This window comes from Salmo salar, chromosome ssa20 (assembly GCF_905237065.1).
Source record: "Salmo salar chromosome ssa20, Ssal_v3.1, whole genome shotgun sequence".
NCBI classification, from domain to species: Eukaryota; Metazoa; Chordata; class Actinopteri; order Salmoniformes; family Salmonidae; genus Salmo; species Salmo salar.
In genome coordinates, this window is record NC_059461.1 from 10024398 (window position 1) to 10096486 (window position 72089).

Genomic DNA, 72089 nt, shown 5'->3' on the forward strand with positions numbered 1-72089 from the left:
TCGGTACCCGTACCCCTGTATATAGCGTCGTTATTGTTATGTTATTGTGTTACTTTTTATAATTTTTTACTTTCTTAACTCTTCTTGAACTGCACTGTTGGTTAAGGGCTTTTAAGTAAGCATTTCACGGTAAGGTCTACACTTGTATTCGGCGCATGTGACAAATAAAGTTTGATTTGATTTGAGAAACACGTTGTTGTTTACTTCATTCCTGGGGCGGCAGGGTAACCTGGTGGTTAGAGCATTGGACTAGTAAGGTTGCAGGTTCAAATCCCTGAGCTGATAAGGTACAAATTTGTCGTTCTGCCCTTGAACAGGCAGTTAACCCACTGTTCCTAGGCCATCATTGAAAATAATAAATTGTTCTTTACTCACTTGCCTAGTTAAATAAAGGTAAAATACAAGTTTTGTCAATTCTATTTAGTCATAGTCTTTCATTTGGAGCACTCCTATCAATGTTGAGTAAGGATGCGCACCTGATTCATTAGCCTTCCCTGTAGCTCAGTTGGTAGAGCATGCTGTTTGCAACGCCAGGGTTGTGGGTTCGATTCCCACGGGAAAAAAATAATAATAATATAGAAAAAAAAAAAAAAATGTATGCATTCACTACTGTAAGTCGCTCTGGATAAGAGTGTCTGCTAAATGACAAAAATGTAAATAAAAAATGAAGACATAGAACTATATAGGCTACCTGGCCTGTGTGCAAATATATAAATGGGCATATAAATATGCCCATTTGGGGATCTGATAGTATTTCTGACTGGCTTAACGCACCACCACTAAGCTGTAGAGCTTCTCAAAGTAATATTTTGTTCACCTCAAACAGCAAGCAAACAAAGTCTCTTTTTACATCCGTCGATAATGACAATAGTTCCTCAATGTACCGTCAATTCCGGACTATAAGCCACAACTTTTTTCTCACACTTTGAACCTCGCGGCTTAAACAATGACGCGGCTAATATATGGATTTTTCCCGCTTTCAATTTATTTTCTCCCAAAAAAACACATTCTGTGACGTGCTCAGTTTTTTGGCGGCATGAAGCTTTCATTAGACCAATGAAATTGCCGAACGGGTTAAGGTCAAACAACTTTTTTGTTTACTGTTTAGATTAAATCGAGCGCTCTCAAACTTATTACGGTAGTCATTTTGTCACCCTCATCATGGCAAAGACACGGAGAAATGCATATGATGCAGCTTTCAAGTTGAAGGCGATTATCTGGCTGTTGGAAAAGGAAATAGAGCTGCTGCACGGGAGCTTGGTCTTAATGAGTCGATGATAAGACGTTGGAAACAGTAGCATCAGGAATTGACTCAGTGCAAAAAGACAACTAAAGCTTACTGCTAATTTTTTATTTTTTGTTACAAGCCGTGTTTCGTTAAAGCCTATTTATTTTTTTACAAGCCGTGTTTCGTTAAAGCCTATTTATTTTTGTTACAAGCCGTGTTTCGTTAAAGCCTGTGTAAAGTTCATTTGTTTCAATGTACCGGTAGGCACCTGTGGCTTATAGACGAGGCTTATTTATGTTCAAAATAATATATATTTTTTTAATTCAGTGGGTGCGGCTTATATTCAGGTGCGCTTAATAGTCCGGAAATTACGGTATTTAAAAAAATGGAACTCATTTTGCGTTAGATTTGGATAGAATTTTGATTAACCACTTAACAAGGATTTTTAGATATTAAGACGTTATTATAAATTAAATTAAACTGATCCACAAAAATGTACATATGAAAACCATAACTGGCATGCAGATTGGTAGAATTGTTAAGATAAATTGGCATTTCATATGAGAAAGGTTGCCGGGTCCTTGTGTACGCTACTACCGGCAACGTCAGGAGAGTTTTTTTTCCTTCTGGTAATCTAGATCTCTGGCTCCCTCTTGAGTTATTTGTGTGTTATTTCATCAAACAGTAAGCTTAAAGCATCAGACAAGCTCAATGCATATAGTTGCTTTTATTAAAACACTTATGGTGTGTCTATGAATGGAAAAATACACTTAAGAAAATGTTGACCAATCAATTGGTCAAACGAACAGACAACTTTCGGTCAACCAATACTTTTTTTATTTGGGGACAGCCCGAGAACACACCGTTGTTCTATTCCAGGTGCAGACAGTCCATCTGCAACACCTGGCAATCACAATACAAACTCTGCTTCTTTATACAGAATTGGAATTCCTGTTTTTTTATCTAATTCTGAGAATGGATAATGGGCTTTTCCAATGAGGTAGAGCACAGAACAGAAACTGTCACTCCAAACTGGAAGAGACAGTGTCTCATGGTTATCATTCATACCGAGACCAGATTAGATCATAAATGAAAGCAAACAACGTATGCATCATTGGTTATTAGGACTGCAGGTTTCCTCTTTGGGGGCCTCATTTGCAAATGCATTCGATACTCCTCTGGTGAGTGGAGCTGTGTTCATTGAGCTGCAAATGGCTTATGTATGATTAGCATTTGTGAACAGTGAAGGTTCTGCGGCCCGTTTGTCTGCTGAATGTTTACTGCCCACCTGTGTCTTGTTCCCTTGTCCGTGTTGTCTGGTTTTACACATGACAACAGCTAATAATGTCTGCTGTTGTCCTATCATTGTGAGGCTGTTCAATTTTAAGTGGAGATGTTTTGAAGTGGTGTGTTGCGTGTGCAAGAGATTTTGAAATGAAACCCTATATTAGCTTGTAAACCTTTCAAACAGACTGAAACATTTTATTATCGGACTGGGACATTTTATTATCTTGATGACAAAAATAAACTCAACATTTCTGCTCTGCCAATATAGATACATTCAGCAGTGTCCGTCAGTATGTGAAGTATTTTAGAATCCAACACTCCCAAAAACTTAAAAGAAACATTTAGGCGGTTGCTTACAACTTTTGAGCTGTTGGCGGATTGCTACTGCTTATAAGGCTCTTAGGGTAGAGTAGCTATTAAGAGGACTAAGAAAATGTAAACTCAAATAACCAGCATGTTGACCTTAATTCCAACATCAATTCATGTAAGTTAACTACAAACGGCATATCTAATTCGCTAATATATCCTGTTCTGTAATTGGCCTGATGATCCCTTTCACGCTTGATATAATCTTTCCTCATGCAGCCACTGCCCGTGTTTCTGAGATCCAGTTCAATAAGGATTTTACATGTCAGCATAAAATACCACAGTTAAGGGTTCCGTTCCATGTGTAATACTCCTTTGATTCATGTGTTGATTGTCAAGCTAAACCATCCCTTTTGTTCTCCTAATTGCACTGTTTTTGTTTCATTATCTTGGACATAGAAGTGGAGGCTTTTTCAAATGTTCCATAACCTGAAGGAAGGACTGGGGAGCTCCTGCTCTTTTCTATAACCTGTAGGGAACACAATATATGGTCATACTTGGCATGTGGGTTTCTCACTTATGGGTGGCACAAATTGGGATATGGGGAGGGGAATGGGCAGGGTATATGCAAATTAAATTCTGTACTATTTACTATAGTTAAATTGTGTTTTGCGGACTGTAATGTTTTTGCGTACATTACTGTAGTATTAACTAAAGTATTTTTTTTCATCATAAAACTGTAGTATTTACTATAGTATTCTACAGTATACAACAACATTCTATAGTAAGTACTACACACGACTGAGGGATACTACAGCGTGTAGTATAGTATTATACAGTTTACAGAGTTACACAGTAAGTACTACAGTAGTTTATAGTTCATTTTAGTTTTTAATGTGTGTCAACACAAAAGATGAAGAGAAGACAACCTTAGTAAGCCTTACGGTGCATTTCTGCTGTGTATGTCAGGGGGACAGAGCAGTGCTCTGTGATCTGACATTACGATGTGAGATTCACATCTCTGATTGTGCTGCTCATGAAGAGAGCTGTAGAGCACTACTGAGTCATGCGGTGGTTTAACACGCAACTCTGTTGCCCCAAGAGAAGAGGCAGAATCTAGAGAACAAAGCCTCAGGGAAATAATGTCATGCATTGGGGTTCTCTCTTTCCTCACACCACCTTGTTTGTTCTCCCTGTTCTCTCCTGTTTTTAGAGGTTATGCATATGTGTCCTCAGAGCAGAGAATCCTCCCTTTCTTCCTTAGGTGAGGTGTCTGTTGTACATTCATTCATACACCCAGATTGAGATCAGTCCATCAGAGAGGTAGGGGAGATACACACTGGGATGCTTGGATGTGGTGGAAATAAAGTGAGTATTGTTGATAGGCTTAAACTGTCTGGAGTTGACTGTCTGTCTGCATTTGCCCAACATGCTCAGTCAGACACAAGTGAAAGGATTTCCTCCATTATCCTCAGTATCCTTCACTAGACCTTGAGCACACCTGAGTAGCAGGTGGGAGTCCGGAAGAAATAGGGTAATATTGCAATCTATCAGAGGCGAGAGCTACACGCCTCTATTTCTTGAGCATTTGTTGCTCAAACCTGCACAAATGTTATAGTGGGTTTTTCTCTGAATCATGGTGCACAGACACTTTCAGGATCTCAACATCAGTCATTCTCTGGCAAGCAGCAGATAAAGAACCTCAAATATATGTAAATGTACTTTCTGAATAAAGTGATTCTGATTCTTCCATCAAGGGAACTCCCATTAAGATCAAGCCAGGCGCTGCAACTGGAAGATGACGGCCATGTTTCCACGCCCCCACAACCCAGAGGCCCACGCATATCAGCCACTTTTTCATCCATGGTTCCGGCCCAGGAAACCAGTCAGTATGACAGCTCTTGTACTAAACAGTCTGTGAGTTGACTGACAAAATTTGAATGTGGTGTGTCCTGCATACAAGATGGCCTTCCTCCTTCCTGACTGCTAAATATTTCACAAATGGCCCATAACAGCTGGGCACAGAGGCAGGGTGACTGATAAGCACTCTGGGGCGAGGGGGGGGCTATGCATGAGGTGAAGAGTGAGAGAGACAAATGAAGAGAGAGAGAGATATGAGGGGATTTAATCTTCCTGGGATGATTCTAACCTTGCTTTTTAGCTAGGGAGCAGAGGCTGATTTCTACCTGGAAAAGTGTGCACACTATGTGCACACTATCCAGCCAATCAGAAACATCACGTGTCAGTGTCACCAAAACCAAAACACAAGAGTCTGTGGTGTGCGACGCTAGCCAAGATCTATACTCAAACAGAGCAGACCCACAGTCACTTTCACATGAGCTGGAGGTAATTGTGTCTGGGAGTGGCCATTCATCAAGTGGACATCAGTAGAGCTGGGGTTAAGTGGAGAGCCTCATGATCTGAACGCAAAAGATGAACATAGCTGTGACTCCAGCTGATTTATTTCAATACACAGAGGTCCTATTGAAACCCTTGTCACCCTGGCAAGAAGCATCTGTTAAATAGCAACATCAATGTCATGCAACGCAGAGTGTTCATGGAATATGACACATGCTGATTATGACAGATAATGAGGAAACGCATGACAGTTCTCCTTCAGTTTGTCTATCTGCCCATTTCCCATGATCAAATTAAATGATATGGGGTACAAAAAAAAATAGATACTGCATGACAATAGGAATTTTCTGTGACATCAAGAAACCATTCAGCCTTGCTGACACACACACACACACACACACACACACACACACACACACACACACACACACATCATCAGATATGTTTTTGATGCCTCAATGCATTAGTGAGGTATGCAAAGTTCTGAAAGGAATTGGGACTCGTAGGAATATACACCCTATGACATACACCCACTTCCAATGGACAATATACACTGTGTAGTTACTAGTTCAATAACAAACTAGGGCATCCTAGAATGTCCAGTTGTATGCCCCTTTCATTGAATAATAAATGTTTAACTGACTCTCAGAAGTTACAATTAATCACCACCGCTCACTCTCCAAATTACATTGTGAAATTATGAGCATGTAATGCAGTGGCTCGTTATTTCCCATAAACTCTCATTTCATTTAGAAAGTGTAGGCTTAATCCTGAGCTCCGAGGGGCATTTTAGAAATGAGAAATGCTTATTTGGCAACCCTGGTTATACAGTAGGCATATCTCATAGTGTACACATAGTGTTCACAGATAATTTTTTATTGAAGTACCCTTCACCATGTCACCTGAATGCAGGTGTCGCAAATATTAAATGGATAAGAGGTCCTTGGCACAGGGGAAAAGTGCACTTGAGTAAGTATGTGTGCCAAATTGCTTACACAAGCACCTGGATGTCAGACGGAGCTGTTGTACTGTGGAGGCTAAAGCCAGAAACACTGGGGAAGGAGTGGGAGTCAATTTAGTTTATCTAAAAGTACTGAAGGCTGAATGGATCTTGACTACAGCAGGGTTCGATTTTTTTTTTAACCAAGTAAGCGTAACATGGCTATCATTGTGTATGGCAGAGTATGGCATTTGCCATACCCTAGCTCAGTGGTTCTTAACCTGGGTTCGATCGAACCCCAGGGGTTCGGTGAGTCAGTCTCAGGGGTTCGGCGGAGGTCAAGACACACACCCGACTCATGATTCGTGATGACACGCCCCGCTTGGCCATCATTGGCTGCAGGTGATCACGCAACATCGCTTGGCCTATCTGTGCTGCAGGGAATTTGGCGCGCTCAGTAGTCGAATTGTGACTGTCGTGATGGTACGTCGTGTGATTTCTTTCTTAATATTTTAATCCCTTCATACTAACTATGTCGAGCAAAAAAATAAAGTGGTCGGACGAATATGTACAATATGGATTCACATGTATAACGGAACGTGATGAGAGTCAGCGTCCTAACTGCATGATTTGCAATGCCAAGTTGAGCAATTCTAGTCTAGCACCGGCAAAACTAAGAGAACACTTCCTTATGGACAATACAAGAACACAACACTCGCTGAATTCAAGGTGAAGAGAGCCAGATTCGATGAAAAGGTTACTCTGGCTGTTCTCGGCTTTGTACCCATCAACAAACCGATCCTCACAGCATCGTACGAAGTTGCTTACCTGATCGCAAAGCAGGGCAAACCACACACCATTGGTGAAACACTCATAAAACCAGCTGTGTTGAAGATGGCGAATATCATGCTGGGAAAAGCGGCTGAAGTTAAGTTATCCCAAATTCCTCTTTCAAATGACACCATTAGCGACAGAATAGAGGACATGAGCAAAGACATCTTGGCTCAAGTAGTTGCAGATCTGATTTCAAGCCCGGCAAAATTCAGCCTTCAACTCGACGAGACCACAGACGTTTCCAATCTAAGCCAGCTTGCTGTATTTGTGCGCTATGTGAAAGACGACGTGATAAAGGAAGATTTTTTATTTTGTAAGCCTCTTACGACAACAACTAAGGCAGCCGATGTGAAGAAACTTGTGGATGACTTCTTCAAAGACAACAATCTTTCGTGGGATATGGTTTCTGCAGTTTGTTCGGACGGAGCTCCAGTCATGCTGGGAAGAAAGTCTGGTTTTGGTGCGCTAGTGAAAGCCGATGCACCACACATCATTGTTACGCATTGTATTCTGCACAGGCATGGAGTCAACATCATCGAAGTGGAAGAAAACCTGAAGGCTTTTCAAAAAAAAGCTACCGTTATGGAAACGACGAACAGAGAACGATAACTTCGCAAACTTTCCCCTGCTGGACGACTGTGTAAGTAAGATCGAAGATGTATCTGGAATCGGAGACATTTCTCTACCCGCGGAACTGAAGCAAGCAATTGCCACGCACTTAGATGAGCTTGCAAAGTCTCTCGACGGATACTTCCCTACAAGAGAGTCATATCCAGCATGGGTGAGACAGCCGTTCACGTTTAGTGTTGAGACAACAGATGTCAATGATGAATACCTCGATGAAATCATTGAAATTCAGCAGAGCCAGGTTCAACAGCAACTCTTCAGAACAACAACGCTCTCAACGTTTTGGTGTCAACAAATGGTAACGTACCCTGTTATTGCTAAGAAAGCTCTGGAGATTTTCATACCGTTTGTTACAACATATCTTTGCAAGCAATCCTTTTCGAGGATGCTGGACATAAAAACGAAGAAAAGGAACAGACTTTGTTGCGAAAATGACATGAGAGTGGCACTTGCCAAGGTGAAGCCGCGCATTTCTGAACTGGTCTCTGAAAGGCAACAGCAGAAGTCACACTGATTTGCAGTAAATATTAATTATGTTTTTGTTTTTGTGTGAAAATCATGTTTTAATGGTTTTGTTCTTTGAACACTGATGTTGATGCACGGTTCATTTTGTGCACCAGTAAAATATATACCTATGTTTTGAATTTTATTTTTCCAATTAAGAAGGGTTCGGTGAATGCGCATATGAAACTGGTGGGGGTCAGTACCTCCAACAAGGTTAAGAACCACTGCCCTAGCTCAACACCAACAATTTCAAATAGGCTACCAAAATCATTCCAATCCCGATAAAAGGGAAATGCAGTGTAGCCGTACTAGGGGCTGGATTTAGGACCATGCGGATAGCTAAGAGCCGTGTTTAGCGGTAGAAGAGAGAGTGTTTTAGGACCTCTGGGCAGCGCGTCGAGGCAGCTGCTGTGAAGAGTGAACAGCATGACTTTTATCTCAGAACAGTGCAGAGATGGAATATGGCTGTGTAGATGGCAAGGTAACTGCTGTTTGACTTGACATTGAAACTAAACTAGTTTGTTCCTCCCCGTGCTAAGCTGGTGCGTAGCATCTAATTGCTGTATGTGTCACGACTTCCTCTCCTTGTTCGGGCGGCGTTCGGCATCACCGGCTTTTTAGCCATCGCCAATCCATTTCTCATATGTCCATTTGTTTTGTCTTGTTCCATACACACCTGGTTTTCATTCCATAATCACACTGCATGTATTTAGTAGTCCTCTGTTCCCCTCCATGTCTTTCTGTGTAATTGTTTCTTGTCAAGTGAGTATTGTCAGGCGCTTTACTTTTGTTACATTCCGTGTTTTGGCGGGCTTATGTTTTTATGTGCTGTCATTTTATCACCGGAATTAAAGTGCGCCTATTTACTACATTCTGATCTCCAGGCACCTGACTTCACCTCCGTACACACCCTTGACAGTATGACACGTGTGTAGAATGTTAAAGCCTGACTAAGTAAGTTCCAAATAAAATGACACTTTTTTTTCTGGTTTTATATATTTCGAAATATATAGATAAAATACTAATTTGCGATTTGGATCACTTCAAAGTGATACAAATGAAGGTTTTAATAATTATAAGCACAGCAGCTTCGTTTACAAATGTACTGGTCAGATTTTCTCCAGGCAGTTATGACGCAATAGGCCTACTGATACTTTTTCTTGGCCACATTCTGTGTGTTTCTTTGATCCATCCACGACTACAGCAACACATCAACAATACATACACCACCGTTCAGGGGTTTGGGGTCACTTAGAAATGTCCTTGTTTTTGAAAGAAAATAACATTTTTTGTCCATCTAAATAACATCAAATTGATCAGAAATACAGTGTAGACATTGTTAAAGTTGTAAATTATTATTGTAGCTGGAAACGGCTGATTTTTAATGGAATATCTACATAGGCGTATAGAGACCCGTTATCAGCAACCATCACTCCTGTGTTCCAATGGCACGTTGTGTTAGCTAATCCAAGTTTATAATTTTAAAAGGCTAATCGATCAGTAGAAAACCCTCTTGCAATTATGTTAGCACAGCTGAAAACTGTGGTGCTGATTAAAGAAGCAATAAAACTGGCCTTCTTTAGACTAGTTGAGTATCTGGAGCATCAGCATTTGTGGGTTCGATTACAGGCTCAAGATTGGCCAGAAACAAAGAATTTCTTCAGAAATTCGTCAGTCTATTCTTGTTCTAAGAAATGATGGCTATTCCATGTGAGAAATTGACAAGAAACTCAAGATCTCGTACAACGCTGTGTACTACTCCCTTTACAGAACAGAGCAAACTGGCTCTAACCAGAATAGAAAGAGGAGTGGGAGGCCCTGGTGCACAACTGAGCAAGAGGACAAGTACATTAGAGTATCTAGTTTGAGAAACAGACGCCTCACAAGTCCTCAACTGGCAGCTTCATTAAATAGTACCCGCAAAACACCAGTCTCAACGTCAACAGTGAAGAGGGGACTCCGGGATGCTGGCCTTCAGGATGCTGCTTTTCTTTCAAAAACAAGGACATTTCAAAGCGACCGTAAAACTTTTTGAACAGTTGTGTATATCTAGCTATAACCCCCTCATTACTAACAATACTCATTATAAATTAGAGTTGAGTGATACAGAATAAAAGTGTAATTTAGCTGACAAATGCATGTCGTTAACGGTTAATAATATTGGCTCCTGGCTGTCAGTCAGTGTGTCTGTCTGTGTGCAACAGCAGCTGATGTGCAGGAGAACATATTTTTGAAAACACTGGCAGGTCTTGTTACAAAGTTGCTTTGATGTTGCTACTTTGAGCTTCTGGATGAAAACTGGAATTGTGGGGGATTTTCATTCAGCAAGGGATTGAGAATATTGTCTTGCTCGTGGAACCATATTTTAGACTCCTCAGCATGACCAGTGCCAGCATGCTGGACACTGGAGAATAATAAAACAAAAAAAAGGTCAGCTCTGTCTAAGCTACTTCTGTTAAGTGAAGGTAGCTAGTTAGCTAATTTAGATGGCTAGTATACAGATAGATCCACACACGCATTGCTTGCGTGATTAACCTACAGCCAAATAAACATTAATGCACTTACTTGCTAACTTTGCTGGAGTGGCTAACTGGCTAATTGTTTTCCTCTTGGATGTTGAGTTTACTATTGCAACCTTTTGATGGCAAATGTATTTTACAATTCAACCCTATAGCTGCCTAGGGTCGACTTTTCCAGGCAAGTTTTTGCACTGCAAGAGATCATGCAGATAATGCCACTACCTTGCACCACAGTAGATGGCCTATATGTTGAACTTGTCTCTGTACATTAGAATTAGATTTGAGTGCTGTAGCATTCATAGCTGACTCCACTTGTACATTTGAATGTTAATAATTTGCATCCCATGTAGAACATTTTAAAATACATTTAATAAGCTTGGTGTTACAATTGAGGATGTTTCCTACTACAGGCTCTGCCCAGAGGTCAGGACCCTTATGGCACAGGGCGCACACTTGTCTTGTTTTGTAGGGTTTCTGGTTCAAACCCTGCTCCCCCATAGCTACAGACAGTGAATTTGTAGGTCTACAGTAATTGAGATTTTGTGTAAGTGTAGTAATGAGATGGGATTTGAATGCAATTTATGGACATCTAGTAACTTTCACGGTCACACAAAATGGAAAGTCCATCATACCATGATGTCATTGTCCGTAAACTGCCACTTCTACAGCCTCTTCAATTTTCTCAAAATATATAAACAACCTGCTAATATGTATTCACACATATCATTAAGGGGTGCTTTTGGAGACGTGTGGCACGTTTGTTTACTTTCAGGTTACTCACAGAATCACTGGCGTTTTTGCGGAGCTGTTCCTCCTCTCCAACGTCCGCAGATTTTACTACCAGCTTCTCGAAGCATGCAGAGCCGAGAGAGGAGCTCTTCTGGTGGGACATGATTAAATGGGAGACGATGAGCTTCGGGCACTCGTGTCCCGTTAGCTCTGGCTTGCTTGCCGACACTCCATCCGCCCCCAACAGCTGTTGCATAGGTTGCCCCGTGCTGCTGTTCCCAGGGTCCGCTGTACCGCCGAGTGACAGGTCGCCTGGGAAAGTCGACGGGGTAGAGGAGCAGAGATTGGGCTGTGAGGACGAAAAGACGCGGTCCAACTGTTTCTTTTTCCTTTTAAACATCCATAACCCCGTCTCCTTTTTACTGTCGGGATTGCGACGTTCAGAGACCAATTTGGGACTCAAAAACGGTTTGGTTTTTTCTTGAAAATTCTTCCACATCCTCCGTTGATAGGACATCGATTCCTGTCCCTTCGTGGCGTTATCGTCCTTGTTTTTCTCTTCCATAGTGCCGGTACAGCAGCCTGCCAGTCTGCGCGCACGGCGTCGTGAATGTCACCGTTGGCTGAAGATACTGCACTTCCACTATGATCAATTTCCAGCGCCAATGAGCCGCACAAGACGAATGGGTTCGTGTAGATCTTCTGGATCTTCGTCATCCGCGAATGCACGCGCCTGAAGTGTGAATTTCATGACAAACGTGGTGTGTTGCGGTCAAACGGTAAAATTATGGAGCGGAAGCGTTGCGCTTGCATTAAATGTGAAGTTCACACAGGCTGCATGGGCAGAAAAACCATCACACTTATTGGAGTCAGAATCAGATGGAAACACATACTTCAACAGATGGCAACACATACTTAAACAGACAGCGCTTAATAACGTATGCGTTGGTAGTTAGTAGTTACAATATACATTTCCAATAGAGATAGAGTAGAGAACTGAACGTAAGACTGACTGAACATATTAAAATATTCAATGCGCCTCCCCCTGGTCAACCCATGCCAGTGGGTTCAAATTATCACATGTTCTGATTGCGTTTCATAATGAATTTTATGCCATTGACAAAGGCTAGTAGATTTTGTTTTCATTTTGCAAGAGGGGTGTGCGTTTGCATGCGTGCGTTTAATGAATGTTAGCCGAATAAATTAGTCCTTTTGATGCCTTCCCTCTGTTGTGAATGAATGCACTTTCTCTCTGAGAGAAGGGAGCGCACTCAGAGGATGACCATTTTGGGTGCCTCTAGAAATCCTATTAAATTACTAGAGGGTCTATGTCAAAACCCTTGAAGTTCCAAAATGGGCTGAAAATAGCAGACATATTCGTCAGGAAGAAATCCAAAGCACTCTCATTGGAATGAATGGCAGACTGAATCCAGATTTTTACTCATGCAAGAAAATAAAACAATTAATATAATAGAATGATTGTTAACCTAAAATATTGTCATATAATCATAAATACAGTTTAAATGGGTTGTGTACACATTTTTCGGTATAAATAGTCTCTAAAATATGTCTTAAATGTTGTTTTCTTGGAAAGCTGTGATTGCTATTATATCATACAATATCAGTACTTGTTACATTTACAACTTGCCTAAGTCCTATCATCTACTGATTTCAACCAGTATATGGCTGTGGATTGACTCCATTGTTTGAATGGAATGTTGCCATATTGGCAGTTAATTTGAAAAATGTATGGAATCATTCCTCTAAAACTGTCTGGCTAGCTACTTAACAAACATACAGTGCAGATACATTCTTCAAATTCATTATTTTACACAATATCTGATCACAGCACTGGCAAACCATGGTTGACCAACTCCCTGACCAAAATTGCTGACCTTTATTCCATCATAAGAAGGTTCATGTCCATTTTAATATTCTAATTCCTAATTCAATTAGGGCGACCTCCAGGGGGCCCCAAGAGCCCATTTTCCCCCCCCATCTTGCGGAAGCTGCGGGGGAGTGTTGTACGCAAGTGGTTCAGACCACTCCCAGTCCTAAATTATTGCTTGAGAAAGAGTTTTTTGCTAAAAAGCTATTTTTGTCCATTGATGGAAATCTAATGGAAATCTATTACAGGGAGGTAATTCATTGTTTCCCAGAAAGGATTTGTTATTGATATAAAAATGGCTGCATTGGGCCTTTAAGCATGTTTAAGGTCAAGTTTACCATAAATATCAGCTGGAGCAAGCAGATGTTTAACAAGTGCATCTGCTTTGTGTTAGTTCAGTGTGTGTGTGAATGCGAACTAAGGTAAAAAGAGACACTGACAGTGCAATCCTGTGGGTTTGTCTGATGTGAGGAAGCAGGACTCAGGTCCAAAAAGTTGGATCTGTGGCTTTCCCACTTGACCCGATATGTATAAATACATTTTCAAAAAACAGAGACCTATTCACAATGGACCCGAGGACAGTCAGACCTGCCCGTTTTGAAAAGGTCAGTGGAAAGGTCTGTGGTTTGGATCCGAGAGACCTGTTCAGATCCGAGAGAGAAAGAAATTCATATTCAAAAAAGTAATATTAAAGGAGACAAGCTTAGGCCTATCTTAGGCACACACACTCACGCACACATGCACACACACACACACACACACATGCACACACACACACTCACACACACAACCATTGCCATTACACCTAGATGATGGCATTAAAATGGGGATTGTGAGCATGAATATTGTATATGGTGCAATCTGACTGACAGTAAATGAGGGACAGGCCAAGGACCAGGATGTACATTTATGTAGGTCATGATCCCTATAAGATGATCTGATAAACTGCTAAAGCACTTCACCTATCAACCCCTCTCACAATTCATTCATGAAACAACTCATGACACCTGAAAGTCAAACACACCCCAAATACTTAATACAAACTCCACGTCTAAATGAACAACTTCAACTCACATGTAAATGTTGTTTGTCAGACTATGAATGGTGCAGGGACTTGGAGACAATAGCAGCTCAGTCCCTGTCTTTCCCCTTCTCCCTCTGGAAAATCAACCACCATCTTTAAGGAAACAGGTGGAGGTGCATTCTTCATGGTCACAACTGCAACCAATCAGAGCACACAAGCAATTCATTCAAACAGACAAATAAGCTCACAGTTCCAAATCACATGACTACTGTAATTCACTGAATAGATGTACAGTACCTCCACCCTTGTAACATACATATGTATAGGGTAAATGAGAAGGGGGGGAAAAAATGACTTAGGAAGGTAGATATTTTTTCAACACAGTAATTTAGACTTGGAAAGGGGTAAATAATTAAAGAAAATGGAAAAAAAAGTACAGGCCAAAACTTGGATTAAGAGAAGCTCTTAGACGGATTCATTTGGATGATAGGCTAAATCAATCACAGCACTAGTCGTCTTACTTTAATGAGCATGGCATCGATTGGAGGGCAAGGGAATGAGACACCAGGTCATCTTTTGAAATCTGCACTGCGTTGTGTGTACTGGTTTTGAGACCATCTTCCACTAGAACTTTCTGCCATGAGACAGAGGTGTTTGACTGGGTTTAGGGATGGGTTCGTATGTTCATCTAATCCCTTTCTCTATGACATAATTATACGGGCAGAAGAAAGTTATCTTCAAATAAGAATGTTCCAATTTAATCACTTAACATAATCACTACCATTTCAGCTGGGGCAATTAAAAGTATTTCCCCTGAGTAGATATTAACATTTAGTCTGGGAAAGGGACATTTTAGCACAGGTTTGTAAATATGTAATTGGCTTTTTACAGATGTTAATGAGGCTCTGCTAGAGCAGCAGTTTTCAATGAAGGAGATGGCCATAGTTGAGAGCTAGCAGACATGGAAACTAATCAAACAGACCGAATACATATCCAAATTGAATTGCTGTGAAACAAGCACTCCAGAACAATCCAGCCTCAATAAAAATCCACGTTGAAAAGTATTGTTGGTCTACCACCACACAAATACTGGAAATACTACACTCTATTGTCAAAATACTTTAGCCAAGTAATAGAGAAAGTTAAGATGGTTTGCTTGCTGAGCTCAGTACTAACACAACATCAATCCCTCATTATCACGTTGCCAAGTCCACACTGGCACACCCCATTCAGCTTTACTGCAGTAACCAAGTGAACAGCACAAACACATTAAGCACGACATACTGTAGACCAGACATTGGTTTGTAAGTATCCTGCATTTTCTTTTGTAAGTTTACTTGATGAATAAAACGTAATAAAATGATATACTACAGAGGATAATGGACTTCCTAGACTGGTTAATAAGTATGATGTTACGTAAGGGAGTTGAGATAAGGTTCATGGAAATAACATTACTTGTATCTTTGTGTTTGAATTGAAGAGCAACCTCCCGTGACCCCATTTCCATTTACTGTGACAGCGAATGGAATTCATCTTATCTGTCAAGGTGAAAGTTGTTTTGCATGCTTAACAAAATGTTATATGTTCTTTTCAGGGAAACAGAAAACTGTTATGAAGAGGAATCATGTCACATGAGTCAATGTTACAGCCGTACCAGCCTTATGACAAGTGAGTTAAACCTACAGTGCATTCGGAAAGTATTCAGACCGCTTCCCTTTCTCCACATTTTGTTATGACGTTACAGCCTTATTCTAAAAATTAATTTATACCAAAAAAAATTGCATCAATCTACACACAATACCCCATAATGACAAACCGAAAACAGGTTTTTAGAAATGTTTGCAAATGTATAAAACTTAAAACCCATAAATAACACATTTACATCAGTATTCAGACCCTTTGCTATGAGACTCAAAATTGAGCTCATGTGCATTGTGTTTCCATCGATCATCCTTGAGATGTTTCTACAACTTTGATTGGAGTCCATCTGTGTTAAATTCAATTGATTGGACATGATTTGGAAAGGCACACACCTGTTTATATAAGGTCCCACAGTTGACAATGCATGTCAGAGCAAAAACCGAGCTATGAGGTCGAAGGAATTGGCCGTAGAGCTCTGAGACAGAATTGTGTTGAGGCACAGATCTGGGGAAGGGTACCAAAACATTTCTGCAGCATTGAAGGTCCCCAAGAACACAGTGGCCTCCATCATTCTTAAATGGAAGAAGTTTGGAACCACCAAGACTCTTCCTAGAGCTGGCCACCCAGCCAAACTGAGCAATCGGGGGAGAAGGGCCTTGGTCAGGGAGGTGACCAAAAACCCGATGGTCACTCTGACAGAGCTCCATAGTTCCTCTGTGGAGATGGGAGAACCTTCCAGAAGTACAACCATCTCTGCAGCACTCACCCCAATCAGGCCTTTATTGTAGAATGGATAGACGGAAGCCACTCCTCAGTAATAGGCACATGACATCCCGCTTTGAGTTTGCCAAAAGGCACCTAAAGGACTCTGACCATGAAAAACAAGATTATCTGGTCTGATGAAACCAAGATTGAACTCTTTGGCGTGAATGCCAAGCGTCACGTCTGGAGGAAACCTGGCACCACCCCTACAGTGAAGCATGGTGGTGGCAGCATCATGCTGTGGGGATGTTTTTCAGCTGCAGGGAGTGGGAGACTAGTCAGGATTGAGGGAAAGATGAACGGAGCAAAGTGTAGAGAGATCCTTGATGAAAACCTGATCCAGAGGGCTCAGGACCTCAGACTGGGGCGAAGGTTCACCTTCCAACACGACAACGACCCTAAGCACACAGCCAAGACAACACAGGAGTAGCTTCGGGACAAGTCTCTGAATGTCCTTGAGTGGCCCAGCCAGAGCCCGGACTTGAACCCGATCTAACATCTCTGTAGAGACCTGAAAATAGCTGTGCGACGACGCTCCCCATCTAACTTGACATAGCTTGAGAGGATCTGCAGAGAAGAATGGGAGAAACAACCCAAATACAGTTGTGTCAAGCTTGTAGTGTCATACCCAAGAAGATATTAGGTTGTAATTGCTGCCAAAGGTGCTTCAACAAAGTACTGAAGGGTTTGAATACTCATGTAAATGTGTAAAAAAAAAAATGTTTTCATTTTTAACAAATGCGAAAAAAATGCCTAAACCTGATTTCGCTTTGTCATTATGGCGTATTGTGTGTAGATTGATGAGGGGGATATAACGATGGAATACATTTTTTAATAAGGCTGTAACGTAACAAAATGTAGAAAACGGGATGGGGTCTGAATACTTTTCCCGAATGCACTGTAAGTGTTTCAAAACTGACCTTCAAAAAGTCTCTCACAATTCCTTTCATTAGCAACCCTCATTCAATCAGTGCAGTGGAGACGTTGAGTTTGCACCATAGTGTGTCAGAAAACCCACAGACACTTAGTCAATGGGAAATATGATTTGTGAAAGGGCCGAGGATACGGTAACAAACACAGTGCCATGCAGCTTTCCCACGGATACGCCGGGTGGATATACAGAGATTGACAATGTTTCAGATTTGATAGAGGTGTTTCTAATCCTCTTGGAGGGTAGACTGAATTTACCTTGATTTTCTCTGCCAAGGTGCAATGTCAACCAAGTCAGATCTGTTGATATACATATCTCCATGCAATGCTACAGGGTAAATTCATTGTTTGAAGAAAGCAAGCAGCCTTACAGTTTACAGATGTAGGATCTTCATTTGAGCCAGTTTGCTACAGCAGGAAACTAATCCTGCAAATGTGGAAATGTGAACTATACTGGAAATGTGAACTATACTGCTCAAAAAAAAAGGGAACACTTAAACAACACATCCTAGATCTGAATGAAAGAAATAATCTTATTAAATACTTTTTTCTTTACATAGTTGAATGTGCTGACAACAAAATCACACAAAAATAATCAATGGAAATCCAATTTATCAACCCATGGAGGTCTGGATTTGGAGTCACACTCAAAATTAAAGTGGAAAACCACACTACAGGCTGATCCAACTTTGATGTAATGTCCTTAAAACAAGTCAAAATGAGGCTCAGTAGTGTGTGTGGCCTCCACGTGCCCGTATGAACTCCCTACAACGCCTGGGCATGCTCCTGATGAGGTGGCGGATGGTCTCCTGAGGGATCTCCTCCCAGACCTGGACTAAAGCATCCGCCAACTCCTGGACAGTCTGTGGTGCAACGTGGCATTGGTGGATGGAGCGAGACATGATGTCCCAGATGTGCTCAATTGGATTCAGGTCTGGGGAACGGGCGGGCCAGTCCATAGCATCAATGCCTTCCTCTTGCAGGAACTGCTGACACACTCCAGCCACATGAGGTCTAGCATTGTCTTGCATTAGGAGGAACCCAGGGCCAACCGCACCAGCATATGGTCTCATAAGGGGTCTGAGGATCTCATCTCGGTACCTAATGGCAGTCAGGCTACCTCTGGCGAGCACATGGAGGGCTGTGCAGCCCCCCAAAGAAATGCCACCCCACACCATGACTGACCCGCCGCCAAACCGGTCATGCTGGAGGATGTTGCAGGCAGCAGAACGTTCTCCACGGCGTCTCCAGACTCTGTCACGTGCTCAGTGTGAACCTACTTTCATCTGTGAAGAGCACAGGGCGCCAGTGGCGAATTTGCCAATCTTGGTGTTCTCTGGCAAATGCCAAACGTCCTGCACGGTGTTGGGCTGTAAGCACATCCCCCACCTGTGGACGTCGGGCCCGCACATCCCCCACCCTCATGGAGTCTGTTTCTGACCGTTTGAGCAGACACATGCACATTTGTGGCCTGCTGGAGGTCATTTTGTAGGGCTCTGGCAGTGCTCCTCCTGCTCCTCCTTGCACTAAGGTGGAGGTAGCGGTCCTGCTGCTGGGTTGTTGCCCTCCTACGGCCTCCTCCACGTCTCCTGATGTACTGGCCTGTCTCCTGGTAGCGCCTCCATGCTCTGGACACTACGCTGACAGACACAGCAAACCTTCTTACAACAGCTCGCATTGATGTGCCATCCTGGATGAGCTGCACTACCTGAGCCACTTGTGTGGGTTGTAGACTCCGTCTCATGCTACCACTAGAGTGAAAGCACCGCCAGCATTCAAAAGTGACCAAAACATCAGCCAGGAAGCATAGGAACTGAGAAGTGGTCTGTGGTCACCACCTGCAGAACCACTCCTTTATTGGGGGTGTCTTGCTAATTGCCTATAATTTCCACCTGTTGTCTATTCCATTTGCACAACAGCATGTGAAATGTATTGTCAATCAGTGTTGCTTCCTAAGTGGACAGTTTGATTTCACAGAAGTGTGATTGACTTGGAGTTACATTGTGTTGTTTAAGTGTTCCCTTTATTTTTTTGAGCAGTGTATTATGTGGATTAGTGGATATCTTTGGTAGGGGTTGATACATGTTTTGTTAAGGAAAATCAAGTCTGAAATGTTGAAGTGGAAATTATAAACTTCAGCAGCCTTTTTAACCTCCAATATACTACATGTTTGCATTTACTGCTGTGCAGGAAAATTCTCAGCAACAAAAGAGTGAAAAAAAATATAGATCCTATATCTGTAGCTTCATCGGATACAGATGAATCACATTAGTAAGACACATAACTGGTCGTAGCACAATACTATGTCAAGCCCAAACCAAAACGTCAGAATGCACATCAAGTGCTACCAGAGGAATCTAAATCTTCCTTCTTTTCCCCCAAGGTCTGATGTCATAGAAGGCCGTCTGACCAATCAGGAGCGTACGATGAGCGTGCTGCTTGAGCAGGCGTTGAGGATCAAGGAGGAGGTGGTGGCCAGTCTGCACTTCACCCAGGGCTCTGTCCAGTCAGAGACCTCCTCTCGCAGGCTGCTGGAGAGCCACATCCACACCATCACGCACATTGTCAAACAGCTCAGCACTGACATACAGGTAGTGGCCTGTAGCATCACGTGTCTCTCTCCATTGTTGTCATCATGTAGCATACATACAGGACATATATAAATGTGTTCTGTTTTCAGTTGACATTGATAATAAACTCTATAATAACAGCCAGTAAACAGTACATAGAGAACTACAAAAGTGGTTCATGTAATCATGTTCATCATAATCGTGGTATTACTGTTCTGTGTAGACAAGTTCAATGAAAATCTAAATGCACAAGACACAAGCGCATAACAGAAAATAAATAAACACTATTGTAATCGAAGGAGTACATTTAATACATATGGTAGTGTAGAAACCGGTAGAGCGGTCAGTATAGGAGCGCGAGGTCAGAGTGACGAGAGAGTGTTACAGATGTAGGATCTTAATTTGATCACCTGAGAATGCTGAGAATTTTTAGGAAGTGCATACTTATTTGTATATTTGTGTTTTAAAAAGGCTTCTAAAGTTTGTAATTTCCACTTTGAGATTTCAAACTTGATTTGCCCTAACGTAAAATGTATCAACCCTACAAAAATGTCCATTAATTATAATCTACATAATAATTCAAATTTCCTGTTGCTGCAGGATTATTTTACTGCTGTAGAAAACTGTCTCAAATTAAGATCCTACATCTGTGAGTGTCTCTGTGTGAGTCTCTCTCTGCCGGATCAGGCTGATTTGATTATGCTGCACTGAGCAAAGCCTCACTGAATCTCATTCAGGCTCATGGCGTATTCCTCATAAGTAAGCAGAAATTTTAACGACATCCAATAAACCTCAGCGAGTTCTGGAACGGTTGCCAACAGGGCCACTTAAAAGAGGGGTTGCGTAATAACAGTGGCACATGAAATAGATAGATCAAATAGATCCGTATCTGGAGTCATATTTTCCTCCACAGAAATAATGACCTCACAAACACAGGGAACATGGCAAAATGTGGGTATTTGTTTTGACAAAATGTTCGCCATTCACGGTTACTGCATCTGAAATGAAAACGATAAATTATGAGGTAATTAGTGTGTGTGAGAGAGCGAGAGAAGCAATAGGCAGAGCGAGGAATTTACTCCTCTACATGGAACAAGAGATGTGATAAAGTTAATACACCTGTCATACAGTAGCTCAATATTCTTTTGGTTTATCTGCAAGGGCACAGTCGTGTGATATAGGGTGAGTGGAGCTTAACTAATTTGAATGGTTCTGCGAGTGATTGTCCATGCAAAAGGAGAGTAGTGCGTGAGGGATGATGATCTCTAGCAACAGGCCTATACCACCTGACAGTGCCTCTATCTGTGTTTCCCGCAGGTTCTGAAGAGTCAGATAGCCCAGCGGGACAGTATCACCTCTGGGACCTCTTTTGCTATGCAGAGTCTGGATCACAAAAACCTGGCTGGTTTTGGAGACCTCAGAGGCAGGGTGGCCAGGTATGCATTTACTATAACTGAGTCACTGTCTCTCACACACATACTCTCACACACTCATACACTCACACACTCATAACACTCAGTGTTATGATGGGTTGCATGAAAGTCTGTTTCATTTCCATACCTGGCAAAGCAGAACTTTACAATTTGCAATATGGAAATTATATTGCTCCCATTCTTAAAAGTGTGTGTGTGTGTGTGTCCGTGCGTGCGTGCGTGCGTGTGTTGAGTGTTTGTGTATTTGATACTCGTCCAAGTAGAACAATTGCTAGGAAGCATCTCCCTTCATCATATTTGATTGATCATCTAGAATTCCATATCTGCTATCAAAATCTGGCAAACCGAACATAGAGGTGTGAATATAGATTTGTAATCAGGAGGAATATATGAGTTCCAGGCTGGTCAGATGAATCTCTCTGATAGGAAATGAGGATCAGTGTGTGGGTCACAGCAGGTTAGCCAAGCCTAGATTATAGATGGCGTCATGCATGGAGGTTGGGGAGGGCAGTCAAGGGAGGGAGAGAAGCGGCTGCTCAGTGCTGTGTTGATTTAGTGTCTACCAAGGTTGTCTAAAGCTCTCCAAATTGAACTATTTACCTCTTTTGGGCAATTCATTAATAATCAGGTTGTCTGCTGTTCTTGTAAATAAGTAAAACTAAGTGTAGAGTACCAGTAAAAAGTATCCTCATACATTGTTGCTTTCCACAATGTGCTTTGTAACAAAGCAAAGCGGGAGCTACAGTAGGTGATGACACAATACATTTGCCTGAAGCACTGTTTGTGTTGATAAAAGGCATTGACCACTGGTTCCCAACCAGGGGTAATAGGACCACTGGGGGTACTCGGCCTATCCACAGGGGGTACTTGAGAAGACTAATGAAATCATAGCCTTACTGGTAAAATGTACATGAGGGGGTACTTCAGATGTACTCCAGACAGAGCAAAATTCAGTTGGTTGTACAGTAACCGAAAAAGGTTGCGAACTACTGGACCAGATCAATTAAAGAACCATAGAGATATACAGTGCAGTCAGACCAGTGGTGTCGGTGCCGTTTAATATGAACGAACGATAATTTTTTTAATGAGCATGGCCTTCTATTTCTATTACAGCATATTGGATGACTGTCATTCATAATACATTCACCCAGTTCAATGTAACATTGATAGGTTTAGGCTACTATGTGATACTCACATTTTTCCTGTACCCATCATGAGGTTGCTATAACCTAGCCTATGAATGAAAGTTTAAAACATAGGTATACAGGTCAAGAGAAATTTGAGTAATCAAGGTGACAGACATTGACATATTCAATACCGCCCTGCACACTCTTGCCTGCATCTAGCTGATCTAGGGTGTAATCATTAGTCTAACAGTTGCAAACTAGAGTTTCTATTGGACAAATTCAGATATGTTTATCCCCGCTTTTACTAGATTCATTCTCTAATCCTTTGATTGGGTGGACAGCATGTCAGTTCATGCTGAAAGGTTTAATTGTAACGCGGGTCGTATAAAGGGGACCAAGGCGCAGAGTGTAGAGTGCTCATATTTACTTTTAATGAATATACTTTTAAACAAAACGACCGACAACGGTTCCGTCAGGTGACATATACTAAACAGAAAACAACTACCCACAAAACCCAGGAAGAAAAACCCCTACTTAAATATGATCTCCAATCAGAGGCAACGAGGATCAGCTGCCTCCAATTGGACATCAACCCAAACAACCCCAACATAGAAATCGGGCTGCAGGCCGCTGCCGGAGGCTCCGGGCTGCAGACCGTTGCCGGAGGCTCCGGGCTGCAGAGCGTCGGGCTGCAGAGCGTCGCCGGAGGCTCCGGGCTGAAGAGCGTCGCCGGAGGCTCTGGACGGAAAAGCGTCGCCGGAGGCTCCGGACTGGGAGGCGTCATAATAGGTTCCGGACTAGTGACCGTTGCTGCTAGCTCCATGCCATGGATCATCTCTACAGGTTCCGCGCCAAGGATCATCACTGGAGGCTTCTTACCATGGATTATCTCAACAGGTGCCGGGCCATGGATAATTCCTACAGGCTTCGTGCCATGGTTTATCCCTACAGGCTCCGGACCATTTATAATCCCTACAGGCTTTTTGCCTATGATTATTTCTTCAGGTTCCGGGCCATGGATTACCTCTTCAGGCTTCGTGCCATGGAATATCCCTACAGGCTCCGGACCATGGATCATCACTAGAGGCTTAGTGCCATGGATCATCTCTACAGGCGTCGGACCATCGATTATCACTGGAGGCTTTCTACGTGGAGCAGGAACCGGTCTCACCGGACTGAGGAGACGCACTGAGGACCGAGTGCTCAAAGCAGGCACAGGACGTACTGTGCTATGGAGGCACACTGGAGAGAGAGTGCGAGAGGCATGCACATGCTTACCACAAAAAGCATGGGGAATTGGCTCAGGTCCCAGTCCTGGCCCAGCCAAACTACCCATGTGCCCCCCCAAAACATTTTTGGGGGCTGCCTCTCGTTCTTCCCAGGTAGGCTCTGATATCGCTCGATTACCTGGCCCCAAGTCCAGTCTCTCCTCTCAATCCACTCCTTATGTGACCAGGTGTCCATTTCTGCCCGGGCACGCCGCTTGATCCAATCATGGTGGGTAGTTCTGTAACGCGGGTCGTATTAAGGGGACCAAGGCGCAGCGTGTAGAGTGCACATATTTACTTTTAATTAATATACTTTTTAACAAAACAACAAAATGACCGACAACGGTTCCGTCAGGTGACATACATTAAACAGAAAACAACTACCCACAAAACCCAGGAAGAAAAACCCCTACTTAAATATGATCTCCAATCAGAGGCAACGAGGATCATCTGCCTCCAATTGGAGATCAACCCAAACAACCCCAACATAGAAATTGAAAAACTAGAACTTAAACATAGAAATAGAAAACATAGAACAACCCAAAACACCCCCTGTCACGCCCTGACCTACTCTACTATAGAAAATTACATCTTACTAGGGTCAGGACGTGACACTAATAGGTTGGAGGACGTACTCTGGAAGTTATCATAATTACTGTGGAAGTCTGTGGAAGGGGGTGAGAACCACAAGGCTCCTTTTGTATTGTAGTCAATGTACCCAGAGGACGGAAGCTAGCTGTCCTCCGGCTACACCATGGTGCTACCCTACAGAGTGCTGTTGAGGCTACTGTAGACCTTCATTGCAAAACAGTGTGATTAAATCAATTATTTGGTGACGTGAATATATTTAGTATAGTTTTATCTAAAAAATATAACTTTTTTATGTTTCACAATTGTTATTTTTATTAAATTCACTGAGGTGGATGGATGGTCCCTCCCTTCCTCCTCTGAGGAGCCTCCACTGAGTCAGACACTACTGTAAAGGAGCTGCTGTGAGTCAATTTGAGTTGGCTTTACATCAGTGTTCAAAAGGTGCCTTGTGAACATAAAGATTCATGTGAACAATTCAATGTTTTCCCCCGCGTTGTTGATTATTATCTGTCGCATGGTGAAACACTTGGGGTTATCCATTCTGAAATGTGTATTCAAAACATGAAATATGCGATATCCTCATTTGCATATTTGAGTATTATTCTACACACTGGCTATTATTTTACTGAACTCCACCCACAAAATACCAAAATTGGTTGGTCCGCACCGGACCAAATCTGAACCAATCATAGACGTCTATAGTTCACAAGTTTGGACATCAAAGTACAGCTCAATAGAGTACAGTACAGTATAGTACAGAATAGTAGAGTAGAGTACAGTAGAGTATTGTTCAATACAATACAGTACCTTATACTGTATTCTACTCTATTCTACTGTACAGTACAGCACAGGACTGTACTGAACTTTACTCAACGTATTATTACTTTACTTTACTGAAACATAGACTTTCAGTGGCATGTATTCATGGATACCAAGGAAAGCTAGGCTTCCCCAAACAATGTACCAAGAAGTAAAAAAAAATTATATTGATATTTCGTCTCTCTGTGTTTCATAATGTTCCATCGATTAGCAAGACGCTGAATGTGTCACACAGGAGAAAGCATCCGAGCAAGGGAAACAGTGCCATCTATCTGATGCTGTCTGGCCCAAACAAGTATGACATAGTTTTTTCAATGTAATTGTCTGCATCATTTCCAATCCCCATATATATTTTTTGTAAATATATATATCTATATATATATATACACTACCGTTCAAAAGTTTGGGCTCACTTAGAAATGTCCTTGTTTTTGAAAGAAAATAACATTTATTGTCCATTAAAATAACATCAAATTGATCAGAAATACAGTGTAGACATTGTTAATGTTGTAAATGACTATTGTTGCTGGAAACGGCAGATTTTTTATGGAATATCTACATCGGTGTACAGAGGACCATTAACAGCAACCATCACTCCTGTGTTCCAATGGCACGTTGTGTTAGCTAATCCAAGTTTATCATTTTAAAAGGCTAATTGATCATTAGAAAACCCTTTTGCAATTATGTTAGCACAGCTTAAAACTGTTGTACTGATTAAAGAAGCAATAAAACTGGCCTTCTTTAGACTAGTTGAGTACCCGGAGCATCAGCAAACAAAGACCTTTCTTCTGAAATTTGTCAGTCTATTCTTGTTCTGAGAAATGAAGGCTATTCCATGCGAGAAATTGCCAAGAAACTGAAGATCTCGTACAACGCTGTGTATTACTCCCTTCACAGAACAGCGCAAACTGGCTCTAACCAGAATAGAAAGAGCAGTGAGAGGCCCTGATGCACAACTGAGCAAGAGTACAATTACATTTTAATGTCTAGTTTGAGAAATAGACGCCTCACAAGTCCTCAATTGGCAGCTTCATTAAATAGTACCTGCAAAACACCAGTCTCAACATCAACAGTGAAGAGGCGACTCCGGGTTGCTAGCCTTTTAGGCAGAGTTGCAAAGAAAAAGCCATTTCTCAGACTGGTCAAAAAAAATGAAAAGATGCTGGAGGAGTGCTTGACACCATCTGTCAAGCATGGTGGAGGCAATGTGATGGTCTGGGGGTGCTTTTGTGGTGGTAAAGTGTGATATTTGTACAGGGTAAAAGGGATCTTGAAGAAGGAAGGCTATCACTCCATTTTGTAACGCCATGCCATACCCTGTGGACGGCGCTTAAATGGAGCCAATTTCCTCCTACAACAGGACAATGACACAAAACACAGCTCAAACTATGCAACAACTCTTTAGGGAAGAAGCAGTCAGCTGGTATTCTGTCAATAATGGAGTGGCCAGCACGGTTATCGGATCTCAACCCTATAGAGCTGTTGTGGGAGAAGCTTGACCGTATGGTATGTAAGAAGTGCCCATCAAGCCAATCCAATTTGCGGGAGGTGCTTCAGGAAGCATGGAGTGAAATCTATTCAGATTACCTCAACAAATTGACATGCCAAAGGTCTGAAAGGCTGTTATTGCTGCAAATGGAGGATTCTTTGACGAAGCAAAGTTTGAAGGAACAATTATTATTTCAATTAAAAATCATTATTTATGACCTTGTCAACGTCTTGACTATATTTCCTATTTGTTTTGCAACTCATTTCATTTATGTTTTCATGGAAAACAAGGACATTTCTAAGTGACCCCAAACTTTTGAACGGTAGTGTATGTTTGTAAATGTACCATTAAAAAGTAACATGATGATTGAGTGTCTATATAGCTGTACCATGATATTTGCATTGCTACTAAGTAATCCTCCAATTGCTCCCCACTATTCCACTCGTTAAAACCCCTACTCATCCCGAGTTGGGTTGTCATCCCAATGGCCGGCAGACCACCCATTGGATCCCATGGCCTGGATCTCATCTCTCCGGGACCCATCCTTCGAAAAGAGCACATAGTGCCACCCACAGAACAGAAGCAGATCCATCGCCCTCACCTCGATTTGTATTATATATATCTATTAAAAATATATATATATATATATTTAAAAAATCCTGTTTATCTTAAGTTACATAATTATCAATTAATATTTGTGGTAATGTAGGCAGTTTATGTTACCTCTAATAATATGCCCCCTCTCTGAATGTCAGAGTGTGACCCCCCCCCCATGGGTTACTACAGTTAGTGTTGCCAGCACTGCCACTGCCTGGGTGGGGGCACCCCACCAGAATCGTACAAGGTCGTCAAGGTTCTCATTAGCAGCTTTGAGAATTGACTTGTATATTATGCTCTCCCATCAGGGGGCTCTGGCTTTGCAGGACCAACCCTGCCAGGCAGGTTCAGAATCTTGAGGGGGCAGTGCTGCTCTAGGTCTCTGACCGCATTTTGGCTGCACACAGGCAGCTTACAGCAGGCCCATAAAACAGATAAGGACTTCTCTTTAGTATAGGGTTGTGGACCGTTCCATCAAGACAGGATCATAAATAAATAAATTAGATGTATAATTTATTTTAAAAATGTCGGTCCACCCTGATAGGACAGTAAATAAATAAATTAAATGTATAATTTATTTTCAAATGCAATTCCACCATGATAGGACAATAAATAAATAAATTAGATGTATAAATCATTCTAAAATGTATATCCTTCATCTGCACAAAATTGAAAGCTCACTCACAGCCCCTGCTCACAGACATACATATGTACATACCATTTTCTTTCTCACTCACTTAACGCCACACTTTCCCAAGCACCAAAAAACACACAACACCTACCATCACAATACATCCACACATACCTACATACTGTGCCTTGTCTACTGTGTTTCTATCTACACCATGTTGAATTAGTACTTTTGTGTTCTAATTAGTTATATTTGAAGATTGCTTTTCTATCTGTTTTTTTGTACTATTACAATCCCTACCATGGCTAGTATTGTGTGTTCCATTATTCGCTTCCTCTATGAGAACTTTGTAATTTTTAGAATAGAACTTTGCAAAGTTCTGCAATTTCCTTCGGGAACTGAGCATTCATGTCTATTTTCGTGCCAGCAAGTCTTTTACCCTTGCTTTTAACCATTATTTTATCTTTAAAGAAAGCACATTTGGCAACGATTGGGCGTTCATAACTCTGCCCTCGCTGTCCGAAACGGTGTACACGTTCAAGTTGGATTTTGTCGATAGCTTTGGTTGGGATCTGAAGCGCTGTAAGGAGGAACTCTCTAACTACACATTCAGGAACTTCTCCTTCTTTCCCTTGGATACCTGTAAGTACCAGATTTTCTCTCATGGATCTACTGTAGTCTGTATGTCAAGTAAGGCTTCTCTCAGAATGATGTTCTCCTTTTTAAGTTCATTAACATCGGTTTCAATCTTATTGACTGTCCCTCTTAGCTTGTTTGTATCTTTCTCCAATGTCGAAGATTTTTCGTCACTCATCTCGAAGCTTGACTTCAACTCTTTTATCTCCTTACTGACTAGTTCAAGTATGCCCAGTTTGTCATTTAGTGATTTTAACAGATCGGTTTCGACCTTTACCATTCCCGGTGGTGAAAAGATGAATTCGTCTGTGTCTGTAGAAGATTCACATTTTTGTTTTGAGATTGGTTCCCCTGTTTTACTGTCCATGTTTGGGTGTTACTTGTTTTTGTAATATTGTTGATAGATTTCTCTAGTCTTATGAGTTGTTTTGTGTTGTTATCCAGATTGAAGGTTATTACCCACCAGTTTGTGAAGTGCTAATATTTAGTCTTACTGATATTGAATATTACTTTTTATCTTGAGGTGATCTACACTGCTGTGTTCAATACGGCATCTTGGATCATTCCGCCTTTTCTGCTTTCTCTGACATTGTTGCTACCTGAAGCATTTAAGGCAAGGGAAGCCAATGAGCATCTGGCCTTCCTTGACAAAAAGTATTAAAAAAAATGTGCCAATCGGTGTTGAGCTAAACTGAGCGAGCTCAACTGTGAATGGTCCTGGCGCACCCCAAAAAAGTGTCAAGGGAAGCCAGCTTGGATTTGGTGTCACTATCAAATCCCATTGAGAGCATACTTCATTGACAGAAAAACTTGAATTGTTGCATCTCGTTGTGTTGTCGTCTTCCGGTGGCTAGCTAGCCAGCTATCTAAAATTGGCCCTTTCCTAAATTAGCCATGGATGGAGATAGGGATTTGGACTTGTGGTTTTACATAATTCTCTGTACTGGCCAATGATTATAACTGCGATTCTGATCCAACCATTGATTCATACATTGTTGTGCCCCTGGCCTGAGAGGATGGAAGTCCAATATGTAGCTAGACGTAGAAGGCTAATGTTAACTAGCTAACTGTTATGCGGAGTGGAACAGGTGAACCCAAGAGCAGACGAGAAGAGGAGACGGGGATGAAGTAACCAAGGTATTTATTGGAACACAGGGGGAAGATTGAGTGCAGGTCAGGGGAAGCTCGGGCGGGTTTCTGGAAACCAGGTGCTGAGGCTTAGGCTGGAGCGAGAGGGGTTGAGACAGGGTAAGCAGGTCCGGGGGGGAATCCAAGGGAGTAGTAGAGTGGGGAATCCAGGACAGAGTAGCAGGATGACAAGATGTGGGACAGGAGACAGGGACCAGAGTCAGAGCGGGCAGAACTGTAGCGGAGAGGAAAACAGCGTCAGGCAGGGAAACGGGCACAACAGGATCTGAATAGTAACAACCGGCTCGAAACGTAGACTGACTGAGCAGAGATTACGATCTGGCAGTGTGGAAGTGGCAGTGGCAGGGCTGAGTAGAGGTCTTGATTATGGAACATGTTGCAGCTGGTGGGGATCTGCTCTGACTCCAGCACACCTGTCTCTTCCCACACAATCACACATACACAGAGAGCGAGCGAGCGAGAGGAAGAGGGAGAGAGTACTGGGGGAGTGGCGGCAGTTCAAGGAGACACAGAATTAGCAGTAGAGGGCATTGCAGGAGCAGATGTGACACTAACGTTGCTCATGAATGGAAGTTAGGCTAGAGAGCAAGATTTTTTTAGCCAGGTAGCCTAGGACAACAAAAAATAAAAGCGTGTACTGAATGACAGAGTGGTAGACCGTTTCGTCAACATGAAAGAGAGGAGGATGACATTGGTGTTTCTCTACAAGTAGGGTGAGTCAACATGTTATTCTATTTGCAGGAACGCACACGCACACACACGCACACAGAAATAAGAACCATGAACAGCCACATCATATTTAGCTTACGTTGATTGGACTAAATTGTTTTTGGTATCTTTTAGTTGTCACTGTATTAGACTAAGCAGAGGTGATTTGATGTTGAAATGTTGCTGGAATAGTGGAGGCAGTTCATATTTACTTTGTGACTTGCGGTACCTCTTTGTTGTTTTAAATCAATAGTTGTTTAGTCGTCTAAAAATGGCAGAAACATTAACTTGCTTGACCATGCTATTGGTCTGTTACTGTACATGTAATATGCTTTGTGGACTTCACTGGACAGAGGTTGCTATCTGGTTTTGTGATAATGAAAGGTGTGGTTGAATTTATTCTGCAACTGTGTCTTATTGTCTCGGCCTTTAGGACTATATATCACATTTTACATTTACATTTTAGTCATTTAACAGACGCTCTTATCCTGAGAGACTTACAGTAGTGAATGCATACATTTCATACATTTTTTTTTTCGCTGTCGCAAGGCATATGAATTAACAGGTTATTAACTTGCTGGTTAAGTGTGTCTTGAATTCTAAATAAATCACAGACAGTGTCACCAGCTAAGCACCCCCACACATCACACCTCCTCTTCCATGCTTCACGGTGGAACTACACATGCGGAGATCATCCGTTCACCTACTCTGCGTCTCACAAAGACACGGCGGTTGGAACCAGAAATCTCAAATTATGACTCATCAGACCAAAGGACATATTTCCACCGGTCTAATGTCCATTGCTCGTATTTCTTGGCCCAAGAAAGTCTCTTCTTCGTATTGGTGTCCTTAAGTAGTGGTTTCTTTGCAGAAGAAAACCATGAAGGCCTGATTCACGCAGTCTCCTCTGAAGAAACCTTCAAAGTTCTTGAAATGTTCCATATTGACTGACCTTCATGTCTTAAAGTAATGATGGAGTGTTGTTTCTCTTTGCTTGTTTGAGCTATTCTTGTCATAATATGGAATTGGTCTTTTACCAAATAGGGCTATCTTCTGTATAGCACCCCTACCTTGTCACAACCAACTGATTGGCTCAAATGAATTAAGAAGCAAAGAAATTACACAAATTAACTTTTAACAAGGCACACCTGTTAATTGAAATGCATTCTAGGTGACTAACTCATGAAGCTGGTTGAGAGAATGCCAAGAGTGTGAAAAGCTGTCATCAAGGCAAATGGTGGCTACTTTGAAGAATCTCAAATATGAAATACATTTTGATTTGTTTAATACTTTTTTGTTTCTACATGATTCCATATGTGTTATTTCATAGTTTTGATGTCTTCGCTATTATTCTACAATGTAGAAAATAGTACAAATAAAGAAAACCCTTGAATGAGTAGGTGTGTCCAAACCTTTGACTTGTACTGCATATATAACTTAATTTCTCAAAAATATAGACTTTTAGCTTTCATTTGACACCCAATTTCACACCCAAACTTCCCAGAGATGGTCAAGCCAGGTGGAAGTGTGTTGTACTGTAATGGTAAAGACAGCCATCTTTCCCTGTCTCACTCTCAGGTGTGACGCCAGCATTGCCAAGCTGTCAGGTGACGTGAGCGACAGGGCACATGAAATCGCCAGGCTCCAACAAGAGCTGTCAGAGGTCAAGTCAGGTCTGGGAGAGCGACTGAGAGAGATGGACATCAAGGTTAGGGGTTCTGAACAACTGGACTGCTTTTTGGTCAGACTCAACCTGACCAAGCACTTCACAACAAGATGCATAAAGGAATCTCACTTTCATTTTAGCTTCCTTTACTGATGGAACCAACATTGCCTCTCGCTGAATACATACAGTAGATAGTAGGTATGACAGCTGCAGTTAAAACTGATTGGACTTTTGTAATTGACGAAGAGTGAAAAAGGATATTACTCCAGGCCACAATTCTCTAATTCTCATAAAATAAGTGTATTAGAGAATTGGGGCCTGGGGTTGACAAACACGTGAAGGCTTTAGAGCCAAAAACAGCCTCAGTTATGATTGCATCTAGCCAGTGAATTGCACATTGTGTTGATCAAGTTGTGTTCATTTTAATAATGTTTTTTTGCTATACAGTATATCCGCCTCACTCTCAGATAAATAAGTAGTACTGCTAGGTTTTACACAGTCAAAGGTAACAAATTACTACATCATATTTTTTTTCTTCTACAAATGATACATTTGTGACATCAATATAAAAACCGATTATAATATTAATTCAATACAGTAATATGAGATCTTTATGTAAAACATTTAGTTTTGATGTCCAGCTAAACAATGGATGTATAACCTTTATCATTTTTTTTGTTTTCGTACACATCTAAAATCTATGAACAAAAAATCTGAGAACAGTAATATTTTTCACACACATCAACACAGAATATAGCGAATATGGAATATAGCATTTTGGAAATAAACTCTTCATGTGTATGTCACACAGGGGCCAGGTTTGAGGCTGAGTTGACTGTTTACACTGCCTGTCTGTTTGCCTGCCTTCCTGTGTGTCTGGAGTGTCCATGCATACAAGGACCTTTAAATGTATGGATCCTTTTTTAATGTAAATTTGATTGGTGGATTCAAATCAAGTATTTAAAATATGTGTGTGTGTGTGTGTGTGTGTGTGTGTGTGTGTGTGTGTGTGTGTGTGTGTGTGTGTGTGTGTGTGTGTGTGTGTGTGTGTGTGCAGCTGTCTCAGGCAGTTAGCAGACTGGAGGTGTTGCTGGTGGAGCAGACCCACGGCCAGAGAAACAGCTGGACTGACCTGCACAGCCAAATCAAGCTCCTGGAGGCCAAGTGTGTCTTGTGCTATTACAGTAACCCCCTTTAACACACAACCTAGACACTGACCTTTAAAAGTCTGTAGAGAGACAACTTAATCATACTATTTGTGGGGGGAGGGGGTACGAATACTAGTACCTATGCTGTATTCTATGCCACAGAATATAACAGTACATCATGTAGTAGCACCATGAAGGTACTAGGTCAAAGCCCCTACATCAAGGGAGCTTGGTCCTACATGCTTATTGTTCATAGGCAATATAAGAGATAGCTCTCTTCTTTCCTTGTGAAATGCACTACCTTTGCCATTGTAAGTGGTGAGGCAAAATCATTATTCAATGTTGAATCCACCTGTTTTTTACAATGGAAACACTAAGATCTGACCCAAGCAGGTAATCAATCTGTATCTAATCCATCATGGCCTGGCCCCAGGAACAGGTAATGAATAGTTTAAGCACATCCTGTTGCACAGCCTAGCCCCTTCAAACCACACACACGCATGCACACAAACAGACACACAGACACACACACGCACTAACAACGGTCATTGAGAGTTGTAAGAGGTAAAAAAAATTACAATTTTAATGAATGCAAGTTGTACAGTGGATAAAGATACTCCAAACTATAATCCATCAGATGGCTAAATTACAGTATAGCACAAAACATTTTACTGGCAAGGACAAATAATGAATGATGTTCAGGCATTTTGGTGGGAATTCAGGTATTACATTTATTGTATAATGTTACTTTTTTCTTATAATGCGCTCAAATCCACTGAGTGTACAAAACATTAGGAATCAAATCAAATCAAATCAAATTTATTTATATAGCCCTTCGTACATCAGCTGATATCTCAAAGTGCTGTACAGAAACCCAGCCTAAAACCCCAAACAGCAAGCAATGCATGTGAAAGAAGCATGGTGGCTAGGAAAAACTCCCTAGGAAAAACTCCCTAGAAAGGCCAAAAACCTAGGAAGAAACCTAGAGAGGAACCAGGCTATGAGGGGTGGCCAGTCCTCTTCTGGCTGTGCCGGGTGGATATTATAACAGAACATGGTCAAGATGTTAAAATGTTCATAAATGACCAGCATGGTCAAATAAGAATAATCATAGTAGTTGTCGAGGGTGCAACAAGCACGTCCGGTGAACAGGTCAGGGTTCCATAGCCGCAGGCAGAACAGTTGAAACTGGAGCAGCAGCATGGCCAGGTGGACTGGGGACAGCAAGGAGTCATCATGCCAGGTAGTCCTGAGGCATGGTCCTAGGGCTCAGGTCCTCCGAGAGAAAGAAAGAAAGAGAGAATTAGAGAGAGCATATTTAAATTCACACAGGACACCGGATAAGACAAGAGAAATACTCCAGATGTAACAGACTGACCCTAGCCCCCCGACACATAAACTACTGCAGCATAAATACTGGAGGCTGAGACAGGAAGGATCAGAAGACACTGTGGCCCCATCCGAATATTAGGAACACCTTCCTAATATTGACTTGTACACTCTTTTGGTAAGGACAGCCTCAATTCATCGGGGTATGGACTCTACAAGGTGTCGAAAGCGTTCCACAAGGATGCTGGCCCGTGGAATTGCACATATATACACTAGGTGTAGTTGCATACATGAATAAATTAATACATATTTCAGCGCATCTAATTTGTAAACATTACAACTGTATTAAATCATTACTTTTTTAAATTGTGCAGAAAATGTCTCTAGACAATGTGTTAAATCGCTGACAAGCATCAGCGCTCTTATAGATGCAATGGAAAGCCAATGTATTTAATTGATCCCATTTCAGCCATTACCTAAGTGCGTTTGACAGGTCATTACAAACGTTTCCTCGGTCATTACGTTAATGGAAACAAACGGCACAAGCAAGAGTGGGAAAGAGTAGCCAGAGTAAAATGAACGCAAACAATCCAGTGAAATGTAAGTGGCAAGTGGATTTTGCACTCCTCAAACACAGGAACTAGATGGTTGAAAAGGAGAGATCGTCAAGTGGGCGTGGCATGTGTGTTGCTACAAGCATGCAGCACCCACACGCACGTACACACGCAGGTACACAAACCACAGAGCGCTAATACCCACCCTAGATGCTGCCTCACTGAAACTCTGTCAAGAGGAAATGCTGTATTTGAGAAGCTAAGGGGTTAAGACATAACGTCACACCCTTGAGGCAATTATTAATGAGTAATCGAGTATATTGTGCTAAAACTTGCAGAAAGTCTTTGTGGGAAGCTAACTCGGCATATCCAAGGTGGCAACTTTCACCGCACTGTTTTTGGGACTTTCCTCTGCTATTTAAGATTAGTGTGGACAGATGGCTGTCTCGAGTCTCTCCTCTCCAATGGGGAAAGCCTGGCTGTGGACTTCTAATGGAGAGGCAGCATTTGAGTGCGGTAGAGAAGTGCTTGGCTTGCAGACCAAACAAAACTGAGTGTGCTGTTGCTGAGAAGGTCACTGGCATTACTACCCAAGAGAATATAGTTTAGGGTACCTCCTCCTCCCATCTGACTGCAGGGCCTGCTATAGAAACATACTCAGTTAATAAGAAGTGAGATGCTGAACATTCTTGACACCCTGAATCTGAGATAGACTATTGAGATAGTTGTGCAAACGTTTAGGTAAATTTCTCAGTACTCCATCCTTAACCAGACTGTCAGAGGTGACTCTTGTGAGGTGTATATGATAGTTCACAATCCTCAACAATCTCTACCCAGTTGCATGTGGATATAAGATCAATAACATATATATTCCTCCTACAGGAGCTCTGGTGTGGTAAGGGAGGCGAGGGAGGACACAGACAGACTCAGGATGTGGACAGAGCAACAGCTAAGCAGCTCAGCACAGACACATAGACATGGCAGTGAGGTGCTACGGTCGCTACTGCAGGACAAAATGGTAGAATGCATATATGTGTGTGTGTGTGTGTGTCAGTTTGTATGCTGGAGTATGGTAAGGCATGTCGGTGTGTGCAGGTGGAGGCGGATGGGAGGCTCAGTGAGCAGTTCAGGCTGCTGTCAGTCCGTGTGGAGAGAGCAGAGATCCAGCTGGAACAGGAGCACCAGGCAGACAGGGTGAAGCACTCGAAGAGTAAACTCCACAGTAGGATCAACACATTGGAGACCAGCCTCCGGGAAGAGCTGCAGCTGATCAAACAGGACTACCAGTCAGGTCGCTACTTACACCCTCACTAACACTGTCAATACCAGAGACAGTAGACCTTTACCAGGAAAATCTCTGGGTATTCGGTATAACTTATATAAGGCGTGGATGACTGTCACAATAGGGATCAGCGAAGGAACGATAAATAGGACAACTGGGCAGGTGCATTAAAGACCTAGATCCAATGGCCTACATTCGCAATGAGCTCTCAGCTTGTATTTCTTTGGCAAATTTAAATTACACCCCTCACAGTTGTTTGGGCCTGTTCTAATTAAGTAAGCTTGATAAGTGCCACCTGAGCTCAGAAACTAATTGAGAATGGTGCCTTTTGGAGCAGATACAATGGGGGAAAAAAGTATTTGATCCCCTGCTGATTTTGTACGTTTGCCCACTTAAAGAAATTATCAGTCTATAATTTTAATAGTAGGTTTATTTGAACAGTGAGAGACAGAATAACAACAAAAAAATCCAGAAAAACGCATGTCAAAAATGTTATAAAATGATTTGTATTTTAATGAGGGAAATAAGTATTTGACCCCTCTGCAAAACATGACCTAGTACTTGGTGGCCAAACCCTTGTTGGCAATCACAGAGGTCAGACGTTTCTTGTAGTTGGCCACCAGGTTTGCACACATCTCAGGATGGATTTTGTCCCACTCCTCTTTGCAGATCTTCTCCAAGTCATAAAGGTTTCAAGGCTGGTGTTTGGCAACACGAACCTTCAGCTCCCTCCACAGATTTTCTATGGGTTTAAGGTCTGGAGACTGGCTAGGTCACTCCAGGACCTTAATGTGCTTCTTCTTGAGCCACTCCTTTGTTGCCTTGGCCGTGTGTTTTGGGTCATTGTCATGCTGGAATACCCATCCACGACCCATTTTCAATGCCCTGGCTGAGGGAATGAGGTTCTCACCCAAGATTTGATGGTACATGGCCCTGTCCATCGTCCCTTTGATGCGGTGAAGTTGTCCTGTCCCCTTAGCAGAAAAACACCCCCAAAGCATAATGTTTCCACCTCCATGTTTGACGGTGGATATGGTGTTCTTGGGGTCATAGGCAGCATTCCTCCTCCTCCAAACACGGCGAGTTGAGTTGATGTCAAAGAGCTCCATTTTGGTCTCATCTGACCACAAGACTTTCACCAGTTGTCCTCTGAGTCATTCAGATGTTCATTGGCAAACTTCAGACGGGCATGTATATGTATTCTTGAGCAGGGGGACCTTGCGGGCGCTGCAGGATTTCAGTCCTTCACGGCGTAGTGTGTTACCAATTGTTTTCTTGGTGACTATGGTCCCAGCTGCCTTGAGATCATTGACAAGATCCTCCCGTGTAGTTCTGGGCTGATTCCTCACCGTTCTCATGATCATTGCAACTCCACGAGGTGAGCTCTTGCATGGAGCCCCAGGCCGAGGGAGATTGACAGTTCTTTTGTGTTTCTTCCATTTGCGAATAATCACACCAAATGTTGTCACCTTCTCACCAAGCTGCTTGGCGATGGTCTTGTAGCCCATTCCAGCCTTGTGTAGGTCTACAATCTTGTCCCTGACATCCTTGGAGAGCTCTTTGGTCTTGGCCATGGTGGAGAGTTTGGAATCTGGTTGATTGATTGCTTCTGTGGACAGGTGTCTTTTTTACAGGTATTAAGCTGTGGTTAGGAGCACTCCCTTTAAGAGTGTGCTCCTAATCTCAGCTCGTTACCTTTATAAAAGACACCTGGGAGCCAGAAATCTTTCTGATTGAGAGGGGGTCAAATACTTATTTCCCTCATTAAAATGCAAATCAATTTATAACATTTCTGACATGCGTTCTTCTGGATATTTTTGTTGTTATTCTGTCTCTCACTGTTCAAATAAACCTACCATTAAAATTATAGACTGATCCTTTCTTTGTCAGTGGGCAAACGTACAAAATCAGCAGGGGATCAAATACTTTTTTCCCCCACTGTAGATAATGAGCCCACTATTGAAGCATAGTTACAGCAGTGACAAACATCGTCTTTCATGAGACAAGTCAAACGTGAAATATTTATTGATTTATTGGGGTTTCCATAAACAGGGTCTAGTCAAATCGATCCACTCGATGTGACATGACAACAAAATAAAAAGAAACCAATGGAAGTAAACAAATGAAAATGTAACAGGCCCTTCCACCAAGCCTTCAAGCATGGAGTTGGCGATGTTATCTATGTCCCTATCTCTCCGTTAATAAGTCATGGGGCGGACGTAAGCACGGCAGTCTGTTGTTGGGTTGACATCTAATGCCAATTTTCTGATTCCAATTTCTAGTTAATTTCCCCAAGGAGCTGATGTTGGCTCTAAGGCCTTCACTCTGCAGGGCTTCTGAAACCCTCGTGAAAAAGGCGAGGGGACAGCTCAGTAAATAAAACTAGCAATAAACCCAGGGATGAATCACGCCTCAGTCTCAGCTTTAATAAGGCTGCAAGGCTAGCGCTTCAGACCCCTCAATCGTTCACTCTGTCTTCAGAGGAAAGGAAGAGAAAAGAGAGGGGAGGACAGTGCATAATTGACAAGGTTCTTAATGTTCAACACACAGCAGCAGCAGTAAAGCAGAGCCTATAGGAGAGTCTACAAGGCTGTAAGTGAAGTTGCAGGGATTGACTCTCCTTATCCCCCTCCTCTCTGACGGCCAGGGTTCCAGTCTATCCATGATGCCATAGACTCGCTGAGGCAGATCGGTGACACCAAAGCCCGGCTGGACAAGGAGAAGCTGCAAAAGGACATCAAACAAATCCGCAGGAAGATGGTGGAGCTGAGAGATGTGTGACACCACAGGTCATACTGGAGTATGGTACTGCATCGTTACACAGACCAGTAATGAAATTTCACACTCAAAATTGTATATGATCTTGAATGACACAGAAGTCCATGATTACTGAGATCCACATGGTATATTAAAGTGTGCTACACATCAGGAATTATTATGGAATGCTTTCACTTTGAAACCTTTTCAAATCACTGATTTAATATCAAAAATAGAATGTAGTTAATCTGAAGAAAATCTTGATGTTATTATATCTCATCTGAAATTAATAAAGTTCATCATGAAAGTACAACTTAGTAATTAATATTGACACAATCAAGCATGAGAATTTATTTCCAAATCCACCTGTCATCTCAAAATGCCAGAATTTCTTGTTCAGGTACTGTGTCAAGAGCTGAAGGGTATAGTATTTCATATTATTACAGCACTATATTTCAGCATAATGCATCTCACTTCCAGCTCCTATGTCAAGGAAAGAGTTGTTACAGTCGCAAGCCTAGTTGCAACTGTTGCAACAATCTATTGTTGTCTACGAATTGTCTCTGGGAATCACCTGCACAAACGTCTAGCCTGCTCTAGTTGTAAATGCAACTGGTTCAAGTTTTCACTGCTGTGTATCTTGCATTTCAGGATGTACAGTGCTGTGCAAAAGTATTTGCCCCCTGTCAAATCTCTAATTTTGCATATTTTTAATACTGAATATTCCAAGATCTTCAACCAAAACCTAATATTAGATAAAGGGAACCTGAGTGAACAAATGACACAACAATGACATACAGTACCAGTCAAAAGTTTGGGCACACTGTCACGTCCTGGCCAGTATAAGGTTAATTGGTATTGTAGTTTGGTCAGGACGTGGCAGAGGGTATTCATTTTATGTGGTTCGGGGTGGTGTGTTTTGTTGAAGGGGCATTTGGTTTAAGTATTCCGGGGTTTTTGGGCACTATTTGGTTTTCAGGTATTCTATGTTTAGTCTAGTATGTCTGTTTCTATGTTTGGTTAATTGGGGTTGGGACTCTCAGTTGAAGGCAGGTGTTGTCTATCTGCCTTTGATTGAGAGTCCCATATATGAGGGTGTGTTTGTTTGTTATTTGTGGGTGATTGTTCTGTGTTGAGCCTTATGCTTTGCCAGACTGTTTGTTGTTGTTCGTTCATTCTAGTGTTTTGTTATTTTGGTATTAATTTTTAAAATAAATAAACGTCAAGATGAGCCTGCACTTACCTGCTGTGTTTTGGTCCTCCTGCACCGACGACAACCGTGACACACACCTACTCAATTACGGGGTTTTCTTTAGATGTACTATTTTCAACATTGTAGAATAATAGTGAAGACATCAAAACTATTAAATAACACATACAGTGAGGGAAAAAAGTATTTGATCCCCTGCTGATTTTGTACGTTTGCCCACTGACAAAGAAATGATCAGTCTATAATTTTAATGGTAGGTTTCTTTGAACAGTGAGAGACAGAATAACAACAAAAAAATCCAGAAAAACGCATGTCAAAAAAATTTATAAAATGATTTGCATTTTAATGAGGGAAATAAGTATTTGGTGGTGCTTTGTGGGAGATACTGTCAGTGATTTATTTAGAATTCATGGCACACTTAACCAGCATGGCTACCACAACATTCTACAGCAATACAGCATCCCATCTGGTTTGCGCTTAGTGGGACTATCATTTGTTTTTCAACAGTACAATGACCAAAAATACACATCCAGGCTGCGTAAGGGCTATTTGACCAAGAAGGAGAGTGATGGAGTGCTGCATCAGATGACCTGGCCTCTTCAATCACCCGACCTCAACCCAAATGAGAAGGTTTGGGATGAGTTGGACCGCAGAGTGAAGGTAAAGCAGCCAACAAGTGCTCAGCATATGTAGGAACTCCTTCAAGACTGTTGGAAAAGCATTCCTCATAAAGCTGGTTTAGAGAATGCCAAGAATGTGCAAAGCTGTCATCAAGGCAACGGGTGGCTACTTTGAAGAATCTCAAATATAAAATATATTTGTATTTGTTTAACACTTTTTTGGTTACTACATGATTCCATGTGTTATTTCAAAGTTTTGATGTCTTCACTATTATATTACAAAGAAAAACCCTAGAATAAGTAGGAGTCCAGACCTTTTACTGGTACTGTACTTATTTAATTTATTTAATGTTATTGTTATTTTTTAACACATTTGAAGCTAAGACCCAGGTGCAGACAATGTCGAAGTAACAAAAGTTTATTCATTCGAACACGGGCAGTCCAAGGTACAGGACGACAGGCAGGCTCAGAGTCAGGTCAGGCAGAGGTTGGTAATCCAGAGTAGCAGGGCAAAGGTACAGGACGGTAGACAGGCTCAGGGTCAGGGCAGGCAGAGGTTGGTAATCCAGATTAGTGGGGCAAAGGTATGGGGCGGTAGGCAGGTCAGGGTAAGGGCTGGTAGAAAGGTCAAAACCGGGAAAACTTAAAAACAAGCACTATAGACAAGACAGAAACAAGGGTAAAAACGCTGATAGGTATGAATGAACAAAATGAACTGGCAACAGACAAACAGAGAACACAGGTATAAATACACAGGGGATAATGGGGAAGATGGGCGAGACCTGGAAGGGGGAGGAATCAATCACAAAGACAGGTGACGCAGATCAGGGTGTGACAATTTTATCGTGTTACTTTTTTTAAACTTTAGTGTATTTAGTAAATATTTTCTTAACCTATTGTTGGTTAAGGGCTTGTAAGTCAGCATTTCACGGTAAGGTCTACACCTGTTGTACTTGGTGCATGCCCCCTTACACTCAATAACTGGTTGTGCCACCTTTGTTGTTGATCAGTCTCTCATGTCGCTGTGAAGGAACTTTGGCCCACTTTTCCATGCAGAACTGCTTTAGCTCAGTGTGAATTTTCAAGCATGAACTGCTCATTTCAAGTCCTGCAACAACATCTCAATTGGGATTAGGTCTGGACTTTGACTGGGCCATTCCATAACTTTTATTAGCCATTTTCATGTAGACTTGATTGTGTGTTTTGGATCATTGTCTTGCTGCGCTTCAGTTTGAAATCAAATCAAATTGTATTTGGCACATGCGACGAATACAACAGGTGTAGACCTTACCGTGAAATGCTTACTTACAAGCCCTTAACCAACAATGCAGTTCAAGAAATGGAGTTAAGAAAATATTTACCAAATAAACTAAAGTAAAAAATGTAATAAAAAACAAAATAACATGTGTACAGGGGGTACCGGTACCGAGTCAATGTGTGGGGGTAAAGAGTAGTCGAGGTAATTTGTACATGTAGGTAGGGGTAAAGTGACTATGCATAGATAATAAACAGTGAGTAGCAGCAGTGTAAAAACAAATGGGGGGAGGGGGGTCAATGTAAATAGTTCGGCTGGCCATTTGATGAATTGTTCAGCGGTCTTATGGCTTGGGGGTAGAAGCTGTTATAAGGAGCCTTTTGAACCAAGACTTGGCGCTCCGCTACCACTTGCCGTGATTTGATCTTAGTCCTATATTGATGCTTTGGCTGTTTGATAGTTCGTTGGAGGGCATAGCGGGATTTCTTATAAGCTTCCGGGTTAGAGTCCTACTCCTTGTAAGCGGCAGCTCTACCCTTTAGCTCAGTGCGGATGTTGCCTGTAATCCATGACTTCTGGTTGTGGTATGTACGTATGATGTGGTGTACTCCTCAATGCCATCGGAAGAATCCAGTCTGCTAGCAAAACAGTCCTGTAGCTCAGCATCTCCTTCATCTGACCACTTTTTTGGTGTGGGGCGGTGTGTCCCAGCATCATCGGACTGAGCTTGTCATTGCAGGCAATCTCAATGCTGTGCGTTACAGGGAAGGCATCTTCCTCCCGCATGTGGTACCCTTCCTGCAGGCTCATCCTGACATGACCCTCCAGCATGACAATGACACCAGCCATACTGCTCGTTCTGTGCATGATTTCCTGCAAGACAAGAATGTCAGTATTCTGCCATGGCCAGCAAAGAGCCCGGATCTCAATCCCATTGAGCACGTCTGGGACCTGTTGGATCGGAGGGTGAGGGCTAGGGCCATTCCCCCCAGAAATGTCCAGGAACTTGCAGGTGCCTTGGTGGAAGAGTGGGGTAACATCTCACAGCAATAACTGGCAAATCTGGTGCAGTCCATGAGGAGGAGATGCACTGCAGTACTTAATGCAGCTGGTGGCCACACCAGAAACTGACTGATACTTTGATTTTGACCCCCCCCTTTGTTCAGGGACACATTATTCAATTTCTGTTAGTCACATGTCTGTGGAACTTGTTCATTTTATGTCTCAGTTGTTGAATCTTATGTTCATACAAATATTTACACGTTAAGTTTGCTGAAAAGAAACGCATTGACAGTGAGAGGACGTTTCTTTTTTTGCTGAGTTTACTTTAACCAGTTTAGACAAAGGGGTCAAGGTGTTTAAATGACCATTTGATTCAAGCTACGTTTGCTCAGTGAAGGTCAATTTATGCTAGTAGCATCCTACTTGTTTTAGCATCAAATTATGTGCAATGGGTTCTGGTTGTAGAACTGAGTGTTTGGGGTTGGTACATGAGAATGTCGCTAGAATTGGGGATAATGGTGTCAGTGCTAACATATCACAGTTGTCAACTTGCATGTAAATTACTCTGCTGGGTGTATACTAGTCTTGAGTCTCCTAACTGACTTGGTTTCCTATTAGTGAATGCTTACATGTGAAACCAGCTCTAGTATCATTAACCCATCGTTTTGGGGGTTAGTCTTCATATGCCAGTGAAAATCCAAACTTTTACATTAAGTCAATGTTAACCTGTCTTAGCTGGCAGGCTGCTATCTGGTCCTAGCTCTCCCAGAGTTGCTTGTAGCACCTCTAACCTAGGGTTTGAGGGAGGGAAGAGGATTTCCCACCCACTCCATTATAAATGGGATAAATCATTGCGAGAAACAGCTAAATGAAATGTCTGTTCATACAGGCCTTCTCTATCGGCATGATGAATGCTCAGGGTGTGCGTCGTTGTCACGTCCTGACCAGTATAAGGGGTTATTTGTTATTGTAGTTTGGTCAGGACGTGGCAGGGGGTATTTGTTTAGAGTGTTTCGGGGTTTGTTGGGCTATGTGTTTATGTAGAGGGGTGTTTGTTTAGTGTTCCGGGGTTGTTGGTTATGTTCTATGTTAGTATATTTCTATGTTCTGGTATAGTCTTTCTAGTTCTATGTTTAGGGTTATTGGTTTGACCTTCAATTGGAGGCAGCTGTTCTTCGTTGCCTCTGATTGAAGGTCCTATATAGAGGGGTGTTTTTGTAATGGGTTTTGTGGGAAGTTGTTTTTGCACTGCTGTGTTTGTAGCCTGCAATACTGTGCGTTCAATCGTTTTCTTGTTTTGTTTCTTACGTGTCTCTAATAAACGTTATAATGAGCACTCAACCCGCTGCGCCTTGGTCCAGTATATACGACAACCATTACAGTTGTAGCCAACCGTATTTATAGTCGCCATGAATTCAAAGCGCATGTACACACAACCTTGAAATGCAGTTAATACAGTAACAAAATTGGCTCAAACTTTTGAGCTACGGGTAGGCCTACCTGATTTAATTCATACAAAAAAATGTCTGTGGCAAAGCTTTACTCATTTATGCTGAACTGAATTCAGCCGGTTTTGAAGCTACAAGTTAAACAGTTATGGCCTATGCAAATAATTTTGTTTGCTACAGGGTAGGCCTACCAGGTTATTTTATGTAGCCTAAGTTTGTGTATTGAATGTTATTCTGCATTTGTTTGGCTGGGTCTTGAGAATCAGTCAGCTACAATTAGTTACTGTTTCTGACCAAGTCTGTTTTTCCTGTCGGAAAATGTGAGAACTGGTTGTATTTTGTCTTGAATAAAAGTAATTATGGAGAAGAATAAAGACAGGGTTTTGACTAGCTTATTTAATTTGATTATATAGTCCACATTTGTGTAGGCTCACGTTTATTTTATGCTGTGACTTAATGAATATTAAACTTGATCATTTACTTTATTGCTAGAAAACAGATGCAATAAGTAGGCCTGATAAGATTTTATGGAAAATATAGCCTACCTTAGAATGGCACAAGATTATCTGTGGCTTTAGATTCACAGGCAATTGATCAACGTGTGTGTGTTTTTTCCAGAACATTAACCATGTGTGTTCTGTAGTTTCGACCCAATGATTTGTCTGACAAACAAATTTGCGTCTTGCAGGCCCAGGCATGGGTCAAAGCTGGCGAGAGTATTTGCATAATTTTATTAACGAAAGCATAAAGATGTTGATGAAGAAGTCACATTTGCCTTGGGATTCATCCCTGTTGGTATTCTGTGGATCCATGCGTTTTTTCCGGTGCGGCTCGTTGTCCAGCCCTTGTCCACTGATCTCCACGGATGGTTGTTGGCATGGTTGTATACTCTACAAAAACACATTACATTTACATTACATTTACATTTTAGTCATTTAGCAGACGCTCTTATCCAGAGCGACTTACAGTAGTGAATGCATACATTTCATACAATTTCATAAATTTTTTTCTGTGCTGGCCCCCCGTGGGAAACGAACCCACAACCCTGGTGTTCAACATTCAAGTTTTTAGTACACAATTATCAATTTTATTATACAGTAAGCTATATACATCATTTTGTTTTTAAGAAAATGCAGTGAAACCAAAATACCTTTATTTTTGGTGATCCTCTCATTTCCGGCTCATAATGTATTGCAGTAAGAGCAAAATAATCCTAACATTTCCACACCCTAATTGTAGTCTAACCAATATCCAAACGGAGATTCAGTGAAAATAAAAAGTCTCATTGATTTATCAAGACCAGCCCCCATTCTTGTCTCAGAGCAGCGTTGTCTTCACCTCTTTTTCCCCTTCCACTTGCCTCTTCCATTTATTTTGAAAGAGTATTTTCCAGTAAAATACAATTTGTTTACCTTCATTGGCCTACTTTGTTCCAATATTTCTGTCATTCAATGATATTTATTGCCATAGTAATTTGTTATGGATCCATATGGAAAATGACATGCGCAAGAGACGGTGGTAATATTTTTCATTTTAGAGACTATAATACATGGTGTACAAGTCAGGATAACCAAAACATGTCTAACAGAAAGAATGTTGGTACTTATTTTTTTGATCCAAAGCCATGAATGAGTGAGTCACTCAGCTTTATGTAGGTGCCGAGGCTATATGACTATGCCACCAACTTGATTATTTAGCAGACATCACTTGCTTATATTCAGTCAACATATATATCTTAAGAATATCATGGAATATAATTGAACATTTTTGTTTCTCTTAGAATAAAAACCTTAGTGTAACAACAGTTTTAGTAATACTGACGAGTAGTAACAAAAAAATAAGTATTTTTCCGGGTTGTGCGCGTGTAGGACAGAGGAATAGCAATTCTTAGACTATTGTTCTAAATTCATTCACCTTCTTCATCCTCATCATTCAGTTCGTACACAATTTTCAGTTTCTATTTGGTTGATGTCGCCCATACATGGTCAGTTAGAGACAAATTAGCGCCTTGGGACCCAAAAGCATAATGAGTAATCTAACTCCCCCTTGCGCTGGTCTGCATAATCTCAAAACGTTTGGTTGAGCAACCACTGTTCACCATCAGAGTGCGCAGCTGAACATTGTATGCTGGAAAACACTCAGTTTGAGATTTTTTTTTATTAAAACAAAACCGCTGTTCATTAAATACAAATACAGAACTTGTTTTTGCGTAGATTCCACGACACTGTTAGCTTTAAGAGCTAGGACTGCTATTTCTTGTCCCGGAAGCCTGCTTGACAGAGACGCCAAGCTGCTAGCCATCAAGCTAACGAAGTTGGTACCTGATGAGTTTTGCAATGCAGCCCTCTTTGTCTGCAGAAATAAATGAACGGTTCCAGCGCTGTAGGAGCTGTATCTATTACGCCTTGTTTCGGGACAAACCGGATCACTCAGAGTTCCAATGCGGCAAGGATTATAGGCTTGAGGTGGCTTCCTTGATCACACAGGTCGTCAGCCTACGTAAGAAACGGGAAAACGCAGAATGGAATGTTTACATTTTCTACGCCGGTGGCTGGACGGTGTTCGCCCTCGTTGGATGCATCTCTGCTTTGTAGTTTGTCATTATATGACTGGCCTGTGTTGCCCGGAGCTCTTCCTTCTGATAGCGGAGTCGAAGGAGCACAAAGCCAAAGACAGCGACCTCCCGCAAAGCAGTCTACACTCCCAACGAGAGGCCAGGAGGGGATACTAACAACGAATAGTTTCGCCGTCCTGGAGCCTGAACTTCCTGCACCTTCGTCGCTGGGGTTGCCTGTGTCTGCGGCCGCAGTGCCTACTACTATGATTTCGAAGTCGACATTGGCAACCTTCCGTCCCTGCTCTGGATCGAGATGGGGCCTTTCCATCTGTCGGAGGCCTGAATCTTGTGAAGCGTGGGAGTGGGCGGCTTTCCTCGTCCTTCTCGCCAGCCGTGATTTTGGACAGCTCCATGGTAAGAAAGGTGACCGTTACTAGTGTAAAAACAATGTCCTATCCAGGAGCGAAAGTAAATGTCAAAACCAAAATTATTACACCTGGGGTGTCGGTAAACACAATATAAGTAACATAATTTATGTCCCTTTAGCTGCTCTGAATGCCTCTGCTGATCTTACATCTATTGTATGCAGTAATCATGTGCCTACGAACCCGATTTATACTGTTAGCACTGAGCCGGTGTGCCCTAGGAGGAAGTCCACTGTGTGCAGCTCACCCTGCACTAGCAAAAAGAACATGAGCACATCTACTGCTGCTAAGTGTCCGAGTAAAGCAATAAAAACAAGTAAGCAACCCAGAAGAAAAGTGATATGTTCATGGTTCATGAAAAGGTTCATGAAAACAATAATTTGCTAGTAACAGATGACATTCATATTCTGACTATCTCTGAAACTCACTTAGATAATACATTTGATGATACAGTGGTAGCAATGCAAGGTTATAACATTTACAGAAAACATATAAATGCCAATGGTGGATGTGTTGCTTTATACACTACTCAAAAAAATAAAGGGAACACTTAAACAACACAATGTAACTCCAAGTCAATCACACTTCTGTGAAATCACACTGTCCACTTAGGAAGCAACACTGATTGACAATACATTTCACATGCTGTTGTGCAAATGGAATAGACAACAGGTGGAAATTGTAGGCAATAAGCAAGACACCCCCAATAAAGGAGTGGTTCAGCAGGTGGTGACCACAGACCACTTCTCAGTTCCTATGCTTCCTGGCTGATGTTTTGGTCACTTTTGAATACTGGCGGTGCTTTCACTCTAGTGGTAGCATGAGACAGAGTCTACAACCCACACAAGTGGCTCAGGTAGTGCAGCTCATCCAGGATGGCACATCAATGCGAGCTGTGGCAAGAAGGTTTGCTGTGTCTGTCAGCGTAGTGTCTAGAGCATGGAGGCGCTACCAGGAGACAGGCCAGTACATCAGGAGACATGGAGGAGGCCGTAGGAGGGCAACAACCCAGCAGCAGGACCGCTACCTCCGCCTTTGTGCAAGGAGGAGCAGGAGGAGCACTGCCAGAGCCCTGCAAAATGACCTCCAGCAGGCCACAAATGTGCATATGTCTGCTCAAATGGTCAGAAACAGACTCCATGAGGGTGGTATGAGGGCCCGACGTCCACAGGTGGGGGTTGTGCTTACAGCCCAACACCGTGCAGGACGTTTGGCATTTGCCAGAGCACACCAAGATTGGAAAATTCGCCACTGGCGCCCTGTGCTCTTCACAGATGAAAGCAGGTCCACACTGAGCACGTGACAGACGTGACAGAGTCTGGAGACGCCGTGGAGAACTTTCTGCTGCCTGCAACATCTTCCAGCATGACCGGTTTGGCGGTGGGTCAGTCATGGTGTGGGGTGGCATTTCTTTGGGGGGCCGCACAGCCCTCCGTGTGCTCGCCAGAGGTAGCCTGACTGCCATTAGGTACCGAGATGAGATCCTCAGACCCCTTGTGAGACCATATGCTGGTGCGGTTGGCCCTGGGTTCCTCCTAATGCAAGACAATGCTAGACCTCATGTGGCTGGAGTGTGTCAGCAGTTCCTGCAAGAGGAAGGCATTGATGCTATAGACTGGCCCGCCCGTTCCCCAGACCTGAATCCAATTGAGCACATCTGGGACATCATGTCTTGCTCCATCCACCAACGTCACGTTGCACCACAGACTGTCCAGGAGTTGGCGGATGCTTTAGTCCAGGTCTGGGAGGAGATCCCTCAGAAGACCATCCGCCACCTCATCAGGAGCATGCCCAGGCGTTGTAGGGAGGTCATACAGGCACGTGGAGGCCACACACACTACTGAGCCTCATTTTGACTTGTTTTAAGGACATTACATCAAAGTTGAATCAGCCTGTAGTGTGGTTTTCCACTTTAATTTTGAGTGTGACTCCCAATCTAGACCTCCATGGGTTGATAAATTGGATTTCCATTGATTATATGTGTGTGATTTTGTTGTCAGCACAGTCAACTTTGTAATGAAAAAAGTATTTAATAAGAGCATTTATTTCATTCAGATCTAGGATGTGTTGTTTAAGTGTTCCCTTTATTTTTTTGAGCAGTGTATATATTCAGCACCAGTAAAGATTAGAGAGGATATCATGTTAAATACTGTTGAAGCAATATGGCTGCAGGTTCATCTGCCTCACCTAAAGCCCATTCTGGTGGGAAGCTGCTATAGACCACCAAGTGCTAACAGTCAGTATCTGGATAACATTGATAATGTTTGTGATGTCAATAAAGAGGTTTACTTTCTGGGTGATTTAAATATTGACTGGCTTTCATCAGGCTGCCCACTCAAAAGAAAGCTTCAAACTGTAACTAGTGCTTGCGACGTGGTTCAGGTGTGACAATAGTGCTAGCACGAACTTGGACCCAGGCGCAGAGAAACACAGCGGTAAGGGTAAATCCAGAATATTTAATTAAGGTTTTCGTAGCAAAACAACAACACAAGGGCACACGAGAACACTGACCAAAACATGAGACCTGAGCAACTGGCCCAGTCCACAGAGGAACCTAAATAGTCATCCAGCAGGTGATCCCAATAAGCCCAAATCAGGATCACCTGGATACTAGAGGAAACCCAACGGTGCTCTCTAGTGGCAACCACAGATAGTACATTCCAGGAAGAAACCCTGACCTGTGACATCAGCTTAACAGTCAACCTACCAGGGTAGTTATGAACATCACAGGAATGAAATCATCAACATGTATTGATCATATCTTTACTAATGCTGCAGAGATTTGTTTGAAAGCAGTATCCAAATCCATCGGACGCAGTGATCACAATGTAGTAGCCATATCTAGGAAAACCAAAGATCCAAAGGCTGGGCCTAATATAGTGTATAAGAGGTCATACAATACGTTTTGTAATGATTCCTATGTTGTTGATGTAAAGAATATTTGTTGGTCCGTGGTGTGTAAAGAGGAGCAAACAGACAATGTTCTTGACACATTTATTAAATTGCTTATTCCAGTTACTAATACTCATGCACCCATTAAGAAAATTGCTGTAAAAACTGTTGAATCCCCTTGGATTGATGAGGAATTGAAAAATCGTATGGTTGAGAGGGATGAGGCAAAAGGACTGGCTAATAAGTCTGGCTGCACAACTGATTGGCAAACATACTGAAATTTGAGAATTCATGTGACAAAACTGAATAAAAAGAAGAAGAAACTACACTATGAAACAAAGATAAATGACATAAAGAACAATAGTAAATAGCTTTGTAGCACCTTAAATTACATTTTGGGAAAAAAGGCAAACTCAGCTCCATCATTCATTGAATCAGATGGCTCATTCATCACAAAACCAACTGATATTGCCAACTACTTAAATTATTTTTTCATTGACAAGATTAGCAAACTTAGGCATGCCATGCCATCAACAAACGCTGACACTACACATCCAAGTATATCTGACCAAATTATGAAAAACAAGCATTGTAATTTTGCATTCCGTAAAGTGATTGTGGAAGAGGTGAGAAAATGATTGGTGTCTATCAACAATGACAAGCCACCGGGGTCTGGTCTGACAACTTGGATGGAAAATTACTGAGGATAATAGCGACCGATATTGCCACTCCTATTTGACATATTTTTTATTTAAGCCTACTAGAATGTGTGTGCCCCCAGGCTTGGAGGGAAGCAAAAGTCATTCCGCTACCCAAGAATAGTAAAACCCCCTTTACTGGCTCAAATAGGCTACCTGAGGCAGCAGGTAGCCTAGTGGTTAGAGTGTCATTGAAAATAAGAATTTGTTCTTAACTGACTTGCCTAGTTAAATAAAGGGTAAAACAAATAGCCAACCAATCAGCCTGTTACCAACCCTTAGTAAACTTTTGGAAAAAAATGTGTTTCACCAGATACAATGCTATTTTACAGTAAACAAACTGACAACAAACTTTCAGCATGCTTATAGGGAAGGACATTCAGCAAGCACAGAATTTACACAAATGACTGATGATTGGCTAAGAGAAATTGATGAAAGAAAGATTGTGGGGGCTGTTTTGTTAGACTTCAGTGCGGCTTTTGACATTATTGATAATAGTCTGCTGCTGGAAAAACATATGTGTTATGGCTTTACACCCCCTGCTATATTGTGGATAAAGAGGTACCTGTCTAACAGAACACAAAGGGTGTTATTTCATGGAAGGCTTTCCAACATAATCCAGGTAGATTCAGGAAATCCCCAGGGCTGCTGTGTAGGCCTATCACTTTTTCAATCTTTACTAATGACATGCGGATGACTCAACTCTATACATGTCAGCTACGACAGCGACTGAAATGACTGCAACACTTAACAAAGAGTTGCAGTTAGTTTCAGAGTGGGTGGCAAGGAATAAGATAGTCATAAATATTTCAAAAACTAAAAGCATTGTATTTGGGACAAATCCTTCACTAAACCCTAAACCTCAATTAAATATTGTAAGAAATAATGTGGAAATTGAGCAAACTGACCTGTCATGGTCAAAACATATTGATACAACAGTAGCTATAATGGGGAGTATATCAGATGTTTCCAGCTACAATAGTCATTTACAACATTAACAATGTCTACACTGTATTTCTGATCAATTTGATGTTATTTTAATGGACAAAAAATGTGCTTTTCTTTCAAAAACAAGGACATTTCTAAGTGACCCCAAACTTTTGAACGGTAGTGTATATACGGACACTGTTTAGTGACAAAAATCATTATTTTTCATCGAATAATTGTTTTATGACTCCTGAGTGGCGCAGCGATCTAAGGCACTGCATCACAGTGCTAGATGCGTCACGACAGATCCGGGTTCGATCCCAGGCTGTCGCAGCCGGCTCACCATTTGCCCAGTGTCGTCCGGGTTAGGGGAGGGTTTGGACAGCCGGGATGTCCTTGTCCCATCACGCTCTAGCAACTCCTTGTTGTGGGCGGGGCGCATGCACACTTGTCGCCAGTTGTACAGTGTTTCCTCTGAAACATTGGTGCGACTGGCTTCCGAGTTAAGCGAGCAGTGTGTCAAGAAGCAGTGTGGCTTGGGTCGTGTTTCGGAGGACGCATGGCTCTCGACCTTCGCCTCCCCTGAGTCCGTTCGGGAGTTTCAGTGATGTAACTACAGATATCATGAAATTGGGTAAAAAAATATAGATACAAAATATGTAATAATACTAATAATTGTTTCATATATTATTGTAATACTTAGGGGTCTTAAAATGAAAAATCAAATATCAAAAGGATGCTTGGTATGACATCCTAAAAACTGTTTCTACATATCTTCTTACTAAACCATCTTTGATATAGCAGTGTCCACAACTGCATTGACATGGAGATGGGGACAGACTGAGGTTCCCAACAAAACCACTGGATGGCGATAAAGCATTGGCTTTCATGAGGTAAACTTTGGTCAAAATGACTTAATTTATATCAGTCCAGACCAGGGTTGTGCACAGACCTTTCAGGGTGCAGCTGCTCAAAATGGTGACTTTCAATGCTCTTAAATCATATTCATAATCCTTTAACTAATATATGGTTTCCTGGCTAGTGGCTTGTGTGGATATTTTAGTATATGGTGGTTAGCTAAGGTTTAGACTACCTGTGTTGCTGCTGCCCTGACACATGTGCAACTCTCGGTTGAAGCAAGCATGAAGGTGAGTCGGAGTATCGTTGATGCAGCCGCTCCTCTCTATTTCTTTCTGCCTCTCTCTGCCAACCAGATCGAATATTGATGATGTATATCAAGTGCTACTCAAAATATATTCTGCTGTGGCAGTATTGTTGATATTTAAATGTGTTTCACATTATGGCCATTCTGCTGATGGACTGGGCCAGAGTGGCTTTGGCTAGGATCTGACCAGTGACTAATCGTAATTGCCTGAGCAATTTATCCCTATTAGCCTTTTGACTCTGCCTCTCCATTTTGTACTGTGGTCATTATTCATTTCTGTCACTGCCTTTGTTCAGGAAATGAAATTCAATGCAAAGAAATTGCTGCGTACAGTGAGTGTACAAAATATTAATATTGAGTTGCACCCCCTTTTAACCTCCCAGCAGCCTTAATTAATTTGTGCATGGACTCTACAAGGTGTCGAAAGCGTTCCACAGGATGCTGGCCCATGTTGACTCCAATGCTTCCCACAGTTGTGTCAAGTTGGCTGGATGTCCATTGGGTGGTGAACCATTCTTGATACACACAGGAAGCTGTTAAGTGTGAAAAACCCAGCAGCGTTGCAGTTCTTGACACAGTCAAACCAGTGTGCTTGGCACCTACTACCATACCCCATCCAAAGGCACATAAATACATTGTCTTGCCAATTCACCCTAGGAATGGCACACATACACAATCCATCTCTCTTTTGTCTCAAGGCTTAAAAATAAAGAAAAAGAGAGGCTCCTAGTTTCTCCTGGTGTTTTGTGCTGACTCTTCCTGGACCCAGCCTTAGCAGGCTGTCCTGAATTCCTCTCTGAGTAAATCCAGCCTAATGAAAAGAAAATCACTGGCTAATTAAAATGCCATTACCCATGTTAACATACACGACTGGTCACTACTGTTTTAGAACACTTACTCAGTGTCTTTCTTTATTTTTACTATTTCCTACATTGTAGAATAATCGTGAATACGTCAAAACAATGTAATAAAACATATGGAATCATGTAGTAACCCAAAAAGTGTTAAACAAATCAAAATATATTTTATTTTTGAGATTATTCAAATAGCCAGCCTATGCCTTGATGACAGCGTTGCACACTCTTGTCATTCTCTCAATCAACTTCCCCTGGAATGCTCTTCCAACAGTCTTGAAGGGGCTAAGGAGATGTACAAACATGCCCCCATAAAGAAAATGACATTTAAAAACAGGTTCAGCCCCTGATTCGACCGTGATCTTGCAGAGTTACTCCACCTCAAGAATTCCATTTGCCAAAAGGCTCGGCACATGCATACTCAGGCTGACTGGCTCTCGTTCAGGCAAATGAGAAATACGTGCACTCAGGCTATCTGGAAGGCTAAAGTTAGTGACTTCATGTTGATGGTTGTTTATGACAAGGAGCAAATGGCTGAGCTCTTTAATCACCATTTCATTAAGTCAGATTCCTATTTGACTCAGCCATGCCTCCTTGCACCTCCAACATTTCCTCATCTCCCAGCCCTTCTAATGTGACTAGCCCAATTGCTCTTCACTCTTTTTCCCCTGCCGGTGCTACAAAGTTTCTCCCCGCAGGCGGTCACTGAGTCCGAGGTGCTAAAGATGCTCCCTAAACTTGACCCCCAAAAAACATCTGGGTCAGATGGTTTAGACCCTTTCTTCTTTAAGGTTGCTGCCCCTATCATCGCCAAGCCTGTCTCTCCTCTTTGGGAAGGTTCCCATTGCTTGGAAGGCTGCCACAGTGTGTCCTTTTATTAAAAGGGGAGATCAAGCTGATCCTAACTATTATAGGCCAATTTCTATTTTGCCCTGTTTATCAAAATTGTTGGATAACTTGTCAATAATAACTGACTGGCTTTCTTGATGTCTATAGTATTCTCTCTGGTATGCAATCTGGCGTCCGCTCAGGTTATGGATATGTCACTGCAACCTTAAAGGTCATCAATGATGTCAGCATTGCCCTTGATTCTAAGCAATGTTGTGCTGCTATTTTTATTGACTTGGCCAAAGCTTTTGATAATGTAACCCTAGGCTCAATCCTAGGCCCGATGCGCTTCTCAAATTTACATTAACAACATAGCTCAGGCAGTAGGAAGCTCTCTCATCCATTTATATGCAGATGATACAGTCTTATACTGGCCCCTCCCCAGATTTTGGGTTAAACGCTCTACAACAAAGCTTTCTCAGTGTCCAACAAGCTTTCTCTGCCCTTAACATTGTTCTGAACACCTCCAAAGCAAAGGTCATGTGGTTTGGTAAGAATAATGGCCCTCTCCCCACAGGTGTGATTACTACCTCTGAGGGTTTAGAGCTTGAGGTAGTCACCTCATACAAGTACTTGGGAGTATGGCTAGACGGTACACTGTCCTTCTCTCAGCACATATCAAAGCTGCAGGCTAAGGTTAAATCTAGACTTGGTTTACTCTATCGTAATCGCTCCTCTTTCACCCCAGCTGCCAAACCAACCTTGATTCAGATGACCATTTTACCCATGCTAGATTACAGAGCGGCTAGATGTTCTTTACCAAACTGGTCATCTCTGTATACCCATCGCAAGACCCACTGGTTGATGCTTATTTATAAACCCTCTCACCCCTATCTGAGATACCTACTGCAGCCCTCATCCTTCACATCCAACACCTGGTCTGCCAGTCACTTTCTGTTAAAGGTCCCCAAAGCACACACATCCCTGGGTCACTCCTCTTTTCAGTTCACTGCAGCTAGCGACTGGAACGAGCTGCAACAAACACTCAAACTGGACAGTTTAATCTCCGTCTCTTCATTCTAAGACTCAATCATGAACACTCTCACTGATAGTTGTAGTTTTTTATTTTAATTTTATTTTTAATCCCAGCCCCCACCTATTGGTAGGCTATCATTGTAAATAAGAATTTGTTCTTAACTGACTTATCTAGTTAAATAAAAAATATAAAAATGTGTGTCTGGAAGTAGCTAGCAAGTGGTGCTTGGCTGCAGTTGTTAGTACAGAATGCTCGGATCAACCCTTAAAGAGATGGGTGGGGCTAAAGCTTAAGAGAGTGTGAACGATGCTGAATGGGTGTAGACAAAGAAGGGCTCTCCAGTGGTAGTACCAAAACATTCAAAAGTGAGTTTCAAGTTTATCAACTTTCAAAGCAAAATTACTTTCCCACTGTTCCTCAACTGTAGTGTATTATATACCATTTTGAGTCTCCACTTTTATCCAATGTAAAAAACATCATTTCAAATTTTGCTACATAAGACCGATTTGAGCCGGTCGTCACATATAGTTTATTAGAAATCCTCTTGGCCTTGTTTTGCCAAGGTGAAGCATTGCAGGCCTAGCTATTTTATGTTGACTGACTCACAGATAAAAAAGAAATCCACAAGTTGCTAATTTACGGATAGGCCTGCTTTGAATCAGCAATAAACCTCAACATGTCCTTTATCAGTGACCGTTTTGCTCACCTTTTGTAGGAAGGATTATTGTGAGACAGAACATTACCTATGATATGAACAGAATATCAAAGTGGTTCTGGTTGTTTCGCCTGTACAAGTTGTTCATCTGCTAGTCTGGAGAGATCATAGTACCTCTGATCTTTACAGACAGTTGATTTTGTAAGGTATTTGCATTTACAGTACTTCGGCCCACCCTAACCTAACTGCTCGATGCTATGCGGTTATGATTGAGGAGAAAAGTTCAGATCCACCACTCTCCTACACACAGATCCAACAGTCCAATTGTAGATTCATAGATTTCTCCTCCTGAAATGCTTCTGATATTGTTAGTGATAAAAATACAAATAAAGTATTAGGGGTCGATTCAATCCGTAGCGCAGAAGATCAGCAGTTATAGCGCAATTGACATTTAAAGGCAATGTTTCTGAGTTTGTGCATTCATGGTAAACTGTCACGCCTGCTCTCGCTCTTCCCCCCTGGCACTTGAGGGCACCAGTCTTCCCAGCATTACGCACACCTGCCTTCCCCCGTCACGCGTATCAGTGATTATTGGACTCAATCACCTCTGTCATTACCTCCCCTATATCTGTCTGTTCCCCACTCAGTTCCCCACTTCAGCATTGATTATCATATGTCCTTGTATACCCGTGTGCTGATGCGGTTCCTGTCTTGTTTCCATGTCTGTTCCAATTAAATGTCTGACTCCCCATACCTGTTTCTCTACTCCAGCGTCGGTCCTTACAGAATGCAGAAGGCACCAAACGAAGCATTGGGGAGTGCTGGCTTTCCGGTTGGCGGTGACGTCGGGTCTGGGGGAACCGGGGGTGCCTAAGCCAGCTCGTCGGGCTGTCACGCCATAACTGGCTCGAGAGGTTTCTTGCCCCGGTTGGCTCAGAAGGCGCCCATCCCACGTCAGGCCTCAGCTGGATCGTCAGGTTTTTACACCCAGCCGGCTCGTCAGGCTGCTACACCTCCGCCGGATCATCGGGCTCCCACGCCTCAGCGGGATCGACAGGCCTTCATGCCTCAGCTGAATCGTCAGGCTCCTATGCCTCAGCCGGCTCGCCAGGCTCTCACACCTCTGCCGGTTCATCGGGATTTCACGCCCAGCCGGCTTGTCCAGCACCCGTGCCTCGTCTGGCCCGTCAGGCTCGCCCAGGTAGGGGGGGGTACTGTCATGCCTGCTTCCCAACATTATGCACACCTGTCGCCATCATTACACACACCTGCCTTCCCCATCATTATTGGACTCACCTGGACTCAATCACCTCTGACAGTACCCCCCCTCTAGGGGCACCACTCGGCGTCCCACCTGGCCGAGGCACGGGCGCTGGACAAGCCGGTACTGTCACTCCTGCTCCCGCTCTTCCCCTGCTCCCCAGCATTATGCACTCCTGACACAATCATTACGCACACCTGCCTTCCCCCGTCACCCGCAGCAGCGATTATTGGACTCACCTGGACTCAATCACTTCTGTCATTACCTCCCCTAAATCTGTCTGTTCCCCCACTTCAGCATTGATTGTCATATGTCCTTGTATACCCGTGTGCTGACACTGTTCCTGTCTTGTTTCGATGTCTGTTCCAATTAAATGTTTGACTTTCTGTACCTGCTCATCTACTCCAGCGTCGGTCCTTACAGTAAACGCAGCATACGTCGGGTCAATCGGAAATTACCTTTAAAATGTAAACCATGCGACAGCACAGATCTTATGCATTACGGATTGAATTGAGTCCTATGCCATAAAAATTTGTAATGAAAAGATAAGCAAGCTAAAATTACGAGAAATATTTCTCACATGAAACACATATCTAGTAGTTTCTAATGGTAGTGACAGGCACCTTTGAACCCAGCAAATGGGAATAATTTGTGAGATTATTTGAGGGATTGATTTGATCCCTCTCTCTCGGCTTCCTGCCGCTGTCATGGACCTTGGTACTGTTCCATGGGCTTGCGCACACGATATGTCACAGAGCGACATGGGGAAGATGGAAAGACACGGTCAACAAAGACCTACTGGTCCAATCCGTGAGTGATAGTTCTCTCCAAAAGCGTAATGCTACTCTATCTGACCAAACTTATTTAATTTTGGGACTGTGTATAGATGGGATGCAGTGCGGTAGTATTGATACGCCTTGAATAAAATACACTGCTCAAAAAAATAAAGGGAACACTTAAACAACACAATGTAACTCCAAGTCAATCACGCTTCTGTGAAATCAAACTGTCCACTTAGGAAGCAGCACTGATTGACAAAACATTTCACATGCCGTTGTGCAAATGGAATAGACAATAGGTGGCAACAACCCAGCAGCAGGACCGCTACCTCCGCCTTTGTGCAAGGAGGAGCAGGAGGAGCACTGCCAGAGCCCTGCAAAATGCCACAAATGTGCATGTGTCTGCTCAAATGGTCAGAAACAGACTCCATGAGGGTGGTATGAGGGCCCGATGTCCACAGGTGGGGGTTGTGCTTACAGCCCAACACCGTGCAGGACGTTTGGCATTTGCCAGAGAACACCAAGATTGGCAAATTCGCCACTGGCACACTGTGCTCTTCACAGATGAAAGCAGGTTCACACTGAGCACATGTGACAGACGTGACAGAGTCTGGAGACGCCGTGGAGAACGTTCTGCTGCCTGCAACATCCTCCAGCATGACCGGTTTGGCGGTGGGTCAGTCATGGTGTGGGGTGGCATTTCTTTGGGGGGCCGCACAGCCCTCCATGTGCTCGCCAGAGGTAGCCTGACTGCCATTAGGTACCGAGATGAGATCCTCAGACCCCTTGTGAGACCATATGCTGGTGCGGTTGGCCCTGGGTTCCTCCTAATGCAAGACAATGCTAGACCTCATGTGGCTGGAGTGTGTCAGCAGTTCCTGCAAGAGGAAGGCATTGATGCTATGGACTGGCCCGCCCGTTCCCCAGACCTGAATCCAATTGAGCACATCTGGGACATCATGTCTCGCTCCATCCACCAACGCCACGTTGCACCACAGACTGTCCAGGATTTGGCAGATGCTTTAGTCCAGGTCTGGGAGGAGATCCCTCAGAAGACCATCCGCCACCTCATCAGGAGCATGCCCAGGCGTTGTAGGGAGGTCATACAGGCACATGGAGGCCACACACTACTGAGCCTCATTTTGACTTGTTTTAAGGACATTACATCAAAGTTGGATCAGCCTGTAGTGTGGTTTTCCACTTTAATTTTGAGTGTGACTCCAAACCCAGACCTCCATGGGTTGATAAATTGGATTTCCATTGATTATTTTTGTATGATTTTGTTGTCAGCACATTCAACTATGTAAAGAAAAAAGTATTTAATAAGATTATTTCTTTCATTCAGATCTAGGATGTGTTGTTTAAGTGTTCCCTTTATTTTTTTGAGCAGTATACTAACATTTTCTATTTTATGACTAGAGCAATACAAAAAGAAGATGTAATATACAATCCTCCATCAGTACTCAACATCCTCGCCAGATCTCATGACAGAGGTTAACATGACTCACTTCAGTAGAATAAACTAATGGACAGATTTGAAAATGTCAAGCTAAACAGTCCATAATGTCCTGAATAAACAAAATAACCGATTTACTGACAGCCTGGTTTAAAGAGAGTGAGAGGTTTACAGCTTGAATTATACATCTGTTCACATTGCTGTATTTATTTCAAACAAATGTCAAACAAGACTTCCAATGGGTAAGTGGTTGGTAGAGGCTGTTTGTCATTAAGGAGAGAGTTATTTGATCCCTACTGTAGGACTACACAACCTACCTTTTGCATGTCTTTTTTCTTCCCACGAGGGAGGTCAAATGGGGACTAGCATACAAGAATCATAAATAAGGGTAAGGGTTTCCTCCTGGAAAAAGAAAGCCTTTATATTCTGGGATAGGCTATTTCTGCAGTAGGAGAGTCTTAGCACTTGTTTTTAGATATAAGAGTGTATCGAGAAGCTAAAAGGGTTCTTCGGCTGTCCCCATAGGAGAACCCTTTCAATAACCCTTCTTGGTTCCAGGTAGAAGTGTTTTGGTTCCAGGTAGAACCCTTTTGGGTTTCATGTAGAACCCTTTTCACAGAGGGGGCTACATGGAACCCAAAAGGGTTCTACCTGGAATCAAAAAGTTGGGGAGAGCCAAATAACCCTTTTTTCTAAGAGTGTAGAAGTGCCCCCTTGAGTGTGTTCTCTTTTAAGCCTTGATGGATATCAAATGATACATATCCCATAAGTTACAAACACCAAGTCAAAAAATCTGTTGTTGTGCAAAACTTCTCAAATGAGAAACATGTAATACAGTGTGTTGATGTAGACGGTTCATTGGTCATCCTGTGCGGTCATTTGCTTGTGTGACATTGGCTTATGGAAATACGGTTTGAAGTCTACATTTACTGTAAATTATCATAGGGTATCTAACCTTTAATAATCTGGTGTTCAGGTCTATTGCAGGATCTTGTTGCACAGAGGAGTAAGACAATTTTAAAGCGCGGTCAGTATCAGGCCAACTGCTAGCATCAGCAACATGCTCAAACAATGAAGAGAACGTCTCAGGGTCATTTTTATAAAAGTTTGGCGACAACCGTAAGTTTCAAACAATATCAAATGAGTCTGGGGCACGACCGAGAGAGGAGCGACCCCTAGGTAAATCTGGGTCACCTTCTGAGAGCAAACTCTCCCCTGAGAGCTTTCCTTCCCTAACCAACTCTAGCCGCTTTTGTTACAACTTGATTTCAAATCCTGTTTAAATACCAATTATTTTTCATACTTTACACGATCATGCTCTATCTCCAGCTTAACACAAGCATTCTCACGATCATGCTCCAGTTTTAACAGAAGCAATTATTTCTGTTGTTCAAAATAAAGACTACTAGGGCTAACAGATTGAAACGAAACTGGGAGATGGCGAGTCCTCGACAGAGGCTGCCCCAGAGGTAACTTCAAGAATACCACTCTCCATCAGATTGGCCTTCAATATCAACCTAACAGAATTTTTGGGACGTTCAACCTGGTAGTGATCAGCGATCTTCAACAGTTGTTCCTTAGCACATAATTCTAACAGTTCCTCTGATGGAAAGCGGATGATCTCGTCTACATTAGACACCATAGTCACAAGTAAATACCCCCAAAACATTATCTCGCTCTTTCCCTCTGCTGAGCACACCAGACCACAAAAAGAGAAATGCCAATCACACTGGACACCACAGAAGAGAGATGATATCAATGGAGCCTTCCCCAAATCCTACAATAACTCAACCCTAGTCGTTGTGTGGATTCGCGGTGGGGGTGGGTAATTACGCACTGTAGCCCGCTGGCAAGGAAAAACCCCCCAGCACGCTGGCAGATTCCCCCCAAGCCACGGATGTGCCACCGAGACAACTGCTCAGTCCATGGACACCACACAAAAATAACCATGCCCAACGTATTCCAAAGGGAAACACCTCGATAAGCCTATCAAGGGAAAAAAAGAAAGGCTAAAGCTCCAGGTAGCAAAATGGCACTACCCTACTCATATCTCCCACTGAGGTACACAGCAGATTGTATTCACCTCAGACCGATGTCCCAACAGCTAGTAGAGCAAGAGTTTGCAGCCTGTGCAGGGGCCTGGAAACTAACCAATGTACTCTCCAATGCAACACACAACCAACTATCCATCATTGTGGCAAGTTTACCAAACAAAGGCGACCAACACTGGGCCTACCATACATTACAACAGAAAAAAGCTGTAACAAAAGATGCAAACAAAGCACCTACTGAGTTTTCAAACATTAACTCCACGTTTTCTCCCAAACACAATACCCATACCAGTAAGCCCAACGGCACTAGTATTAGGCCCACTGCCATACTCTACCAGGCAATGCCTTTGTTGATGATGTCACCAGACAACCAAAATCACTGATACGTATCTAAGGCACTATACCAAACACTAATACGAATATGCCGTGAATACCAACCAAAGCGCATTCCATTAAGCATTAACCCATCATAATGCAACAAAATACTAAACACCAAAATGTCTAGGAACCAACCTTATGATCCCGGATGACTCGTACCACAACGTGAGAAACCTACCTTCAATATCCCGGACGAGCTCTCACTTGTCACGAAACGCTCCCACTTGTCACGAACTGGCTTGTAGCCCATAACAAAGAGGGAGACAACGTGTAGATAAAGAATAACAAAAATATATGTATTAACAGAAGTAACCTATATACAATTAACAATGGTGTGTGTGTGTGTGTGTGTGTGTGTGTCTGTGTGTGGTCAATAATGTAAGTGAGTGGTTGCGTGCATGGATGTGATAATGAGGGGTGTTGAAAGCAAAGCAAACCGTCACAAATGTATTTATTTTTTTAAATGCCACAACCAAAATCCAACAGTGCGTCTGCGTGGAGAGAGTCTCCTCAATGAATGGGGAAGAAGTGTATTTAGCGAAATGGTCATCAGCGAAATGGGACACACCTGGGCCTGGGTGTCTCTCATCCACATTGATACAAATCATAAATTGATAATCTCTCCATTAAATGTCTCCATCAAATCCATATAACTTCTTTTAACTTTTTTATTCTTACTAATTCATAGACAAATGTTCAATGATGTATGAAATTGTAATTGTTCTTCATCAACCGGTAATACATAAATTATGAAGCAGGTTAATAGGTTAAACATTTCACTTTTAATTCCAATGCTTTTTTTCAAGATACAACATTGTCATCTTTGGCGGTATAGATGGATTTTCAAGAAAGTTAAGTATATATTTTCCCATCACCTAATGATCAACCACAATACTAGTCTGGTGTTAAGCGTAGGCTACCGCTTGTAATGTTCTATCTGGACACCGCAGCCAATAACAAATCAGCAACTGCTTTTGGATACTTTATGATGGAGTCGGCAGAAATGGATGGCCTTTAAGGTAAATATTGATATAGTAGAATGAAAAAAATTATTACTTGTATTAAGCATATTCATCCTAACCGCTAATGTTTTGTAACATCTTGTGAGGAGTTACTTTCTGTGTAAAAACCCTTGACAAAAAACCCTTCCTCATCAAACTTCCCAAGATTGCTTTCTGTGCTGTATTGACGTATCCTGAAAATGACATCTGCTGCTTTAGATTGAACTGTCATATCTCAGTTATTGTTTTCATATCTACAAAAAAATAAGCTATTTTCTTTACTTTCAGAGTGCGAGCTGATCAAGGGGTCGAAATGTAGATATTGCCAGATGTCATGACTTCCGCCGAAGTCGGCTCCCCTCCTTGTTTGGGCGGCGTTCGGGCAGTCAACGTCACCGGCCTTCTAGCCATCGCCGCTCCATTTTTCATTATTCCATTTCTTTTGTCTTGTTCCACATCACACCTGGTTTACATTCCCTAATCACACTGCATATATATATTCCTCTGTTCCCCCCATGTCTTTGTGTGGAATTGTTTTGTTACCTGTTTAGTGTTACGCGCCAGACTGGTTTTTCCTCGGGTATCGTGTTTTGACCCGTAGTATGTTTATTGTCATACATTTGCATTATTGTGAGTGTTTGTGTTTCTGCCAAATAAAGTGCGCCTGATCACAACTCTCTTCTCTCCTGCACCTGACTTCTTACAAGTAGCACACAACCTTGACACCAGCTGTATGTTCACTGTCTGAGGAACAGGCCGTGGAAGCTTTATTGCTGGCAAAAGTGTCCATTACCAGAGGTAATTAAACTGTTCTGTGTTATTTTTTCTCTCTTCCTCTCTGCCTGTCCTGCTGTACATGGAACCTGTCTTACATGCATTCATTAAAAAAAAACGTAAGATGTCAGCTGCTAATTTTAAGATTTACACAAATTAAACACTCACTGGACTATCAAGCCCCTGTTGCTGCCAAGTCATGATTTCCCTGGGGGTCAGCCTTGCAATAAACAAATTGTGAGACACATAGCCCTCTATATGGAAATGTTTCAGGTACAGCACACTCAGATAGGTTTCTGCGTCACATACAGTCAGTAACCACTCACAGAGGCACACACAACTTGCATTTCTATAACCTCGGACCCACCTCAGTGTTCACTATTCATGGACGAAGACCACAGGACCACAGAGATTAGATTCCTCCCCCCAGTAAACCTTTTTCTTTCTCTCTGTTAGTGGGACGCTTATTTATTATTATAATTTATTTTCTTCACCTTTATTTAACCAGGTAGGCTAGTTGGGAACAAGTTCTCATTTACAACTGCGACCTGGCCAAGATAAAGCAAAGCACATACAACAACACAGAGTTACACATGAAATGAACAAAAATACAGTCAATAATACAGTAGAAAAGTATATATACAGTGTGTGCAAATGAGGTAGGATAAGGGAGGTAAGGCAATAAATAGGCCATGGTGGCAAAGTAATTACAATATAGCAATTAAACACTGGAATGGTAGATGTGCAGAAGATAAATGTGCAAGTAGAGATACTGGGGTGCAAAGGAGCAAGATAAATAAATACAGTATGGGGATGAGGTAGTTGGATGGGCTATTTACAGATGGGCTATGTACACGTGCAGTGATCTGTGAGATGCTCTGACAGCTGGTGCTTAAAGCAAGTAAGGGAGATATGAGTCTCCAGCTTCAGTGATTTTTGCAGTTCGTTCCAGTCATTGGCAGCAGAGAACTAGAAGGAAAGGCGGCCAAAGGAAGAATTGGCTTTGGGGGTGACCAGTGAGATATACCTGTTGGAGCGCATGCTACGTGTGGGTGCTGCTATGATGACCAGTGAGCTGAGATAAGGTGGGGATTTACCTAGCAGAGACTTGTAGATGACCTGGAGCCAGTGGGTTTGGCGACGAGTATGATGCGAGGGCCAGCCAACGAGAGCATACAGGTCGCAGTGGTGGGTAGTATATGGGGCTTTGGTGACAAAACGGATTGCACTGTGATAGACCGCATCCAATTTGTTGAGTAGAGTGTTGGAGGCTATTTGTAAATGACAACGCCAAAGTCGAGGATCGGTAGGATGGTCAGTTTTACAAGGGTATGTTTGGCAGCATGAGTGAAGGAGGCTTTGCTGCAAAGTAGGAAGCCGATTCTAGATTTAATTTTCGATTGCAGATGCTTAATGTGAGTCTGGAAGGAGAGTTTACAGTCTAACCAGACACCTAGGTATTTGTAGTTGTCCACATATTCTAAGTCAGAACCGCCCAGAGTAGTGATTCAGGACGGGCGGGCAGGTGCGGGCAGCGTTCGGTTGAAGAGCATACATTTAGTTGTACTCTCATTTAAGAGCAGTTGGAGGCCACGGAAGGAGAGTTGTATGGCATTGAAGCTCGTCTGGAGGTTAGTTAACACAGTGTCCAAAGAAGGGCCAGAGGTATACAGAATGGTGTCGTCTGCATAGAGGTGGATCAGAGAATCACCAGCAGTGAGCGACATCATTGATGTATGCAGAGAAGAGAGTCGGCCCGAGAATTGAACTCTGTGGCACCCCCATAGAGACTGCCTGAGGTCCAGACAACAGGCCCTCCGATTTGACACACTGGTGAACCAGGTGAGGCAATCATTTGCAAAACCAAGGTTATTAAGTCTGCCGATGAGAATGTGGTGATTGACAGATTCGAAAGCCTGGCCAGGTCGATGAATACGGATGCACAGTAATGTCTCTTATCGATGGCGGTTATGATATCGTTTAGGACCTTGAGCGTGGCTGAGGTGCACCCATGACCAGCTCTGAAACCAGATTGCATAGCGGAGAAGGTACGGTGGGATTCGAAATGGTCGGTAATATGTTCGTTAACCTGTTAGGGCTAGGGGGCAGCATTGACACGGCTGGATAAAAAACATACCCGATTTAATCTGGTTACCACTCCTACTCAGTAACTAGAATATGCATATACTTATTACATATGGATAGAAAACACCCTAAATTTTCTAAAACTGTTTGAATGGTGTCTGTGAGTATAACAGAACTCAAATGGCAGGTCAAAACCTGAGAGATTCCTTTACAGGAAGTGGCCTGTCTGACCATTTCTGGAACTTCTTTGCCATCTCTATCATTTACTAAGGATCTCTGCTCTAACGTGACACTTCCCACGTCGTCCATAGGCTCTCATAGCCCGGGAAAAAGAGAATGTCGTCATTCCAGCCCCAGGCTGAAACACATTATCGCCTTTCTCAAGTGGCCCATCAAGAGACACTAGCTTATGCGCGTGACCCCGACCCCCCCGCCTTTGGGATTTTTTCCTCTGTTTGCCGAAAAGGAGATTCCCTGTCGGAATTTTACCGCTTTTCTACGAGAAAAATGACGTAAAAATTGATTTTAAACAGCGGTTGACATGCTTCGACGTACGGCAATTGAATACTTTGAATTTTATTGTCAGGAATTGCGCCAAGCGCGCGACACTTCTTTACTATTTCGGATAGTGTCTGGAACGCATCGAACAAAACGCCGCTATTCGGATATAACGATGGATTATTTTGGACCAAACCAACATTTGTTATTGAAGTAGACGTCCTGGGTGTGCATTCTGACGAAGACAACAAAAGGTAATGACATTTTTATAATAGTAAATATGATTATGGTGAGTGCTAAACTTGCCGGATGTCTAAATAGCGAGCCCGTGATGCCTGGGCTATATACTTAGAATATTGCAAAATGTGCTTTCACCAAAAAGCTATTTTAAAATCGGACATATCGAGTGCATAGAGGAGGTCTGTATCTATAATTCTTAAAATAATTGTTATGCTTTTTGTGAACGTTTATCGTGAGTAATTTAGTAAAATGTTAGCGAATTCCCCGTAAGTTTGCGGGGGGTATGCTAGTTCTGAACGTCACATGCTAATGTAAAAAGCTGGTTTTTGATATAAATATGAACTTGATTGAACAAAACATGCATGTATTGTATAACATAATGTCCTAGGGTTGTCATCTGATGAAGATCATCAAAGGTGAGTGCTGCATTTAGCTGTCTTCTGGGTTTTGGTGACATTATATGCTGGCTTGAAAAATGGGTGTCTGATTATTTCTGGCTTGGTACTCTGCTGACATAATCTAATGTTTTGCTTTCGTTGTAAAGCCTTTTTGAAATCGGACAGTGTGGTTAGATTAACGAGAGTCTTATCTTTAAATGGCTGTAAAATAGTCATATGTTTGAGAAATTGAAGTAATAGGATTTTGAAGATTTTGAAAATCGCGCCACAGGCTGGCAGTGGATGTTACGTAGGTGGGACGAATTCGTCCCGCCGGTCCCATAGAGGTTAACTTGGCTTTCGAAGACCTTCGAAAGGCAGGGTAGGGTAGATATAGGTCTGTAGCAGTTTGGGTCTAGAGCGTCTCCCCCTTTGAAGAGGGGGTTGACCGCGGCAGCTTTCCAATCTTTGGGAATCTCAGACAATACGAAAGAGAGGTTGAACAGGCTAGTAATAGGGGTTGCAACAATTTCGGCAGATCATTTTAGAAAGAGAGGGTCCAGATTGTCTAGCCCGGCTGATTTTTAGGGGTCCAGATTTTACAGCTCTTTCAGAACATCAGCTATCTGGATTTGGGTGAAGGACAAATGGGGAGGCTTGGGCAAGTTGCTGTGGGGGTGTAGGGCTGTTGATCGAGGTACAGGTAGCCAGATGGACAGCATGGCCAGCCGTAGAAAAATGCTTATCGAAATTCTCAATTATAGTGGATTTATCAGTGGTGACAGTGTTTCCTAGCCTCAGTGCAGTGGACAGCTGGGAGGACGTGCTCTTATTCTCCATGGACTTTACAGTATCCCAGAACTTTTTGAAATTGTGCTACAGGATGCAAATTTCTGCTTGAAAAAGCTAGCCTTAGCTTTCCTCACTGCCTGTGTATATTGGTTCCTAACTTCCCTGAAAAGTTGCATATCACAGGGGCTATTTGAAGCTAATGCAGAACATCACAGGATGTTTTTGTGCTGGTCAAGGGCAGGCAGGTCTGAGGAAAACCAAGGGCTATATTTGTTCCTGGTTCTACATTTTTTTGAATGGGGCATGCTTATTTAAGATGGTGAGGAAGGCACTTTTAAAGAATAACCAGGCATCCTCTACTGATTGGATGAGGTCAATATCCTTCCAGGATACCCGGGCCATGTCGATTTAGAAAGGCCTGCTTGCTGAAGTGTTTAAGGGAGCGTTTGACAGTGATGAGGGGTGGTCGTTTGACCGCAGACTCATTACGGATGCAGGCAATGAGGCAGTGATCGCTGAGATCTTGGTTGAAAACAGCAGAGGTGTATTTGGAGGGCAAGTTGGTTAGGATGATATCTATGAGGTTGCCCGGGTTTACGGATTTGGGGTTGTACCTGGTGGGTTCATTGATCATTTGTGTAAGATTGAGGGCATCAAGCTTAGATTGTAGGATGGCCGAGGTGTTAAGCATGTCCCAGTTTAGGTCACCTATCAGCACGAGCTCTGAAGATAGATGGGGGGCAATCAATTCACATATGGTGTCCAGGGCACAGCTGGGGGCAGAGGGTGGTCTATAGCAATGGTGAGAGACTTGTTTCTGGACAGGTTGATTTTTAAAAGTAGAAGCTCGAATTGTTTGGGTACAGACCTGGATAGTAAGACAGAAATCTGCATGCTATCTCTGCAGTAGATTGTAATACCGCCCCCTTTGGCAGTTCTATCTTGTTGGAAAATGTTATAATTAGGGACTGAAATTTCAGGGTTTTTGGTGGTCTTCCTAAGCCAGGATTCAGACACGGCTAGGACATCCGGGTTGGCAGAGTTTGCTAAAGCAGTGAATAAAACAAACTTAGGGAGGAGGCTTCTAATGTTAACATGCATGAAACCAAGGCTTTTACGGTTACAGAAGTCAACAAATGAGAGCACCTGGGGAGTAGGAGTGGAGCTAGGCACTGCAGGGCCTGGATTAACCTCTACATCACCAGAGGAACAGAGGAGGAGTAGGATAAGGATACGGCTAAAGACTATCAGAACTGGTCATCTAGTACGTTCGGAACAGAGAGTAAAAGGACCAGGTTTCTGGGTGCGATAGAATAGATTCAAGGCATAATGTACAGACAAACATATGGTAGGATGTGAGTACATTGGAGGTAAACCTAGGCATTGAGTAATGATGAGAGAGATATTGTCTCTAGAGACGTTTAAACCAGGTGATGTCACCGCATATGTGGGAGTTGGAACTAAATGATTGGTTAAGCCATATTGAGCAGGGCTAGAGGCTCTACAGTGAAATAAGACAATAATCACTAACCAAGACAGTAATGGACAAAGCATATTGATATTAGGGAGAGGCATGCGTAGCTGAGTGATCATAGGGGTCCAGTGAGTGGTTGGGCTGGCTGGAGACACGGCGATTCAGACAGCTAGCAGGCTTTAGAGGGACATCGCGACGTTGGGAATTATTTTTTAGCCTCCACGTGCGGTGACGTCGATAGACCAGTCGTGATGTATTAGTAGGGTTCAGAGTAGCAGAGGGGTCCACGTCCAATTGGCAAAATAGGTATAGTGGCCCAAGAAATTGGCCGATGTATCTATTCAGCTAACAGTCCAATATGCTCTAGACTGTTAGCGGGCCGCGGCTAGCAGCTAGCATGCCGTGGCTAGCAGGCTAGCAGATGGGCATTCAGGGGACGTCGCGACGTAGGGGCCAGTTGAGTACCCCCTCGAGCAGGTTACGTCGGTAGTCCAGTCGTGAAGGTTCGGCGGGGTTGCGTGCCCCGTACCGACAGTAGAAGGGGTCCGGGTATTTTAGCTCAGGAGTGGCTGATGGGCCTCTTCAGCTAGCCAGGAGAATGGGCCTAGCATGGGCTAGCTCTATGCTAATTGGTGCTTGCTTCAGGACAGCTAGTGAGCTGGCTAGCTTCTGTTGGGGGATTCCGGTTCCGAGAAAAATAAAAATTCTTTACAACAAACAGATCCACACAACATTTGGTTGCAGGAGAGTATTTTGAAGTTGAGGTTTAGAAAAATATAAAAAAGATATGCGAAGAAAAACACGCCATCTTGGATTTGAGTATGGAGAGATTTTTGGAGTGCTGTGACATGTCAGTACTACAACTTGCTGCACAGTTTGGAGGAAGAATGCTACCTTGACCTGTCGAATTCTATACCCCTCTTCTGTGTGGGATATGTGTTCCTACCTCGTCTGCAGGCAGATCTGCAGCATTTCAGAGAGAGTTGGAATAATCACCCTTTAAGTACCTGACACCTGACACCTCACCAGCTGTGGCATATCGGAATGCTCCACACACCTGTGTCTGAGCCAGACTATGCAGAGGTATGTGTCTTTGTGATATGTGAATGGCTTGACAGATGTTCCTTTAAATTTATCGTCACGAATACAGATTTGTTTCTTTTGAGCATTCCAGATTCAGCAGGTGAAGGACCTGCTTTATCAGGAGGATAATCTGGAAACACTGACAATGGGGTCATTGTTCCTGACACCCCATGCCCCCTGTCTACTGAGAATCTTGCTGTGCTGCAACGTCAAGTGAACCCTACCACCTACTCCTCATCTTATTATTATAGAGATGCTTTACATTGAAATACAGATAGAGATGTAATAGTCCCAGAGTTAATGATCTAAGGTCAGTTTTGCATTTCACCTCCTGATGATTATGATGACTGACCGTGTTCGAAAATATAAAAAACAAAGCTTAATCATGCTCTCACTCTATCCATCTGTCTCTCGTCTGCAGGTATGTTTTGATGTGAGAGAGGAAGCCAGTCCTGTCATCGCCACCTCACCCGTTCTTAATAAGATAACCTTTGGGCCGACTGGGAGCCCAAGGCTGGTTAGGAGACACCGCTGAGACACTATGTAATTGTGATGAACTGAAAGAATATTAGGGTAGCACTGTAATTCATTAATCATATGCTGTCTTCCCTGCTCCTTTGTTTTACCTCTTTCCTTTTCTGTCTTCTACACCTCTCTCCCCACCTCCTCTTTCTTCCTCTTTTTTATAATGCACACCATATGCGCACTGAAGTACAGATTGAACTTGTATTTATAATATAATATTAGAATTATAATATTTATAATGTATGTATTATGTATTTATAACACCTGGATAATGAACTTTCAACAAAGCGTTTCACATTCTCCACTGGTTGAAATTAAGTATCTCATTGAAATACTACACCTATCCTGTGTCCTCAGATGAATGCAGATGAAGGGAGTTAGATATGCATGTTTCTAGTCTATTGCACAGTTA

General features: G+C 42.5%; 2 protein-coding genes across 11 annotated transcripts in view; one reads left to right on the top strand and one right to left on the bottom strand.

Annotated features, from left to right (window-relative positions):
- LOC106580145 (multiple C2 and transmembrane domain-containing protein 1-like) overlaps nt 1-12289 on the bottom strand; it is a 228087-nt gene extending 215798 nt beyond the window's left edge. For 4 of the 10 annotated variants that reach the window (XM_045704315.1, XM_014160869.2, XM_014160872.2 and 1 more), the window contains exon 1: nt 11385-12287. In XM_045704315.1, coding sequence (XP_045560271.1) covers nt 11385-11897 — 513 coding nt within the window. In that variant the 5' untranslated portion in view covers nt 11898-12287. Of the gene's footprint in view, nt 1-11384 lie in introns of all 10 variants that reach the window. The other 6 variants (XM_014160871.2, XM_045704317.1, XM_014160870.2 and 3 more) reach the window with 3 other exon arrangements.
- Nucleotides 12290-15477: 3188 nt separating this feature from the next.
- On the top strand, nt 15478-39641 carry fam81b (family with sequence similarity 81 member B). Its single transcript, XM_014160867.2, has 9 exons — nt 15478-15548; nt 15839-15912; nt 19961-20168; nt 21465-21583; nt 32174-32303; nt 33319-33425; nt 36175-36310; nt 36388-36583; nt 39222-39641. Exons 2-9 carry the CDS (start codon nt 15869-15871, stop codon nt 39353-39355), a joined length of 1074 nt encoding a protein of 357 aa, XP_014016342.1. The 5' UTR covers nt 15478-15548; nt 15839-15868; the 3' UTR covers nt 39356-39641.
- The last annotated feature ends 32448 nt before the right edge of the window (nt 39642-72089 follow it).

Coding starts and splice junctions, on each gene's coding strand:
- fam81b (XM_014160867.2), top strand. CDS start 15,869: ATGTCACATGAGTCAATGTTACAGCCGTACCAGCCTTATGACAA. Junction 32,304..33,318: donor TGAGAGAGATGGACATCAAG/GTTAGGGGTTCT, acceptor GTGTGTGTGCAG/CTGTCTCAGGCAGTTAGCAG. Junction 33,426..36,174: donor ATCAAGCTCCTGGAGGCCAA/GTGTGTCTTGTG, acceptor TTCCTCCTACAG/GAGCTCTGGTGTGGTAAGGG.